At 39.8% G+C, this 72,089-nt stretch overlaps 1 protein-coding gene across 2 annotated transcripts; it reads left to right on the top strand.

Moving 5' to 3' along the window:
• The first annotated feature begins 31,304 nt into the window (after positions 1-31,304).
• Positions 31,305-60,679, top strand: znf507 (zinc finger protein 507). Of its 2 annotated transcripts, none has more exons than XM_073464145.1 (7): positions 31,305-31,388; positions 33,823-36,258; positions 43,296-43,413; positions 43,610-43,718; positions 50,557-50,661; positions 53,315-53,449; positions 54,956-60,679. In XM_073464145.1, exons 2-7 carry the CDS (start codon positions 33,826-33,828, stop codon positions 55,392-55,394), a joined length of 3,339 nt encoding a protein of 1,112 aa, XP_073320246.1. In that variant the 5' UTR covers positions 31,305-31,388; positions 33,823-33,825; the 3' UTR covers positions 55,395-60,679. The 2 variants fall into 2 exon arrangements, with proteins under 2 accessions (XP_073320246.1, XP_073320247.1); XM_073464146.1 differs by having other exon boundaries at positions 31,321-31,384.
• The last annotated feature ends 11,410 nt before the right edge of the window (positions 60,680-72,089 follow it).

The following is a 72,089-nucleotide window of genomic DNA, read 5'->3' as shown; positions in this document are numbered from 1 at the left end:
TGTCTAAAAGACATCAAACACTCGTCTCGCCCCCTCCTCTGTACTTGTTTTTTGTTTCTTTTTTTTCCAGTCTTTTCTCTAGACTTGATATTTTTGCAAGAAAGTGATGGAAGAAAAGGGAGAAGGAGGAGATGAAAAGAGAGACAGAGGAAGAGCGGCTGAGGATGTGAGAAAAATGCAAGGAGAGGAGAGGAAGCAGAGATGGGAGGATAGAGAAGAGGGAGAGATGGAGGTGGAGGAGGAGGTGGAGAAGTGAGGGACGGAGCCCAGAGCTGCCACTTCACAACAGGGGAGATGAATGACTTTTTACCTCTGGACACTGGGCCTTAATGAAACCTCCAGAGGCCAAACAATGGCATCTCTGACACACACACACACACACACACACACACACACACACACACACACCCACAATAGCAGACTCTATATGTAGGTATTCTCACATGCGCACTAGTAGACAAACAGTATTAGAGATGGACAAAGTCATACACACACACCCTGGTGGATGTACACACATGTGCTTGCTCACACACAAATACACACAAATACACAAACATCCAAGCATATTCACATTATCACAAACTCAAACACATACAGAAAATGTAGTGAGCAAACAATACATGGACGGAAACACAGTACCAGACAAAGCTCACACATGAACTCCCTTGCAGACACATGCTCATACACAAACAACACACACACTAGCACTGAATACACAAACAGACACAAACACACGCTGGGTGAAGCAGGACAGAGTAGCAGTGGCGCTGATGGTGGTGACAGAGTTGGAGACATGGAGGCCACCTCTGGTAAAGCAGGTCAAAGAGACCGAGTTCCTTTCCCAACATCCCATAATAGCATCATAGCTGCAGCCCTCCGACCTTCTGCCAGAGACACAACAGGATCGACTGTGTGTGTGCAACCTGAAGAGATTCTTCAGAGCGTAAATGCTGAAAAGTGACATTATTTTTTCTTTGATTGTTTTCATGACCTCTTTGTCTCAGTAATATTATTTTTATATGTGCTGTGGTGCAAGGATGTAATTAAAGATGCTGTTGCTTTGCATTATGGGAAATGCAGGGTTCCAATGATTTCAGGTCTTGGCCCATACTTGAGACGTAGGCCCAATCCCAACACGGCCCTTGCCCTGACCAATTAGCTCTAACCCTCTGATTTGCGCATTCACACCTTGGGGTAGGGAAGGCAATTCTTGTAGGGATAGAGGGGAAGAGTGAAGTGTTAGGCCTACATGACCCTCTAAACGGAGATTCAGAGCAATGGTTATGAGACCTCTGTTGTTTATTATGGTCCTTTTCTTTATAACAAACCTAAAACAATCGCTACTAGTTTGGTGATGTCTTTGTTGCTAACTAGATAGCTAGCTAATGTTACATTGTTATTGATTTGTGTAGGACAGTCCCACATATTGGCATATTTCAATGTTACCATATCACCACATCTGAAGATGGCATAGTGGAAATGTCCATTCATGTTTGTTTACATAAACACCAGCAATAAATGACTTATTGTCTTGAAGGGTTGTCACATTTCATAGGGGGAAGTTGTCAACCACACCCCCTGGTAACTGTTCTGAGGGGCAGGGAGGAGTAAAATGGCCAAACTAATTGACATGATGGTTAAAACCTGAAAAAATAAGAGGTTGAATTTTTCAATAATAAGTGTCCATGTTCAAATTATTCTGCGTCATGTGTGACACTCACCTTTGGTTATTTGCTGTATCCTATAACTATCAGCTGCTTAAATGACTCACTGTTCCCATGACGATGATAAAAGTTTAATCCAAATACTGCTGACCAAAAGTGTTTGCACTCTCGAAAACAATATTTCCTGATACATCAAAAATTCCTTACAATGGACTCCCATGGGTCCCTACAATGTTTCAACTGTGGAGATAAATCGTCCATGAAAAGCTCTATAAAGTCTGTGTGTCTCCAGGTCGCGACCTGTCCCACTCACTTAGGATGATAACCTTTAATCCGCCAGACTGCTTCAGCACTGAGAGGGTTGAAAAGTTTTGGGAGTGCCTTGATTGATTCCTTCCAACTTCCCTAGCCTTTTCCAGACTACATTTGCAGAGTCAATCACCAGCGGGAAGTGATTTATTGGCACTGCTGGCATTTCCGTGGTATGCCGCCACCGCCACCACCCACCCACCACCACCACCTCCCGGTCCATCCATCCCTCCCTCTAATACCCTCAATTAATGCATCAAGGCAAGCACCGGGTTATCGTTCCCCATCCTCCTCCACCCTCCTCTCCTGCACTCCAACGTCTTTCCATCCCTCCATCCCTCTCCATCATTCTCAATTAAAGGGAGCTGCATGGGTAGCTCTTATCTGCTCTTATGAATATGCAAGCGCCTCTTATTCGTTCGCCAAGCGTTAGGTAAAACGGTTACCGGAACTCCGCGCACAGCATAGAAATGACTTTGTGTTCAGGGTTTTGATGGTGACGTGGTGTAGACAAGAAAAACCTTTGTTCAGTTGATCCCTTCATCTGTGTTATGCAGTGATACTTCCTATGGTCATAGTTTATTTCCATTGATTCTTATGGCATTAAAATGGATAGTGGCCCTGCATCTGTTAATATCATCCTCTGTTTTCTTTCTTTTTGCTCTGAGTCTCTAATATTCTGGATCCACCTGTAACTCACAGGTAAGACTTGTTGGGTTGTACATTTATATAGTGATTATTTTGTAAATATATATATTATTTTGTATATATATATATATTGTAATCATCATTATTTTGTCTTGATTTACAGATATCTGTATTTGATTAGACTTACTTTCACTTTTTGCCAATGGATATTTTCTATAGTAAAAGTGCATCGCTGTCCTGTGAAAACCATGAATGTATCAGTTTATCATATACTAATAAAACCAGCCATGTCACCAGCTTTGTGACAATGTATTTTTCAGAGGTACCAATGGGGTTTTAATTGTTTGTTTAGAAGTATGACAGTTTTCTCAACCCTTGAGGGAACACTTCGGGTAATCTGAAAATGTTTAATAATTTCTTGCGATCTGCGTTTACCAAACATAAAGATACTTTTCAGTGCAGCTAAAAGCGTAAGAACAACTTATGTTTGAGGACTTGCCATCTGTTCCATTTCACTCATTATTGCCCTTTTTTTTACAGGTGCTATATGTGCAGGTTTTTTGCTGGTTTCTCATGTGAGCATTTGTTTTAGTCACATGATGCGTGCTTAAAGGCTGAGAGTGAGACAAAATAATGGAAGCGCTTGGTGTACAGTAACACTATACAAAATGTTGTTGTTAATTCAATAATAATTCATTTAGACCCCTTGATTTAAGAAACTTGAAGTTGTGACTGCAGTTATAACTTCATATAATTGCTTTAAAATGAAACTCTTCCAAATAAAAAACAGATAAAGGGAGAAGACAAAAAATAGTTTCAAGCATAATGGTGTAATGTGTTTCTGTTATCTTAAAAAGGTATTTCTTTGGATCGTCAGTTCACTTAAACAGCAGCTGCAGAGCCAATCATGAATAAACCTTTTCATACTGAGTGGTGTTTTTATAGTTTTGTGGAGAAGGGCTTTTGAGAGAGAAAAGCATGATCAATGTTAAATCATTAGTTCAGTCCTTGTTTGAGGCACATCGAACAATCAGACCTACTGTAAAAGAAGAGAATGGGAGATAGAGATTTTGCCTTCAATAAAAGAGAAACAGGGCAAGAGAGATTACTGAGGACTTTCAGTCATGGGCAACAGCACCATCTATTGGATGTTAGAGAAAGCAACAAAGAATAAAATGAATCAAAATCACACATTCCATGATCATTAAAGATATCTCATTGTGTAAAAGAGGACGAATTTGGCGAGGAACAGAGGAAGCATGGGATAATGAGAGAAAAAAATGGTTAACAAAAGAAAGTAGAGAGGGATAGATAATACAAGGGAAAAAATGAAGAAAGACAATGAAAGAAAAAAGGGAGAGAAGAAGAAAGACAGGAAGAGGAATGAGGGAAGAAATCGAGTCGTGAGGTGAGGAAGACATGAGTAAAGACAAACAAAGGAATTTCAACCAAATGCTCAGAAAATGCAAAAAAAAAATGAAGAAAGGAAAGTAAAGGAAGAGGAAGGAAGATGTTATGGAGGGAAATGAGGAAGCAATACCAGCAGGAAGAAGGAAGCAAGGGACATAATTTAAATGGGGAAGTTTGAGAGGAAAGGAAGGACGTAAGGGAGTATGAAAAGGAGAGGGAGTTTGGGGGAAAGAGAGAAAGGAAAGTTATATGAAAAGAAAGGAAAGAAGAAAGAAAGATAGGATACGATAAGATAGATTTTTTTTAAAAAAATTTAAATAAAATGTATAATATAATATAATATAATATAGTATGTTGTGAAGAACATATAGGAGAAATGGAGTGATAAAGGAAGACAAGAAGGAATGAATCAGAAAAAAGCAATTCATTTTAAGTTAGAGAAAATCAGTTTCCACTTCCATTATCATCTTGAAATCCTTGTTTGTATAAAAACACATACACGATGAACTGTATTTGTTGTGTTATCACCTCATGTCCTGTAGTTAAGGACTGCAGTAAGTTTGACACCTGACTGAACCTCGTAAACCCCCCTCTGTCTCATCGGTTTGCCTCATTACCTCACAGACCAAATGGAGGACTGTTCCATGTCAGGGGGAATACAGAGAGGAGGGAACGGATGGAGACGGCCTGCAGGCTCAGTGTCACTCACATCAGCAGATGTGTCAGTGAATTTGACATATGTCTGATATGTATGTGACACACACATACACACACACACACACACACACACACACACACACACACACACACACACCCTTCAATGCTACTTCATAGCCAAGGGCCCACCGTTGGCTACTCCCTCATTTCACACACTTTAGAGCTGTAGCCTCAGGCAGCCAACAAGCCAACCCCGTGATTCAAAACACACACGTACACACACACACACTCACAGTGGGCACACACACATCCCAATCCCACTAACATGCTGAGTTTAATGAGCAGCACACAGATATGTATGGACATGTTTGTGTGTTTGTTTGGAATATAGGCCAACGTATTTCCTGTGAATCACACAAATGCGTTGTGATTCCATCAGTATAGATAAACATATAGAGCAGTATGGATGAGCATATTTGTTGTTTACCATCTGATCCACATGGTTCTATAGATCAGTGGTGAAACAAATCTCACTCAATTTAGCTGCATTTTGTATTGCTTTCTGTCAAATGTTAATTGAACTGCTGAAATTTGATGATTTTATTGAAAAACAGTAGCACTAGTGTTTCTAGCTCTTTGGATATTGGGTAGATTCATTGTTTTCAGTGATGCCCTACTTCAACCCCAAACTCTACAGCCTCTTGGGCAGTTGGATCTTAAAGGAAAGGTTTGACATTTTGGGAGATACACATATTCACAGAACCAGTTTGTTCACATAACTAATTCATAAAAAGTAATTTGTACACTTCAGTTTTTGTACTGATCATACAAACAAGATTCAACATGGTAATTAGTGAGCTGGTAGGGGGCTGGAAAGTGGATTTTGCAACCTTGACATTATGACATTAGCTGACATTAGCTATGATAGATGATATTAGCTAATGTGGTTCTATGGGAAAAAACAACAGTAGAGAGAAACAGATTCAACATACTTGGGAGTTTCATGTGAAATTGTGAAAGCTGGATGCTCAGTGTGTGGCTGTTGCATGGCTGTGTTTTCTCACTACTATGCAGATATGCAAATCACACTCTCTTTGCCCCTCCCCTTTATGCCAAAAGGGGATATTTATGATTATTGTTGTTTTGTTCTGCCTCTTAACCGATTTAAATTGTATACATGTAGACATTTAAAATACATGTATTGGCCTTTTCGTGGCTCTATTTGACAGGATACAGTAGAAGAAGAGCAACAGGAAACGGGAACGGATGTGTCAAGTGTTTTCCAGTGAGCATCGGCCTCCTCACCAAAGAACTGAACAATACTTTGTTCACACTTTATTCTGGCTGACCTTTCTGTTCATCAACCATTTTATATTTTCCATTAGCAAAGCAAACTCTTAGAGTGCTGCAAACGGTGAAATGCAACTGAAATGTGTGTCTACCGGCTGGATTCAAGCAAAGACAGGCATGTTGAACAAAGTTTCTTCTTTTCCTTTTCCTTTTCCTTTTTCTTTGGCTAGGAGGTTTATCAAGAGTGACTGTGCTATGACAGCAAACATGTGCCATGTTTTTTTGTTTTGTTTACCTTGTTTATTAATTTCTATGGCAGACTTTTTTTTACTTCAAAAATAGTTATGATGATGCCAAGGCAATCACTGTAATCAATTTTACCACTCGCATTCAACTTTTCTCAGTGTTTAACTCAATAGAAGACAAACCAGTGTTTCATCTGCTCTCCTTATACCTATTATGCCTTAAATTCATACCTGATGACTTCCTACTTCATTGTAAATAATAATACAATTTTGCAACTCCATTTCTGTTCCTCCCACTTATTACCAGCTTCCAAGTGCACCCCAATTAAACATGAGCTCTGGCTACCCTTTGAAACATCAACCTCCTCATGACAAATTAAACAATACTATTAAAGCTAAAGATTGAATTAAAAGAACCCCCCCCTCTCTCTCCCTCTCTCTCTCTCTCTCTCTCTCTCTCTCTCTCTCTCTCTCTCTCCCCTCTCCCCCCTCTCTCTCTAACTGTTCTTCCAGTCAGCAATAACCCCTCTAATTAGCAGCAGGGTTGAATCTCCAGACTGATTTGGTTGAGGCCAATTTGTCTGTATTATCACCTAGGTGACATTCAGCTCTGCTGCCTTTACATATTTGCAGGGTGTATTCTCTGAAAACAGATTTTAGGCTCAATAACAACGAAGTGATGTCGTATCTTATCATGAAAACCAGCTGTAGTGAACCTCTTCTGACACCCTGACTGACATTATGAAGATGTGTTACAGTAGGATGAGCTTACACTGTATCTACATATGAATGCACTTGCTAAAGTTCAGTGACAAAGACAATCTTTACGCTTACTGTATTCATTTCTATTATTTTATTGACATCTATCTCTATTTCTTTGTCTGTCTTCCCTTCCCCTCTTCCAACTCAGTCAGTTAACTGAGGATGTTCAGTCTTTTGGTTAAATCAACCAGAATTTGCCACGATATCAGCAAGCCAATCATTTTTGTTGATATCAAACCTGATGACTGTTCTGGCTGTCAGCTGTCGTTTGTGTCAGATCACTGTCATTGGCTAACATTCACATTGCCCTTCTTACTGTCAGAAGCTCAGATGGTGTCCTGTTCTTCTCCTGGAGGCTCTCAACTCAGCACTGATATTCTGCCGCCTGGAAGCTTCATCCACCTCAGGCATTCAGTGCAGAAGCAGAATGGTGGCTCCCCTCCAGAAGAGTCAGATTTTTTGCTGTCTTAGCAAAAAGCTATCAGCATCACAGTCTTAATATAATAATAAAAGCTGCTTTCTACATTTCCCAAACAAATATTCATCTAAACCGGACACTAAATCCTTGGCCCCACCAGGGATTGGATTTGGCGTTAATCCACCAAGGCAAGGACACAGGACCTCTGAGGGTGTCCCATGGTGCCTGGCGTCTCCATGGATTGTACTTGGTCCGGCACATCCCATGGATGCTCAATCAGATTGGGATCTGGGAGATTTGGAGGCCAGCTCGACGCCTTGAGCTTTTTGTCATGTTCCTTGGGCCATTCCCAGTTTTTGTGGTGTGTCAGGGTGCATTGTCCTGCTGGGAGGGCCACTGCCTTTGGGTGCCATTGCCAATGAGGGGGTGTTCTCTGTCTGCAAGAGTGTTTGGATGGGTGGTGCAGGTCAAGTGGCATGGGCATGAATGCCAGGACTCTTTTTTCCAACAGAACAGTTCATCATGACAAGATGATCAGTGTTATTCAATTCATCTGTCAGTGGTGAAGTAAATAACATCCCCTCTCTCCTTTACCCCATGGTGCCGTTTTTGCTTCCACCATCCAGGCCTCATCTCCGCCTCACACACAACCTCTCCCTCTCCAGCCTGTGACTGACCTCTGTGGCCAGCAGGTGCATGTATTAAATAACATGCCAATCTGCAATAATTTCAATGAAAATGTTTGTACATATCGCAACTGCATTTCCTTTACTTCTTCACTAGAACCAATAACACCAAATGTGGAAAATGTCTCCAGTCCACATTAAAATAAATGTTAATGGCCAGTTTAAGTCCCCTTCACTCACAATCCTCAATACTGGCCCAATGGGTATAGTCTCAAGAAATTATTCAGGGAAGAAAAGACGTGCCTACAAGCTGTCAGCACCCTGTTTCAGCCCTTTCTTAAAGCCCATTAGTTCAGGCTGTTTACAAAAATCTTTTCATCTAATTGTGTTCTTCTCTGCCCTGAAACCAAACCTACATCTTTTGGCTTGTGCACTAGAGATGTGTTGCTCTTTTGACCAGATCTCTGGAAACCAGACTACAGCAGTCTGTGCCATGGTAGCAGCTGTGTGAGGCTATACTTAGGCACAGTGGGGCTTGGAGCTAAATGCTAACACGTCTTTGTTTGGCATGTTAGCGGGCTAACAGTTGCTAATTAGCACAAAACACAAACTATAGTAGAAGATGATGGGAATGTAATTAGATATTTGGTTAGAAACTTAAACATACTTTCAACTGGTTATCAACCAGTTAAATGTAATACTGATCCATCTATATGACCTATATGACCTTTTATGGTGGAGTGCTGAGGATGAATTATGTAGTTTTACAGCCTAGAGTCTGGTGGGACAGCACTAAAAAAAGTTTGATTTGCTTCACACGCATTATCTTTTGTCCACAGAGGATGCTAGAATAAAAAAAATTAAAGTTCCTTGTAGTGGCAAATTGAAATTTTGACCTGATGATGGCACTAAGTGTAGGGGTTACCATATTCATTACAATTCATCCTGAAAGGGACACAAATGTCTGTAAATTTGGTGACAATCCACTGGGTACAGTAGATGTTGAGATATTACCATGGATAAGTGAAAACTCTGACCTGCTTGTGGCAACGGATGAAATATCATGGATCACCAAAGCCATGAGGCTTCATCTTCAGACCACCATGGATATATGTACCAAATGTCATGGCAATCAGTTCAATAGTTGTCAAGATATTTCAGGGTGGACCAAAATTTGGCCATTCAGCCAAGCAATACTTCCCCCCTACTGTCTAAATATAATATTTTTTACTTTTTTAAAGATTTAGCATTAAATACACAGGATTTAAACATCGGCTCCTGAAATCACAATTCATTTCTGTCCTTAAAATTATCCGGTATGTATTTGTTCTCCAACAGACAACAGTTGCTGGGAAATGGTCACTGAGGTCTGATAAACAGTCCCAACCTGGTCTGAATATGGGCCCCATATTTCCTCAGCTTTTGAACTTGCGACACATAATCATACAGTCTTATTGGACCATTCATTCAAAAATTGTCATCTGGCCAGCGACATAAAAGCCCAGGCCCCTGACCTGCCCACCTATGGCTCCATCCCCAGCTTTCACTGCACCTTGAAATATCAAATGCATATTTCACATTTCTGCACAATGACCATCTAAAAAACAGCAGCACAATCCATCTGAAGCTGTTATTGCTTATACTAAATCACAGACGGCTGTACAGACAAATTGGTCCAACCAAGATGAGCCGATATGGGTGGAGGAAATCTTTCAATGCTCGACAAACAGGCTACACACAGCTACACACAAGAATACATCGTTTCAGAACACACACACACACAACTCTGGTTAAAAAGCTAGTCCGTGGTGGCTGCAGAGGTACTGAGGTTTTTTTCTGAACCCTAATGGAGTGTTTGCTGCTATGTTTACTCGTCTTAAACATGTCATAAACAACGCTAATAGGGTCAGCTCTGCATGTCTGGGGTCAGTGCCAACATCAGTGCGAGCGAGCGAGGAGGAGAATCACTGCTTGGTGTGATAAAATCTTCACCACCTCAGAGCTTATGCACTTAGTGTCCTCAGTTTAAGCTATGTACATATCGTATATCAGGCATAATATAAACTGTGAAGTGGAGAATATTGACTGTATGTCACCTGGTAAATGTCAAATATTGACATTTACAAGGACAATTATGAGAATAGAGGCACGGATATTTCTTACAAGTGTCGCACTGCAATAACGTTCAAGGTCAAGGTTCAGGTTGCCATTGGATACACAGGCGTGAAGACTGTACGCTGGTAAAAAAGGAGAAAAGTAAATGCATTCACTATTCACTTTCAAAGGTCATAATTATCCAAACTATGTGAGAAATATCTCCATTTCATATTCGAGGAATGATGTTTAGCGAGACATCACAGATATCGCCTCTCTTGCTCTGTCATCAAGCTTGTTGCAATTAACTGTGTGTGTGCATGTGCTGTATGTGTACGTTTGCCATGCAGAGTGTGCACGTACATTTTCCTCCTGCTCGTGTAGTGTGTCTAGACATGAATCCAAGTGGCCAGCATGTGCGTCAGTGTGCCTGACTCATTAGGACACATTAACAGTGATTTCATTGGGGCTGACGCCAACGTCTCCGTCTCATCCCAAATGAGAAGGGACGCAATGACAGCGCGCACACACACGAGAGAGGGATAGCTCCTTTGAAAGACGGGAAAAATAGTCCAAGCTGAAGAAACAAGATTGTGTGTGTGTGCATTTTTTTTTCTTTTTTCATCTCTAGATAACAGAATTGCAGTGTGACAAACTCAAAACCCTTCGCTTTCCGCCCAAGGCCACGTTAATTGCATTAATTTGCTCTGACAATTGCACAACAGGAAAAGAAAAGACAAGGGAGTGGGAGTGTGCCTCGGTTTGAGTGTGTATGTGTGTGTTTGTTGCAAAACTGCTCTTGTCATTTCTCAGCAATGATTAAATTAGCAACAAGAGTTCTGTCTGGCTATAATCAATCATTACCCTCTCTCCCGTGCCACCCAATATCACCAAAACCATATTTCCCCCACTTGAGGACAAAATGTTTCTTGATTGTGTGGCAGACTTGTCTATAAATATATCAGACAGAGCAGTCGCCCCCTGCAGTATTGAGTTTGAGGGCGTGTGTGTGTGTGTGTGTGTGTGTGTGTGTGTGTGTGTGTGTCGGAGGTTGGGGTGGGGGGTTACCTTTCTGTAAATGTGTTTGTTTGGAGTGTGTGTCCAGGGTTCTTTAAAGAGTAAACATCTGTTTCAGCCTTTCCAGAGACAGATCAGTGACCTGAATACAGCGAGGCTTTTACTGGCCAGCAGAGCAAAAAACGTTCAGCACATTAACTATTATAAACACACATTGATCAATACCTGTTAATATTAAGATGCACTACAGAATATTAATGAAATACATCTCAAGACTTGACTTGAATAGTATTTCATGAATATTATGTATTTTGTTTAATTTCTAAAGCCAAAAAATAGAGGTTTGTGTCTCAGTCTGTTAACCCTTAATTTGGATAAGGAAAATCTCCATGAAATAATGATTTAATGGGGCAAAGACTGGTGAACCGCAACAATAGGTGTATATTATATAAGAGGAAGAAAACAGAACAGCATTATTAAATGAATAAATAGTTAAAGTAGAAGAAAACAACTTTTGCCCCCCACACATTTGGTAAAGTGGTATTATTGCTGCAAAAAAAAGACTGAAAAACTGAATGGTTTCCACTTTCCTCAGTCACCACTATCAACAACAACACATTCAATCCTTCAAGTGGATTGAAACACAACTCCAAATCAATGCTCATGTTGCTCTACATATCTGACGCATGTATAAATAGACAATTGTTAGCTAATACACTCATCATATCAACTTTTTAAGATGTTTGCACATCAAACTTGTGTTTCCAGCTTGTCATGCTGCCCCCAAGTGGCCAAAACAGTTGGAGGTCTAAGGCAAGGGAAAGACAGTGGTTTGGTCAAGCTTTTAGAAAATGACTGTGGTTTTGGTGAGCATCCTGTCATCCTTTTTGAATTGTGGAAGGTGCACTGTGTAGTTCTGGGGAAGATATTTTAAACACAAGAGAATGATCTTCATTGACAGATTTTTTATTTTACAAACTCTTCATTTTCATGACTGAATAAACTAAACAAACAAACTGACCTTAAAGGAGAACACAATCTCATACTGTTTTACTTTGTTTATATTTGGTGGCCACATTTCTAGCTTCAAGCAATGTCCTGGGACTTTATTCAGTTATAAAAAAGAAAAAATATTTCTGAATTTGTATTATTACCTCATTAATATTGTAAATATTACAATTCTGAGTTTGGGTGTCTTCTCCAAAACTACATAGTGCCCCTTTAAGACCTAAAAGATAACCATGACAATGTCATGAGTATGTCACAAGTGGATATTGTTGGAAAATGAAATAAAAATTCATTGTAGTATGTTTTACAGACTTGTTTCAGATCAATATTTTAGGAATGTGCTTACGCAATACAAAAATAAATAATTAAATTAAATTAAATAAACATGATTGAAATTACATTACATCTCTTTGACAACATACTTGCTTTTGCAAATATTAAAATCATTGTGTAATTCCATCACATAAGTAATGAAGTTAGGACATAGGACAATTGTTTATAATAATGCATTTTAAAAAATGATAGAAAATGCTCAAATGAATAATGCTTAAATTAAAGGTCGTTCCAAGCTGCGCTCTTCTCTGCATTTATGATAACAAATCTTAACATGGTCATTTTTGATATAGTTTTATGATCCAAACTAATCTATAACTTATCTTATGTTTTGGTACTACATGATGGTACTACGTGATCTCCTTTCTTCACGTGAACACTAATCATTTGGTGCAACTAGGGGTCGCAGTCAGTAGCGTGGAGCTCGCTCTTCCTGAACCTGTACATAATGTCACGTCAGAGCCCGTATCAACTTGAGCGTTGTGTTCAGGGTCATTGCTGCTGCTGCTGCTGCTGCTGCTGGTGGTGGTGGTGGTGGTGATAGTCAGACAGGGGCCATTGCTTGTTGGGGTGCCGTGGTGCTGTGGTGATTTGTAAGCCGATTTGTTCCTTTATTTCCCCTGGCCATACACATGCAGTCACAGGGCCTTTATACTCACAAATACACACTCACACACACACACACACACACACACATAGCAAGCAAAACACACAAAGGCCCTCCCAGAGGACAATCTGTTCTGAATCGCATTACAGCCATTTCCCATTCTGTAGGTGGGGACTGGCCCCAGCAGAAATCAAATATTTATCATGTTGTATTAACCCCCACTGCTGCCCTGCACACACACACACAAACACACACCGTCGGCCCTTACACTGCCTCTACACACTGAATTCATTATCCTATTAGACCATAGCTCAGGCACTGCGGCTAGTGTGTGTAAACAGATGCACGTACATGAGAATGTGTCTGTGTGTGAGTATGGACGGACACACACACACACACACACACTCAGAAATTCTCATATTGCCAGTTGCCTGCTGTTGTTGGGTCAGTTAGCTTTAACGCAGTATATGTTATGAATAATATAAATCACATCTCGTTCTTCTACTGATTCCACATTACTGTCAATCTACTGAGCCTATCATCATTTTTCTTTATGTCTCTCAGTGAGAATAAGGAATATAGCAAGACCCAAGGACATCTGCCTGTTCTTCTCACCTATCAAATGATGACAATAAAGGTACCATCAGTTGGTCACCAACACAGGTGACACATTCTTTAGTTCTGTTGTTTTTACAGTGCCATTTTATTTGTTTTTTCAAGAATGTAATCTTTAACATTATGAGTAATATTATTATATTATTTGTGTTCTTGTGTTGTATGTTGTTAGCCTGTAATTCACTGTAACTGCTGCCTATATTTACCAATTAAAAAATAGTTAAATCATGATTTCATATAAAAAAAATCTATTGTTTATTTTATATTGTGAGAAGAGAGAACTAGAGTAGACACAAATCTACATGAAAAATAACAACAACAAAAAGAGCCAAGGCTATGTTCAATTATGGTCTTTAAAGATTGAAGGTTCCTATGGCAAGGCAATATCATAGTTCCAACACACAATAAAGTATCATCAATGAAATCACAGCTAACTGAAAAGAGGGGGAAAAAATTAGTACAATTAATATTTAGATCAGAAGAACAGTAATAAGCCTACACACCAAAAGTTTCATATTATGACCCTCCTTTTTAAAAAGATTTGTATTGTCTGATAATTAATCTACCGGCTTCTTAAAAATGTTATTTATCTACTTAATGACCTGTCTGTGTTTAACTCGACCAAAGATGCACCAACAACACCAATTTATATCCCTTAGCTCAAATATGGATTACACATTTTTCAGACCCAGAAATATAAAATACCAGCATTCAAAGAAGAAACTGAAGATGTACAACAACAAAAGGGAGTGGTTCTTAATAACTGAGTTTGGTTAACTCGCATTCTTAAATTGTAGACACAGTCTCATGAATGTTGGAATAAACATATTTAAAATTCAACAGCAACTGTAACCTGAAAATTCCAAGTGATACAGTGTACAGACTCGAGTTACTATGACTTAGAACAAGTTAACAGAAGTCCTTGAAATTTTAAGTTTTCTCAACTTTTTCTTTTTCAGTTTATCCATCTGCTGTCTTGGCCCAGTATCCTTGTAATTATGTCCATAGTGGCAGATTCCACATGTCATTATTGAACATCATCCAGCACCAACACTGAGCGTCAATGTAGGAAAGAGTTTGTCCTTATGTACTCGAGGAGAAAAGTAAGGGGGTGTGGGGGTTGGAGTGGTGGATGGGCATCTCTGATTTTCGGCAGAAGTTTGAGCTCCATCACAGTTGTTCTCATTTTGGTTAATCTGAACTACAGTCTCTAACCATATCATAATAGCCATATACAGATACAATAGAAAACAAGAATTTTAAAAATGCTGCATGTCCAATATTAATGCTCTTGTCTGGCGAAAAAAGTTGTCCAGTCTCACCCACCACCACAGCCCTGAACCCAGTTATATTTGAGCAATAGTGATGAATCAAACCTCGTCTCATTCATATATTTTCTGATGCCAGTGGCAGCACTGAGCACACTGCTGCTGAGACAGCAACAAAACAATAGTCTTATTTTAGCTGCTGTGATTTGCCTTTAATTGAAGAAATCGGAATCTGTGGGAATCAATCTTATTTTCTGTTACTTTCTCACGTGCACATGATCTGTAACAGGATTGCCTTCCACTCGTTGAGTTCATTTGCAACATTTCTGCTGGAACATTTGTTACGAACAGCAAAGTGACTAAGTGCTGGGTTCTGTTAGACATGATTGTACTATATCAGGGCTACCACCACTTAAGTTACTTAAGGTATGAGGATGTGGTGCTTCTGCAATCACAGGAGAAGCAGTCCCTGCTGGTTCAAGCTGTACCAGTGGCTGGCACAGTGATAGTTTTGTACAATTTGTACGATTTTCCTGGAAAATATGATAAAAATCTGTGACTTATATTAAAAGATAAATACTGCAATTCTTATCAAAGAATGTTTTCTTGATTAACATGCAGCCAAAAGTGGTAGGACTGACATTACATTTTGCATCACACTTAACGGTTCGGTTACTCACATGCTGGAGGTCTGCTTTATCATCCAAGTTATTCACTGGAGACACGTGGATGATTTCAGTGTCAGTGATCTCATTAATAAAATCCTCCAATCACTTTCTCTGCATTCATTTGACTTATGTCTAAAATGAAAAACTCATAATCTACATTAACATTAAGCTAATACTATTGGAAGCCTGACCATTTTTACAGGAAACATGTAAATATGTGGACTTTAACATTTTTGTCTCACTTGAGTCAAGGGTCTAAGGACAGAGGTCTTTCACTGTACAGATTGTAAAGCCCACTGAGGCAGTGTGATTGTGATTTTGGGCTGTATAAATAAAATTGATTTGATTTGATTCTGAAGCTGAAATATAAAGGTTGTCTGGTTTGTCTGTTGAATACATCTGAATGTGTGTATTTCTGTAAAGCAGACATTTATCTTCCCCTGAGAGCATCCTGACAGCGACAACTGTAAGAGAAAAAGACAAACCTCCACATGCAAACACACACATACACAAAAAACTGTCCTGTTTTTGGGGCCCCTCTTTCTCTTCACCTCTCCTCCTCTCTCCAGGAGCAGTATCAGTGGTGGATACATGACCCAGCCACACATTGTTATAATCAATAAGCTGGTTGTTATGGTGATCAAACTGCATCCGTTTTTCTCCCCCTGTGGCAGGTCAAGACTAATGTACCTTGTCACCACATGTGATGATAAAGTGTCTTATTACCCAACAAGCAGGAATTTTAAGATTACTATGAATATCTTAAGGAATCAATCTGACTCTGTTCAGTCTTTGCAGCTTTGACCTAGTTGGGTGCATGTTTGTTTGAGTGTGCACATACATGTGTGTGCATGTACATATTCGTGTGTGGAATTGTATACATGCATGCTTGTGTGCTTGTGTACTTCATACAAACTGAATCAGGGGACTTTTGTGCATCTCTGGATGTACGTGTATGTGCTTCTATGTGTGTTTGTGTAGTTAGAGAACTTTTCCTCCTCTTTGTCCTAAACTCTCCATACTGGAGGGTAAAAAGGCAATTAGAAGCAGTGAAAAACAACAGCAGCGTCTCCCGCCAACATTCATCTCAGTCCTGCTGCTGCAAAAGCCAACTGGTCGGGCCGTCCACCCCTGTTAGTTGCGAGGTGTTAAGGACAGATTTATCGATGTAAATATTTTGACTCCTTGACTTTGGAGATAACTCTGACTTTACGAGGTAATATTTCCACCCGTTCTGTTTTTACATTAGGTGAATATTGCACTTAAAAGTCCACCATTTAATTATTTGCACCGGCCCAATAAACATGACTTTATGGTGTCCATAAATCAAGAAACAAAAACACACTTCACACTGTTAATCTCACATATCCCACCATAAAGCACCATCTATAAAAAAAGATGTGTTTTACACCAAATGTGCATCGCTGAATACCTTAAGTAAATGTAATAAATGTGGCAAGCATGGTGTATAAATCTCACATGCTGCATGTTGTTAATTTGATACATTAGGCTATAATTTGTTGTAAATAATTGTTTATTAGCTGGACCATCCTGTACTAAGGCCTAATGATATGTACTTAGCAAGTTTTAGGGGAGGTTCCAATCAGCACACAACTTTCCAGCAGCAGGGACATTTATTAAAAGGGGAGATAAAATTATCACCATCTAACTATCCGTATAATTCAAAACAACTAATCATTAAATGGAGGAAGTTTTAATTGCACCTTTAAACGTGGACTTTAATGTAGTGCTGTAGAGTTTTCAGATGTCTAAATTTTGAATATTCTCAAAACTTCACATATTAATATGGAGTGTTTCATATTAGGAGCTGTCCTCAAATTACCAGCTTTTCCCCCCACATTTTAACAAATGAACTCTTAAGGTCCACTGTGTATACGGCCCTGTTTTGGTAGTAATGAAATGGAGAACAAATGGAATCTGCCAACCATGATGTTTGCAAATGTGAACAAGTAGCCCACCTATTGCCCACTCCCTGCTATCTATTCACTTATTTATTAATTCACTTCATTTTATTCACCCGTGCTCTTGATCAATAAGTAATTAATTTCCCTGGCTGAGGGATAACAGGCCCTATAATGTCGCTAATGTCGCTCCAGCCTCTGACTTTTCTTTCTTTTTTTTGTTTGAAAACTTCAAATTTAAATTAGAAGCAAGAGAGGAAAGGCGATAAATATGTCTCTCGCCTCGATTACTCAGAGAAGGTAATGAGTGTTTCTTTGGCTCTGTTCTTCCTTACTGATAGCAGACAACATCTCATGATAACATTGCATTTGTTTTGTTGGCAGGGAGCCAAGGACGGAGGAGTGGGAGAGCAACTTTGAATTGAGTTACTGTATAGTTCAGTTACTGTTAAGGTAGAGTCTTTTTTTTCTTCTTCTGCTCAATTTCTACTCTTCCAACTTCTTTTTCTTTTCTTTCATGGACATGCAGGCTCAAGTCAACTTCACACATTTCACTCAAAGTATTTAAAAGTGTCTCACAAATATAAAGTTTGAATATTTCTAAAATGCTCAATAATTTGAATCTCTGGTTAGGGCTTTGTGACAATAGAAAAATGTCCATCGTTTCATATTATGCTCTATTGTTTATTTCATGTCAAAAATCACACTATATAAGGCCACAGGTTTTGTCATTTGGACGATGCTTTTGTTCTTCCGCACGTCACAGATGGCCGGCAGGAAATTTGCATGAAGGCAACACAGACAAACATGAAGAGTGAACTTGATGCAGAACGGGGTAATTCCAATTAGGAGAGGGACTCAACCAGCATAGACAAAACGTGGAGCTTGTACCAAAAGAGGGGCTACTTCTATCACATGGATGTGGTTATGGTAGGAAAAGTCTAACATGGACCAGAAACCTGAAATCTGCAAATCATGCCAAAGCCTGGTCCCCACAACTAGATTAGACATCACTAACCTCTTTTACCACCTTAATGTGCCATATGTATATGTATTGCTATCTGGGTACGAAACAAGCTATAGAGGAATATGAGATTTTGGTCATAAGGCACAGCCCTACAGCTGGTCACTGTAGATTTTAGAGTAGAGTAGGTCAATTATTGGTTAGTGATTTTTTTCATCTGCGGATTAAAACACATTTGGTGCTCTGATGAGTATTTCCAGCAGCAGGATAGTGTATGTGGTATTAACTCAAAATCAAGTGCTGGTAACACTTCATTTCACAGGTCTGCAAATTTCATGGTAAGTTACTTGAAATTTCTCTGAAATTACCTCTAAATTACACCAACATTTACATCAAAATGTATTGAAAAAAACCTCAACATGATTTAATAATAATATCCTGGATTTTCTGATACATAATAATAAATAGCTGCTAATTTCTTTAATACATCTGCAGGAGACTTCAAACTTGTTTCTGCTTATCCTCCCAGTAGTAGTCAGTCTAACTTCTGTTCAGCAGCCCAATAAATTAAAGTCAGTTGTTGCAGTTTACTTTTCAACTAGTTTCTGCTAAACTTCTGCAGGTCAGTAAACTGAAGCACATTTTTTTGCCCATTTACATTCTCTCAATTTCTGTATAATTTCAGCAGATCAGCCTAACTTTAGAGCAAATTTCCTAAATGTCAACTTTTTGTAAATGTAAGCCAACAAAAATAGCTAATTACCAACAAGTACAACTTCATAGCTAAGAATCCAGTTACTCATTCCTCATTATAAGAGTCTCATTTTATGCCTATAATGTCAACATGTCAAGTTTAATGTCACTGTTTTTATATTTTGTGACAATACTACAGAAAGTAGTTGGAAGGTAAGCTGTTATAATCAGCAGAAGTTAGGCACAATCTAATCCAAATCTATTTACTATTTGAAAATAGCAGAATATAATCAATCATCTTCAGTAAATTTAGAGGTAGATGTTGTAATTTGAGGGTAATTTCAAAAAACATTACTTGGTAGTTACCTGCTTACCATGAAATTTACAGACCTGTGAAATTAAATGCTACTACAGTGTCCATCTTCTTTGCAGAGGAATAAGATATTACCATCTTTGGATACACAAAAAAAGTGTATGGTTTGGTTTTGATCTTGCTCTCATAAGATTTGTTAAAAAAAAATACAGAATTCGGTTAATATTATTTAGTTTATTTCTGTGTATCTTCAACAAAGTGAACGGGATAGAGAGTAGCACAAAGAAAACATTCACATACTGTAGTAACACCACCATTCACGGGCAAAACACCTTGGCTAACACACTGGCACTTCTCCCGGCAGAGCCCGATTCCCTCCAATTCCTCCATAATAACATGATTCATATATTTGATATGGCCCAGATAGATCATGAAGACACATTATATCCCATTCCTCAAGTGAAAGCATTATTATGCCATGTTGTTGTTGCTGTTGTTGTTAGTGCTGGTGTGTTGGTGTAGAGGTCACACTATTTTTCTTTTCCAGGTGAACCGTGGCTGTAAGATTGGCCGGGGCAACAGAAAGAGAAATCACACTAGAGAGGAAGGGAAATCGGATCAGCGAACACAATAAAGCAGGAACTCCAAAGAAAATGACCTGGGAAGCAAGCCACATGCCCAACTCTCAGAGAGTGTGTGTGTGTTAGTGGAATATATTTTTAGGGGAAGAAGGACTACGATACATATAACTACAGGCTGTCGTTTTGTTTGCTCACTCCCGTGGCAAAATGGAGGACATACATCGTCTCTTATTGCCTAAAAAAAAAGAAAAGAGTAGAAAAAAAGGGGGGCTCACAATGCAATTCCAGTTGCCCTTGGGTGTGGCGCAGCGCTGGTCACTCAGGGAGTGTGCTGCAGGAGTCACATGGTTCAGATGGATCGCATCAATTTGCCACAAAAACAATATGCCCCCCCACCCCCACCCCTCATATATTCTTCCTTCTTTCTCCCTCTTTCTCTACCTTCTCTAAGCTCTCAGTCCATCATCACATAATATAAGAGAGAAACCAAATCCACAGCCTGACCTCCCTCTTCACCCCCCGTTCTCACCTTTTCTCCCTCGGCTACTCTTTTTACTGACTCTGCACACTTTCCTTATAACTCCGTCATTATTTCTTGTAAAATGTCCTCATTTTTTCTCCCCCTTTTTTCCTTTCATATTCTGCTCCTCATATCTCTGCACAACACAATTTACAAATTAAGTATCAATAAAAATCTGCTTCAGTAACTTCCCCATTCTTTTTTTACTTTTCTCTGTTTTTGACCATATGTTTTTTTTTCTCTAAATTTAATGCCACAATTTGCTTCAATTTGGTATATTCTAATGTGTTTCACTGTTACATTTAGGAAAGAAACTAATGTTAACAAAGGACATCTTTCAAAGTTTTTAAACATATGTTTGATATTAATTTTAAAAAAGCAATTATATAAAAACATTCAATAACAATTTGGTTCAATTTAATTTCTCCTCTTGTGCCTGATTCTCTTTTCCTGTTATGCATCTCCCATTGGCCAGAAGGCCACTAGTGCCACCATGTGGTACTCTTTGGAACAGCATAAGTAAATCCTGTAAAACTGATGCAGATAAAGACAGGCCAAATTACAATTTTGTCTTTTTAACTTTTTTTTAAAGTCTGACAGCTGTATTTCCTTAGTTGACCAAATGGTCTGACCATTTACAATGGGCTTTCATATTGATTATGGAGTCAAACTTTTTACACCTCATCACAACAGCACAACAAAAACTAAGTTTTTCCATATCTATAAACTGTACCATATTCCACCTAAAATTACGTGGGTGCAGTTAAATGTGTGATTACTGCATTAACAGTTTTAAAACACAGCTCATTTGCAAAGTCTGCTCAGCTTCTCACAAATTTAAATGAAAAGGCCCAATCAGCTTCCTATTATTCATTACAGAGTTCTATGGACATTTTTTCATCACTCAGATATATCTATTTTTTTTTTCATCTGAAATGTGCAGGATTATGTTAAAAAAAAAAAGAAAGAAAAAGAAAAGACTTCAGAGACACTCACCAATGACAATTTAACAATATTTTAATATGATGACAGTAGTGGGGTTGCTTTGGCAGGTTGCCAAATCTGATGAAACATATTTTTTTGTCTTCATATTTTGTTTTTTTATTAATGAACGTTTAATGTTGTAGAGAGATCTTCAAGATTTTGCATTGAGAAGCTTAGTTTACTTCATTTTTCTCCTATCTTTTTCTTAATATACACTTTCATGCATTAAGAATTAACATGTTTGTTGCGTGAGAGTACAACACAGCCTTTGAATACAGTTAAATAATGTTTTGTCTGGCAATGGAAGAGCATCGTGAAGTGAGGAGACAGCCATGATGATGTGATTTAGAGTGCTCACAGTGTGGGGTTGGAAACTACAAATTTATTACACAAAGTTTCTGGTTACAGCAACAATGTTTAAGAGATGTGGCAGGTACAGCAAGTAGGTTTTAGGAAGGAAGCTATGTTTTTTGAGCTTACTCCATACATAGGACTAATATATATATATATATATATATATATATATATATATATATATATATATATATATTAATTTATGGAACTACATAAACCTTTAAAGTCTAATTTCTAATTAACTAGGTCTAATTAACTAGGAACAACTTTAAAAAAAAATCTAATTTAAGGTCAATTTACCAGCTTTTTCATAGCTTTCATCCACATCTCAGGGTCCTCCTCAGCAGATGGAGTTTACTCAGATGTAATGAGGATTGCACAGTTGTCATCATGTGACCTTAGTACGCACCTCACAGTTTTGTTGTATGCAGTATATAACAAAGCAAACTTAGTTGTTGTTGTTACCCCTGCACACATCTTATTCTAGCGAGTCAAGAGCAAAACACACATCTATATTAAACATTCAAATAGGACATAAATTGGCCACCACTTTTATTTTCTTTCAACACATTTAAATCTCTACAGTGTGTCCTCTCTCTCCCTCATTCACATTCAATCAATCTCCACTCAGCCCTGCAGTTAGTAAAAAATAACAAATCCTGAAATAATAGCTTAAACTGAAGTATTACTTTAATACTTCAATTGAAATAACCTGGTTCCAACATTTTGAAAGGAGCAGGCTTGGTTGCCCAAGGCTACACTGTAATGTGTGAGTGAAAGTAGATGGGCTGTCGCTTCAGATTAGAGAACAGCCTCAGTGTGCCTTTGACGGAGAGGCAACAGGGGTAATGGGAGGTGGAGGGGATTAGAGTTCATAAAAATCACATATGAATGGAGATAGCCAACAATGAAAGATGTCATTTCCAGAACAGGCTTGGTCTACACAAACTGGGCCCGAATTACACTGTGTGTGTGTGTGTGTGTGTGTGTGTGTGTGTGTGTGTGTGTGTGTGTGTGTGTGTGTGTGTGTGTGTGTAAATACTGGCACACAGGGAAACAAAATAACTGCAATGGTATTCAGAGGTTTTATATTTAATGTTGCCCTCTTACATCTGCATAACTGCATTGTTTTCTGTACAACTGAAATGAATAAACAATCAAAGATTCTGAGCTTTAAGAGAAGGCTCTAGGCCCTGTGCAGGTGGCAGTTTTGACATCTTAAACATCCAAGATTTGACATACCAGCTAAAAATAGTCATTTAACCTTCCAGTTTGCTACCCCAATTTGACTGCAATGGTCTCATGAAAAATGGTAGTGTTATTTTATGTAAATGAAAAGAGATATGTTTCGTGTACCCACTTTCAGTTTTCATTTCTGGAATATACACATTCAGAAACAAACAGCCTCTGAAACTTACATACTGGTCATACCTGTCCCAGCAATGTGGTTACAGATCATCATAAGCCAATATCAATATCCTAAACTCATGAATCTATGAGACCAATAACCATCCATCCAGGTCAACATACCTCCTCCTCTTTCCTGGAATGCCTGAACCATCTGAGAGACAAGAGATGGTGACAAGTGTTTCATTCAGTATCATACATCTATAGTTTTAGTCATAACTTTTCCTTTTTTTGACCTCACCCAGACTGTCACCACCGTCTTAACATTTGATGACAAGGACAATCGGTGTTGCAAGGAATAGAGGACTCCACTCCCTCACATCCTCGCCTCAAGGCTGAGAGCAGATTGGTGGAACCCAATGGTGCAAGGGATGTCACAATGATTCTGCAAAATCTGGAAAATACAGTTATAACACCATCTTGCTGCTGCACAGATTTCTGAAAGGGTAACTTCTTTTAAAACAGCCTAGAAAGTGGCTACCAGATTACCCCAGACTTGGATGTTCTGCATAAAATTGGCCTCAGAGATGTGTTAACAGAGGAAAGACATAGCGGCAGTGTACACCTTAATGGCACAAGTCGCCCTTTGTGAGTCCAAGAGTTACTGAAAAAAAGTGGAGCACCTGCTTGATGGGGCAAGTGGCTGGATTTTCCTGCCTATTGTGACAACAAGAGCACTGGCATTGCCAATGGTCTTCAGGACAACCTCACCTAACCCTTGAATGAGGGAGTAAGAAGGGGCCAAACCAAGAGTTGCAGGATGGCTGGTTTGGTGTGCCATATCTGAACCGCTACCTGGGAGAGATGGTCCACCCTGACTGGCACGGCCCAAGGTTGGCCATGAACCAAGCAAAGGAGCTTTAGGAACTAATGCCTCTTTGGACACCAGGGGGTTATTAACAGCACCCAGTAATGGCCCATGGCAATCCCATACCTGGGGAATACAGGGAAACAAAAGGAAAAACCTACAACAATGCTTCCAGCCACTCTAAAGACAGCTTATCCAGTCCCAGGGGACCTTCCTGACCCTTAAAGGAGAGCCCCATCATGCAATTGTTTGTCTCTGCTGACGCAAAGAGGTCCATCAGAGCCTTGCCGAACCAAGTCCATAAGAGGATTAGCACATCAAGTTGAAGTATCCACTCTCCCGGGAAAGGATCAGTTCTAGACAGGAGGTCATCTGCCCGATCTTCAACCCCTGGAATATAAATTGCCCTGAGTAAACCCAGATGCTCAAGGGCCCAAAACGGGTTTTTGTGCCACCTAATCCACAGCCACATTGAGGTCATTTCAGGTGCCACTGTGAAAGAATTGACTATCCTTGCTTGCTTGCCCTATTGATGCCTTGCTTGTTGTACAATCTGCAGAGATAGTGACATCCCACACTGATGAACCTGCATCTCGCTTGCCACCCATTTCTGGTGCATTGCTCCACCAGCTCTGCATACATTGCCTTCTTCCTCTCATCAGCCTCCTAAGGGTGAATTCTAGTAAGGATGACTTTCTTGGAAGCTACAGAGTAGCACCATGCCTGTCTTTAGTGTTTTTCTTGGAACTTTAGTTGCTTCCCTAAGTCAGCCTTAAGTTCTCAGTCTTGTGCCACTTCAAGTAGGCCAGTAGGGTGGCTTGGCAGCTCATGTTGCTTGTCACAAGCCCTGATGAAAGCGATGGTCCTTGTTGGGCAGATGTACTTGCAGTAGCAGATCCTATTGTAGACGGACTTCAGGACTTGATCATTGCACCATGGGTACTGCCCCTTGCCCAGGGTATTCGAACAGCAGCTGAGGATGTGCCTTAGTGTTTCTCTCTTCAGGTGCAGGGGCGTTTTTCCATATACAACTGCCAGCCTGGCTCTACTTGGTTTGACTCAGTGGGCAGCCCTGCATGATTGAGAATTGCGTTTCCACCACAACTGGGCTACCTGCTTGAAGGTGTGTCTTGTGACTGACACGCTTCTCTCTATTCCTGCAGTACTATCTAAGAATCACCGCTAACAAACCGTAACCAATAAAAGCTTGTATTTTGAAGCATAACTACAGTAAATATTGTGTTTTAACCAGCAGTAACTAACCATGACTCCTGAAACAGCTGAAAGCAAACATGATGAAACAGTAAAACACTGTAGATGTTTGAAAGTACGAACAGGATGAGAGAAACTAAAGAGTTTCATTTAGAAGCTACAAAAGTACTGAGAGCTGAACACACAGAAAAACATCTTTCCCTTAGGTTTCCTGCACAGACAAGAGTTGAGTATCAATATGCAACACACACTTGTTTGACGGAGAGATGGGTGCTTGCCATAGGTTAGCTGTGGTTGCTAGACGTCACGACAGCCCACTTGGTTGGGAGGTGGGGCGGGCGCAGCTTGGCCGTACTCCAGAGCAAGTCCATCACGGGTGGGTCTCGGCTCAACTCGGCACCATAAAACTGGTGATAGAAAGGCAAATCAGTGCAGCTTGGTTTGACTTACACCACCATAAGTGCTAGTGGAAAAACATCATTGGTGACTCCATTTTCCAGCAAAGCAAGTTGGGTTGGCTTGGGCTCAGCTTTCCACAGTTCGACTCATGAGACCTATCATTCTGCTGCTTGGTCCCATCTTGTCCAGGCTATTGCTGCATTTCAGCCATCATGCGGGCTAGCTCCTCCTCAATTAATGCATGTACCTGCTCTAGGATTAGCACCCTCCTGTCTTTTGCCTGTGCCATGTCATAACGGTGTTGTGTTGCAAGCCTGTCCAACCAAGTGTGTCTGTGCTTACCAGCATGCTTTGCCTTAGCTGAGACTTAACAGCTGCCATTGTGTTTGCTTCCCTCCTCTTTGGTCCTGCCCTGACCTTGATGTCAGCCCAGGACACTTTAAGGTCACAGAACTCAGAATATTGCAGCACCTCCCTTGTGTGGGTCACAACAATTTTTCATTCACATGCTGTTTCACATTTCAGCTTGTTGTTACATCAATAGAGTAAGATGCTGTTCAGGCTCTGAGGTATGCAGCTACCTTGAGAGATGATCCTCCTCTTAAAGCTCTCCACTGTTGAGATTGGGACCTAGTCATCCAAGAGGGACCAGAGAATCTTTGGGCAGATGCCAGCCTTAAACCAGGCTTTAAACTTTATCTTTAATTTAACCTCATGTAATCCCAAGCAACTCCTCCAGCCCCTTCATGGTCAACCTACCACCTGGGACAGATGTAGGCTTTCTGGTCAGGTCATCTAGGAAAGCCCTGATGGGTGGCAGTCAGGTTCTAAAGTTAGTAAGAGATCATCTACGCTCAGCCTCCGGAGACTTCACCAGTTTATTCAAGGTTGCATCGAAAACAATCATTGAAATGGTAAAGCCAGAGATGATACTGTCTCCGTCTCCACAGCTGTCACCATTCTGTTCCTCGCGGTCAACCAGACTGTTCCAGGTAGTCTGTGGTTTATCCAGTCATAAATGTTGTAGAAATATACAGATCTATCTATCTATCTATCTATCTATCTATCTATCTATCTATCATATCAAATCATAGCTATACAAGAATATATAATTGTATATAATATACAAGACACTACAATTACAGACTGTTGGAGGCATCTACTCCCTGCAGCAGCAGCAGAGCCAGCAGCAGATTAACCGGAATCACATTTAACTTTAAGCATGGGAGGAGTGAGGAGAGCTGACTGACAAGATGATAGTGGAGGACTTTTGGTCAAAGCAGTTTGAGACCACTAATCTAGACCATAAAACTCTCCTAAAAATCCAAATCTGCAAAACAATTTCAGACATTTGTAGCCAGTGTAACTTACCAGTCCTTCCAGAAAAATGCGGAGTTTTTTTGTGATTGTTGCAGGCAAAAATCCTTGATTATGCGGCACGTTTTCTTAAAAAATGCGATGGAATATGCAGGATATTAATCCAATTTTATGCAATGAAATTGCGGGAATTTGCAAAAATTGCGGGAACTTGCAAAAATTGCGGTTTGATGAATAAGAAAAAAAAAAGTGATTCCCCCAACACTCTGTTACTAGGTTCACTAGGCTACTACCTTAATGTAAAGAGTCATTTCTAGTGACTTCCTATGATAAGCAAGCATACTACATCACAGAAAGTGCTGGGAATAATTAAGTTCTCAGCTTTCCGATGACTACACTTCATAACGTTCCCAAGGCAACAGGAGGAAAATGGCTGCTCTTGTGTGAAGTAAACGCAACATTTTTCCACTTTCTGCGAAGATATATGTGACTTTTATGCAACGAAAATGCGGGGATTGTGAAATCATGCAAGCCCCGCATATTTCGCGCATATTTCGCGCATTTTGCGCGGAAATCGGCGATTTATGCAGCCAAAGTGCGGCGTCTGAAAAAATGCAGCCCCCGCATAAATGTGCGGACTTTGGCTGATTATGCGTTGAATTATGCATCGCATAATCGCGTTTTTCTGGAGGGACTGACTTACCTTGACCACTGATAATAGGATCTTCAGTTCATTACACACAGTAGTTGTACAAAACAAAAGTGAACATGTTCATTCTTTCCAAAGAAAAAACATTAATGTCACAATTTGGTAAAAAGGTTGTGAGGACCCAAATGCAGAAACACACAGGAGGTGGGTAGGATAAAGAACAAAGGGCGAGCTTTAATTAACAAAAGCTCAAATCCAAAAAAACATATAATTCAAAATCCACAAAGTGTAAAAAAGTGTAAAAAAAAAAAAAAAAAAAAGAAAAAGAAAAAAAGAAAGTAGCAACACAAAACTAAAAGCAAAGTAGAAATGAGCAAAAACAGGAGGAACAAAAAACCACACATGCAGACATACCACAGGAGAAACAGGGAGACACTGGAGGAAATGGGCTCAGGTGAATCACAGGGGAATCACACAGGAGAAAATGGACAAATTGACAAAGACCTGAGGAAGCACAAAGACTATATACACACGCAAGGGCTAATTACAAACAACACACAGATGAACACAGAAAAATGGAAGAAAATCACAGCGGAGCATCATCATTCCGCATCATGCATAATGCATCATTCCGAAAACACAGAACTTTTTTCCAGTTCATGTCATGAAAAAAAGTAATTTTGAAACTTAATTTTAGCCCTCTGAGCTAAATTTCAGCCTTTTAGTGATTTTTTTGTATGTGTATTCTGAACATCACCAATAACCTATTTTTTAACTCAATTGGGTTGAAATTTGTCAAATTAATAACAGTTTTACCAGAATGAAGTGGTAAAGTGATGTGGTATGGCGAAGATCCAACCTGTGCCCTCTGCCCAACATCAGCAACTCTCAAACACATCCTGACTGGTTGTAAGACCAGCCTCACACAAGGCCGCTACACCTGGAGGCACAACCAGGTCCTCAAGAGTTTGGCAGCAGTGCTTGAAGGCAAGAGAAATACCATCAACTCCTTGCCCATGAGAGCCACCACTTCCATCACAGCACCACCGACATTCATCCGAGAGGGACAGGAAAAGCCCAACCATCCTCCTCTCAAGCCAGAGGTTGGACAGCTAACCATGGCCCGGGATTGGAAGATGCTGGTCGACATAGGTCAGCGATTAATCTTCCCAGCAGAGATTGCAGCCACCACCCTAAGGCCAGACTTGGTGCTCTGGTCCCCTTCACTGAAGTCTGTTTTCATAGCAGAGCTCACAGTCCCGTGGGAAAATGCAGTTGAAGAGGCCTATGAGCGCAAGAAGCTGCGCTACACAGAACTGGCGGCGGACGCACAACAGCGAGGCTGGAAAGCCAAGGTCTATCCCGTCGAAGTTGGATGCAGAGGGTTTGTGGCTTCGTCCACCATCAAGCTGCTGAAAGACCTGGGTATCCATGGACAGGTTCTGTGGCAGACAGTCAGATCACTCTCTGAAGCGGCCGAAAGAAGCAGCCAGTGGATCTGGATGAAGAGGAAGGACCCTTGCTGGGCTCATAGATCAGCAACATGACTCCCCCATCCCCCCCCCCCATTCCACCACTAATCTCCGCCACCCCACTGTTGAGAACCCAGGGTAGAGCCCTCCACGACGAGGGCTTACGAGGTATGCGGTCAGGTCTAGGCCTGACTCAGGGAAAAGGACGCCCCTGCCTTGCATAGTCCCATGGGCTGCACCACCTACACCACCTTTAATTGGGCATGGGACACAAGCGCGGGCGTGATCAACCTGTCGTTTCATGATTCTGTCATTTTCAAAAATTCATATATCCACTTGTTTTCACTTTCTTGCAACAAATGTTTGGTTCTGTGTACTATTAATGTAGTTCACATCTAGAAATTATTTGGTCTTTAAAGTGCCACAGATCTTGTTAAATATAGCTTCAGAGCTGAAAAACACACTTTGTGGGTTATTTTGATGGTAGATTTTCACAAAAGGATTATTTTAATTTCCTTAAAACTTTTGTATATGAAAGTGTTGATATTCATTGCATAAAAATAAAAAAATCAAATATGTTATATTACTCTTCGTTTGTAATTTTTTTAATGAGCTAATATTTTAGTACTTTTCACTGCCTGTAACTTTACATTCAGTGGATTTATTTCATCCGTTTCATTGTTTGTGTGAGCTGAGCTGCACAAACATGAAGTCACCACTAGATGATAGTGCTCAGCTGTAGAAAATGTGTGCGTAATGTCTGTAAAAGGGAAAGCAGTCTGTAGGTTGGACACGAAATCATCTTTAGTGTCCTGGAGCACTACATCTTTGTGAATAAGCTGTCACTTTCTGTTCTTGCCTGTTTTCAGATAGCGTTTGTGTCAGAAAGAGGTGCAGTGGATTGAAGTGTAAGGTCTCCTTGTGGGGAAGCTTTTCTTTTTTCTCTCTTTCATTTAATTTTATCTCTCCCAAAACAAATCAAAGATATTTAGGCATTACGTTTTTAGGATTATTATTATTACCATTAAGATGATCCTCACTTCTACACTTAGAGAAACATTATTTCATTGTTGCATGCTATACCAGACAGTTGCATGCTATCCCCAGAAAGACACAGAAATTTCCAGTATAGGGCAGGAGCAAAAGATTCAAAGATGCACTTTTACCACACACATAGTAATACTGTTAAGGTTTATGTTTGTGTTGAGGCTTCATTTTTGTCTTTAGGTCACATCAGCAATGAGCTGACCAGAGAAGCACTTTGGGGTCAACATGAACTTGCTAAAAAGTTGCAACTAGGGTTAAATAAAGTTGTACAAACTACAATAGGGACACTGTGGTACACAGAATAAAACAGATAAAACAAATAAATAAGCTGATGCGAATAGACATAATTTCCTTTCACAGTTTTACATGCTGACATCCTGTCATGTTTAATCGCAGTAAGGCCTAGGCTGGGTGTTGTCTAGAAAAAACAGTCATATCTGCTATGTTTCATAGCACTCGTTATAGTCAGAATGATAATTCTGTTAATAATTTAAAGGATAAAAGCCTAGTACATTTCTCCTTTTTATTTTCAAGGTTCAAGGTTTTTATTTCTCATTTTATAAAAGATTATATAAATATTATATAAAGATTGTACAATGACATGCAGTTGTGCCCCCCACCATGTTACACACAGAGACAATCTAAAGGAGAGCTAGAAGAAGAAATTATTTTCACTCAACTAAAAGGACTATATAAAGTTATTTGTGGTGGAGTGGAAAGAAGGATGAGGTGCGGGTTGAGGAGTCTCAGGCTGATGAGGCTATTATCTTATGTATCCCTAATTTTGCCTTTGCATTATGATATTGGTCACTTTATTTTCAACATTTCCCCATGGACCTATTACTGCACTCGTCTCGAAACACTGAACGCACCGACACTGAATGTACGACGCAGTGTTTTACGAGCAGTACTTGAAGGCAGCATTAGACAATCCGTCAATCATCGGCCCGCGTTGGTCACCTGACCTAAACTCAAAGTCACGTGACCGATATTCCATCCTCGCCATTTTGCAATGTGGGAGAGAGGGAGGCCACTTTTTATGGCTAACGAATAACACAAAGCAGTTTTATGTGTTGAGGACAAAGAGCGTCGAGCCATTCCGTGTCAGTGAGTATATTTTCATTCAGATACAGCCATGTGCTTCTCCGTCACTTATTAACCGAAAACATAATTAAAATACCCTTGTACACTCATGTGTGTAACTGCTAGCACTGTGAGAGACTCGTGTGGTGTCTGTCACTGTGTGTGTGTGTGTGTATGTGTGTGTTTGAATAGCAAGCAGCAAGCTGTGAAGCTAGCAGTGTGTGTCCTGCTGCCTTTCACTCAATGTTCGTGTTTTTTTAATTCCTTAAGTGTTTTTAGTGTCGCAGCAGCTCCATTATGTCAGCTAACATTAGCCTGAAATTTTTGTCAAGTGGTTATTCGATGCTTCGGTGTGAGTTGAGAGACTGTGTTCAACTTCATCCTACAGGGGAATGAAAGTGGATGAAATATTTTTAGATTGTGACCTAGCAGGTGCTCATCTGAGACTGGTTAAAGCCACATGATGGTGTCTACGGAGAGGCTACACTGACCACAGTCACATTTAACCTCATAGAAATGTGCCAAATGTACTACAGAAAGCCTAGCTTGAATCTGTGCGAGTGACAAACTTTACGTTATTTGACAGTGAGTTGTTTATGTATCAGATTGACATTGTTTGGATGAGAGATTATAGATTGAAGAAGTCCATTATTGTTGACTGAATTATTGTGTTAATAACTCAAGGACAGATTTTGTGTAGCTCCACTCCTTTTTCATCCTGGGTTACATCCAATAGTTTTTGGATGTGGTAGTTCTCCAAATGTGTATCCTACTGTTATGACATATTCATACAGATGCAGAAGTAGGAGAAAGAGGAAGATGATTTGTGGTCAGAAAGTAGGAAAGAGGAAAGTGTTGGATTTCCAGACATGAAAGGAATTTAACCACATGAGTTGTATAATGTCCCTCAAGCTCAGATTGTAAACAGATGCACATGGTGCTGTTTGAAGGCCAGTCTGCTGACCAGCAGTGGCTGAGCTTATCAAGACTGAATTGACCTATCACACTTATCATAGTGGACATTTGGGCTACTTCCCTTTTCCTCTAAAAAGCCAATCCCCTCACCCGTTTGCTGCAATGTCAGTATGGTCAATTATGTATCTTCTTGGCTGAAAAAACATCCCCTATTTTTCCTCAACAGATTTAAATAATGGAAAATGCAATTGATACAATCAGTAAAACACTCTTTTTCAGTTGCTTTGCTCTATTTTACTGTGTAAAACTCTAAATGCAAAGAGCCAGATTGACTTGCTAAATTCTTATTTTTTCACAAAGAATGCTGTGCCTAGAGGGGCACTTAGTGCAGTTTTTGACAGGGAAATTCCAACTCAGAATTGTAATGTTTACAACATTAATGAGGTAATAATACAAACTCAGAAATGTTTAATTTTTCCATAACTGCATAAACAAGCTGTTCTCAGAGGAAAATAAGGTCCCCAGAACAAAAAACAAAGTAAAACAGTATGAAATTGTGTTGTCCTTTAAGGTCAGTTTGTGGAGTCAGTTCATTCAGTCAAGAAAATGAAGAGTTTATTTAGTTTGTTTAGGCAGGAAAAAATCAATAAAAATCTTCTCTTCAGATAAAAATTTCTTCCCCAAAACTACGTATTGCACCTTTTTAAATACAAGTTAAAAAGTACAACTAACATGCTCAGAATATAGACAGATATATTAGCACAAGCGTCGATACTTATTACCAAGCATACAGTTCACTAAATTAGAGATTGGTCGATCATTTGTTTTTCTTAAATTAATTGCCATTTATTTTGAAAATTGATTGATCCTTTAAGTCAAAATTCTCTGATTCTACTTTCAGAACTGTGAATGTGGTTGTTTTACTCCTCTATGACAGTAAACCGAAAATCTTTGGGTTGTGGACGAAAAAAGACATTAGATCATGGCATCTTGGGCAACACTGATCAATGATTTTCACACATTTCTAACATTAAAAGATCAAACAACCAATTGATTAATTATTGAATTATTATTCAACAGTGAAAATGGTCATTTATTTTGCAAGCTTTTGTCCCTATTTTAAGTTTATTTAACTGTTCATTTATTATTTACCTTGATATAATAATGAATTGAATGAATATGTGACCAAATCTACTGGGCCAAAAATATACATACAGTAACTCTTATATTTGGTTAAATGTCTCTTGTGATGTATTACAATCCCTCCAGTAGTTTGCAATTGCCAGTCCCCATGAATTCTGCATGACCTTTCAATACACCGCATCATTACTATGATTGGATAAAATTGCAGATTTCACAGGGATTGTCAATCGCAACTTTGTTGAGGGACTGGTATTACCTTGGAATGCAACATTTTGGCATAAAAGTTCATAAATAGTATTTCTAAATATTGGTATCCATATCAGTAGTCAAAAAAATGTAATGTACCATATAGCAGAAACCAGTTTACACACTCATTTCTTTGTTCCCTTCTGTCTGCCAGGTCATGGAGGAGATCAGCAATGTAGCTGTGCTCATCACACACTCTACAAACTCCAATGCCGCCTCCTCCTCCTCCATGCCATCAGCACTAGGATCAGTTTCTCAAACCCAAACACAGCAAGTGGTGGAGGACGACACCTCACAGAATTTTCAGCAGAAACAAGCTGCAGATTCTCTCATTCAGGTCATTGAGAAACTCAGCAAAATTGTGGAGAAGCGGCCCCAGCGCCGCTGTAACTTTGCAGGACAGAAAAGAACAATCCAACACGCTGCTGCTGTGGGGGGTGGAGGAGGTGTGGAGGTGATGAGGGGGAGCAGGGGAGGTTCTCCCTTGAAGAAACTTAAGAGGAACTTTAAGGAGCAGGAAAGTGTAGAGGATGTGATATTAGATGGCAGCACGGCTGAGGGCGCTCTTTCTTCACCTGTGTCAGGTGACAGTAACAACAACATCACCTCCACGGTAACGAAGGTAGCCAGCAACCCCAACAGCAGCGACCACAAGAGGACAGTGACATGCTATCAGTGTAGCCTGTGCCCCTATCTCTCCCAAACGCTGCCTCTGCTGAAAGAGCACCTGAAACAACACAATGAGCAGCACAGTGACCTCATTCTCATGTGCTCCGAGTGTCGCTTTACATCAAGAGACCAGGGGCAGCTGGAGGCACATGTCAGACTGCACTTCAACAATGATGACAACCTGAAGAGGAATCCTACTCTGTCGGATACCTACATTGAGGGCACGGACGAGGATTTAAAAAAGCAAGATGGGGACTGGACTGGGAGCAGTGACAGTATAGGAACTGAGGTAATCAAAGGCCCAGTAGACGGTTCCAAGGAGCTATCACAGAAGAAGAAATGGTATAGCTATGAGGAGTATGGATTGTACCGCTGCCTGATCTGCAGCTATGTGTGCAGCCAGCAGCGAATGCTCAAGACCCATGCCTGGAAACATGCTGGCCTGGTCGACTGCTCTTACCCCATCTTCGAGGATGAAGACGGGATTCTCACAAGGAGAGAGGCCCAGGCTGCAGCTAACACTGTGGGAAGCAGAGAGGACATAGTTGTTCTTTCTCCAGTTCTTCAAGATAAAAACCTGCAAAAGCTCCCCACTGCCTTCAAGCTCCAGCTGTTTGCTAGTCCATTGGCTATTGAGAACAAAGGGGATGTGTTGACTCATCCGATTTCTGATCTCAATGAAAATCCAAAAATAGTAGCGAAAGAAGAGGAAAGTGAGTACCCCATCAAAGACCTGACCTCTGAGGAGCCCATGGTGGAGGTACAGGTCACGACAGAGGCAGAGTCTGAGGTGGAGATTGATAGTCACCATGACAGCACCTCTGTTACAGACAGCTTACTGTCATCAGCTCAGAAGATTATCAATAGCAGTCCCAACAGTGCTGGCCATATCAACGTGATTGTAGAACGCCTTCCTTCCGCTGAAGATTCAGGAATGGCAACCAACCCACTCCTTCTCAGCCCAGATGTGGACAGGGACAAGAGTATACTGGATCCGGAGGAGGTAGAGCAGGATCATGTGGTAGCAGTGAAGGATGAAGTGGTCCCTGGCTCCAGCACAGGTAGCACTGCTGACAGCCAGCTAGAAGGAGGAGCTAATATTAAGTCCACTGTTGCTGTAAGTAGTGATTCTCCAAGGGATGAAAACATCCCCCCCGCTGGTCGCAAGAGGACACATTCTGAGTCCCTCCGCCTGCACTCTCTGGCTGCTGAGGCCCTGGTAGCTATGCCTATGAGGACACCTGAGCTTCCCACCTCCAGCCCCAAGGTAAGCCTGAAGACCATTACAGCCCAGGCACAGAGCCAAAACACAGGCCAGAAACTGGTAGAGGTGACTACAGCTGGACAGAAGGTTTCCGACATAGGGGCAACAGGCCTGTTGGACTTGGAGCTTCATAGCAAGGGCAGAGAGGAAGATTTGCAGTCCCTGGGTCTTGGCGAGGGAGATGAGGAGGGCCCTGCCACCAAAGCTGGCATCAGCCTGTCACTGCTCACCGTCATTGAAAGACTCAGAGAGCGCTCAGACCAGAATGCCTCAGATGAGGACATCCTAAAAGAGCTTCAGGACAATGCACAGTTCCAAAACGGAGCCATGGCAGGTGTGGTCACAGGGAACGGAGCTGGGAGTTACATGTGTAGCATCCCAGGAATGGACGGGTTGGTTGCCTCTCCTGATGGTGGTCTAGTGGACTACATCCCCAGCAGTGAAAGGCCATACCGGTGCCGCCTGTGTCGTTACAGCAGTGGCAATAAAGGCTACATCAAACAGCATCTACGGGTGCACAGGCAGAGACAGCCATATCAGTGTCCCATCTGTGAGCACATTGCCTCGGACAGTAAGGACCTGGAGAGCCATATGATCCACCACTGCAAGACCAGGATGTACCAGTGCAAGCTGTGCCCAGATGCCTTCCACTACAAGGTGAGGACACTTCAGAGCTCACATAATGCATTTTAATTTTTTTTATGTCATATGTAATCGAGTAACCAGAATATTTAAATTGTATATCACTTTTTTTATTATGTTAAGGGGTCAACCATTACGAATTACACGTATCTAATAGTTTTTGTCAAATCCATCAAATATCTCCTCATGATCCACTTGCTATCAGTTCTCTTGAGTGCACTGACAAAAAAATCCAGTGTTCGTATGCAGCCCTGATTATGTAAATGGTAAACAAACAAACTATTCCAGCCAGTTTTTCTAACATAATGTTTGTAACTTGTGTGGCTGGTAGCATCAAATTACTTGGCCATGGACATTCACCCAGCTTTCCTGTTTGCCAAGACTTTCTGTCATTATGATACCTATAGTTTCCACCACTCCTACAACTGGACTCCTACAGTTCTGAATGTCATTTTTCTCCATATCCTCATTATTTTTCTAAAAATACACATTACAGAAATGTTCAGTTTGGAATGTTCACATAAAGATATAGATTTAATCAGAGTAAGGAATATAGTGATACACACCATAAGATGATAAAAACTTTTGAAATGTTCAGTGTGTATTATTTTGTCATAATACACACTGATACCAAAATGTAAAGTTATGTTGTAAAGCTGAAGTAATTAATCAATAAGACATGTAGTCGATGGACAGAAAAAAAAACAAACATTTTGATCAACTATTTTTTGTTTAGGTGATTTTGAAGTATATTGTCTGGTCCCTGCCTCTCAAATGTGAGGATTTGAGGCTCTTAATTTTCATATATGACAGTAACCAAATTAATGACTTTTTGGCATTTGTTGGAATAAAATAAGTAGTTTGAGAGTGTTAGAGCGTGTTTTGCAGATAGCAATCCCCTCCATCCCCTTTAGAGTGACCACAATATTTGCCTCTTTCAAGCATTTGTTTTAGTTGGCCTGCTTGGTAGTGTCAGCCGTCACTGGGAGTGCTGGAATTGGTAGCTTTACCCCTCAAGCCATTGCCGGTAAATGGGAGAATCCTGCGTCGATAAAATGGGCAGGGATGCCTTAAAATGTATTTTCTTTTTACTGCATGAGCAAGAGGAGGAGAGACATGGATTACTGACAAAAAACTCTATGACAGTGATTACTGTTGGAACATAGAGCAACATAACACTTGTTTAAATAAGAAAGTTGGGTTCTGGGAAATAATCATGGGCATTATTCACTTTGTCCTGACATTTTATAGATAAGACAATTCAGTGCGAAAATAATTGGCAGAGTAATCAGTATTGAAAGTAATAATTAGCTTAAGCCCCATGATATGATGGATGATCTTAACCATATCACCCCCTTCTAATTCAGAGTAAAGGCACATACTCTTTGCCCCCAGTGACAAATTGATGCACCTCCAAAAATGTGGAGGCAGATGTCAACAGGTGTGTTTGTGTTTCATTGCCTCTCCAACACTAATGTTACATTTCCCTATGAGTTTTCCAAATTCTGTTTTTGTTTCTCAGTGAGGCTTAGAGCATTATACTTTATACTTTAGAGCATACTAGTCTATGGCAGCCCTCAGAAATCTTATGCTGTGTCTGAACATGACATGAAATGTAGGGCTGCCCGATAAATCGAATTTTCATCGTCATCGCGATATGAACATGTGCGATAAACACATCGCAAAAGACTGCCTGACACGCCATGAATAAGAAAAATCATTTTGTTTACATGCGCCATGCATGCACCGTGAGCATGCCAACATTTAGCCTATCAGACAGAGCCCTGGATACAAGGGCCAATCAGATGAAACCCCAGGTAGCCGTTAGCTACCCTGACAAAATTAATCGGCATCAGTTTGGTGGTGATTGCCAGGTTATGATGGCTGAGGGGGGAGAAAAAAGCGATGAAAATGGTCGACGAAGGCCTTGTGGTGAAAAGAAACAGCACTTCTGCTATATGAACTTATTTTGGATTCAGGAGAGACGACGTTGTAACGTGGGCTGGTGAAGGGGAAGGTGATGGTCCACTTTAGTGCGGTTGCTCTGGTTACTCAAGAGACGGCAGGCAACATATGGGGGTTTCCGCACGGCACTTTTATTCATAACACTGACCGCACCATGCCAGGTCTCTACGGCACTAATGTTACAGGCATACATGCAAATGAACACAGGCCGAGGTTCTTCTACCAACACTTCACAAAATAAAAAGGCAAGTCTTCGCTCTGTTAGCGGTATCCTTTCTCATGAGGAGCGGAAGTACACCTGCTCTTCTTCATCGTACAGGTTACATTACCCACTAAACAAAAGGAGGCGCCACCTAGTGCCACTACATTAAATAACTGACTGTTACAACGTGTTACAATGACAGGTACTGTGTGAGCACATCAGCACATCTGGGAATGTGGTAACAACCTAACAAAGTTAACATGCTGGTTTTCTTGGCTAAGAACTTGTGTTAAGGGAATAACTAAGGTTGTAACTTGCCCTAACGGGTAGATATTTTTATAGTAGTATAGTAGTTTTATTTATTTCAACTCTTCATGGTAAGAGATGTTTTGGTTGAGTTTGCAAGAAAATAGTTTAAAGGGAGCAGGGGAAATTAAACTTTAATTTCATATAGTTATAATGTCTTATTTAAATTAATGTTCTGCTTAATTGGTTGGGTATTCATGTCCAGTTTGTTCAATAAAAGCATGTTCGAAATAATTAATTTCATTCTTTATTCAGTGGACATTGGCTATTCAATGTTTGGGGTCTATGTTAGCAGTGTACCTATTAATGCGGAAACACTATTATTAACTGTATAGTTAATAATATGCAAACTTCAATATTTGTTTACTTATCGCAAGTTATATCGTCATCGCAATATTGAACAGTGTTATCGCACATCGCAGATTTTCCTCATATCGTGCAGGCCTAATGAAATGCATACATTATGATTTAGTCTTTCCAAAACATGGTTATCACACGCCATGCCAAACATGACAAAAATAGGTGATGGAGGCAGGATATTATACAGTTAAAAAATAAGCTTTATTGTCTAAAATGACATCAGTGCACTAAAACTGGAAACTTAACTGGAATTCCATTGTTATAAATTACCATAAATAGTTTTTCTGCATTTTGTTCTGTTTCAAAAGAAAAGTTTTAATATTAATAACATCTGTATATTTGTGATATACACCGATCAGCCACAACATTAAAACCGCTAATAGCTGATGTGAATAATATTGATTTATCTTCTTACAATGCAATGCTCTGCTTGGCGGTCTTTGATCCTGGCATTCATGTGGATGCTACTTGACACACACCAGCCACCGTTGTAGACCAAGTACCTCCCCTTATAGTAACGTCACTCCCTGATGGCAGTGCTCATCCCCCAAGAACCCAAGGCGTTTACTGGGCCTAAATATTCCCCAGATCCCAATCTGATCGAGCATCTGTGGGATGTGCTAGAACAAGTGTGATCCATGGAGGCCCCAACCCCCCAACATACTGGACCCAAAGATCCATAACAAACATCTTGGTGCTAGGCACCACAGGAAACCCTCAGAGGTCTTATGACCATGCCTTCACGGGTCAGAGTAGGGCTGCTCGATTATGGAAAAAATCATAATCACGATTATTTTGGTCAATATTGAAATCACAATTATTTAAACGATTATTTTTGAGTATGGAAACATGATGCATTTATTCAGCATTTCTCAAAAAAATACACAAAATGTTCAAATCGAAAATAATGTACAAATATGTATCCAACTGTTCTGCAATTTCTATAAAACATTTAATGAATAAAATAAATATACTTAGAAAATCAAATAAGACAAACGATAGGGTGCATATCTTTAGCTAAAAAGTATCCAATGGCAGCTGTTATTTTCTTTTGCCTATCCGAATTTGAAGGATAAGGAGTCACATTATACAGTGTGTCTGAGATCGATGTCTGACTCTGCGTTGATGTTGTGGGGGTTGTGGCCTTGTCTTTGCGAGGGGTGAAATTTCGCTGCGCCTCTGATGCGCCTCCGGAGGTAGTATCAGAGGCGCATTATTGGCGAACCGAACCAGTGTGAACGGATAAGCCGGCGGCACGGAGCGAGGGTGTGTCGGTCTGATGGTGTTCACTGTCTGATAACTCAACATATCCTTCACTCAACAAAATATAGAGAAGTGTCCCACAAAGCAACGTTACAGGACCAAACAACAGTAACGTAGTAACTGGTAGTGTCTTTGGCAACTTATATGAGGAAAAAAATACCGCAGTTATAAGTGGAGAAGTGTCTGTCCGACCGACTCTTCGTCACATTTCTGCCCAAAAAACAGCGTCTGTCCCCGGCAAAAAACTTTTACTCACCAAGTGTTTGAAGGTCAGCCCTCCCGACCGAGACTTCAGTGAACTTTCTCCCCTAAAACAGCATCCCTCCACGCGAGTGACAGTCAGACAGCATCCTGTTGACTGATGGCGATTATGTAATTATGTAATTTAGAGAAAAACGTAACTTGAGTGAGTGCCAGTCAGCAGGGCCGTGTTGAATGCTTTGGGGGAGGGACTGAATTGCGCATGCGCATCTCTTTCAGAAAATCTCTAGGCCTACTGTACAACGAAAAATGCCAAATAAATCGTTTCAATTCGATTATATCAGTCTGGAGATCGTTTGACCCAAAAATCGAAATCACGATCAAAATTCGATTAATTGCACACTCCTAGGTCAGAGCTGTTTTGGCTGCAAAGTGGAACCTGCACAGTATAAAAGTAGCTGGTTTTAATGTTGTGGCTGAATGATGTATATCAGCTATTGGCTAAAACCAGCCAATAAAATTGCCTGGTTGCAAGGTAAGGCAACCACAGAAAAAATGCTATATAATTGAGGAGAAATTTTAAATGTTAAAGGCCATTATGAGACCAATCAGAAATCCTACAAGTTCATGGGTTTTTCCTGTGCTGCCCACAATCATATCCTGGCTCCCTAAATTGTCTCAGTCATCAAAACTTTGCCCTAAAGAGATAAGTTAAATTACCTGTGTGAAGTGATAGACCTTGTTAGTAAAAGATGAAAGTTGGAAGAGCCCGCAGTCACAGTGTGCCTCGGTTTGATGATACAGGCAAAGGAGAAAACTATTGATTCCACTGCTATCATGGGACTCCAGCAGAGATCTGCAGCAGAGATTATTCATCATTCATCAAGTTTATCATATTATCCAACAGACTCAGGAGTTAGGCGAAGAAAGTTTCTAATTGTGAAGAGTGAAGGCTGGCTCACTAGTGAATTAGAGGGCATGATATTAAACAGTGCATCACTGAAGATTGCTGTGTGTCAATCAACACTCCACTAAATGTCTATGGTTCAGATATTCTGCTGGGACGGAGTCATGCAAAACCTCTTTGTCATAGAGTATTTCAATAGAAAACAATAAGGTTTTCATCTCAGCCACAAATGGCCCCTTTCAATGAGTAGGTAACACATTTTTTATTTATTTATTTCATATTGTCTAAAATGAGCAGGCTCAATCACAAATACATATACATTGCCTTGATATACACAGACAATGTATATCATGGCAGTCTTAGCTTCCAATGATTTCTACAGCTCTCATTTTCCTGTGATGGAATGAGTGGAACACATACTACTTTGTCACTTTGTTTTCCTGAGTGATTACGATTGATAACGGCTGGTGACTTTTCTGGGCCCATTTTAATAGGGCTTATTTGATACACCCATTAGACTAACACTACAGTGGGAAAGTCTAAAGAGCTCAGCATTGATCTGAAAGAGTGCATTATTGATTTGAACAAGTCAGGAAAGTCACTTGGAGCCATTTCAAAGCAGTTACAGGTCCCAAGATCAACTGTACAAACAACTGTTTGTAAGTTTAAAGTGCACAACACAGTAGTGTCACTGCCACGTTCAGGAAGAAAACACAAACTATCACCTGCTGCTGAGAGAAAATTGGTCAAGAGTCAATCAAAAACCACAAAAAGCAAGTCTGCAATGAATTAGAAGCTGCTGGAAAACAGGTGTCGGTGTCCACAGTCAAGTGTGTTTTGCATCAACATACGAGCTGAGAGGCTTCCATGCAAGAAAGAAGCCCTTGCTCTAGACATGGCACCTTAAGGCTCGACCGAAGTTTGCTGCTGATCACATGGACAAAGAAAAATCCTTCTGGAGGAAAACTCTGTGGTCAGATGAACAAAAACTGAGTTGTTTGGCCACAATTACCAGAAGTATGTTTGGAGGAGAGAAGGTGAGGGCTTTAACCCCAAGAACACCAAACCTACTGTCAAGCATGGTGCTGGTAGTATTATGGATCTGCTGCTCTAAAGAAAGTAAAAGGAATAATGAAGAAGGAGGATTATCTCCACATTCTCCATGAAAACCTAAAATCATCAGCCTGAAGATTGGGTCTTGGGTGCAGTTGGGTGTTCCAACAGGACAGTGATCCCAAACACACATCAAAAGTGGTAAAGCAATGGCTGAATTAGGCTAGAACTGAGGTTTTGGAATGGTCTTTCCAAGTCCTGACTTGAACCCCATTGAGAACATGTGGACTGTGCTGACGAAACAAAGGAGTGGTTAAACATTCAGCCAGAAGCTTGTTGATGGCTATCAAAAGCACCTAATTGAGGTGAAAATGGCCAAAGGACATTTAACTGAATATTAGAATTACTGTATGTATATTTTTGAGCCAGCAGATTTGGTCACATTTTCAGAAGACCTATAATAAATTCAGATTTGAAGCAAACTTCATGAATGTTTTTTATGACAAAGTAGTATGTGTTCACTCATTCCATCACAGAAAAATGAGAGTCGTAGAAATTGTTAGAAGTGAAGATTGGCATGATATAGACATTTTCTTTACTTAGTGTATGTAAACTTTTGACCACAACTGTAGGTAGTTGAGATATACATTAAATGTCAGATAGGACTCTTTCTGTTTGGCTAACAGGTGCCAAGTTGGTGAAAAAGTATGTTTGAAATGCTGTTTTTAATGTTAACTGCATATTGTAATTTTTTGTGTAGATATCTTATGGTATGTGTGTGTTTTCATTACTTAGAGTCAGTTGAGAAATCATGAAAGGGAGCACCATAGCTTCACTAGTGACATGGCCGCGCTTACACCAGTCACTGAAACCATGGCCACGGTTGAAGAAGTTGAGCGGGTAACAGATGAAGGTAAGATGTGTTTTTATGGCCTCAATATCTATTCAAATGCGGAAATAGATATTTCAATTCATAGCTAACACCCATCATCCTCCCTCATCAAAGTTTTCCCTCCATGCCTTTTCTTCTGTTTCCACATGGGTGCCATATGATTTATGTCGGTGTTCTTAGAAGGTTTTATGTCTGTTTATTTTGTGCTCTTTTACAGAATGTGGTTTGCCGAAGATGTATAAATGTGATGTGTGTGACTACACCAGCTCTACATATGTTGGGGTGAGGAATCACCGGCGGATTCATAACTCTGACAAGCCTTATCGGTGAGTTGTTAAAAAAACTTGTAGACATCTACAACTATCATCTTAGTGCAAATACTAATACCATTCACTGACCATTACAGATTAATTGATGTCCTCAGGTCCTGAGTGAAGTCTTGAAATAATTGAACTGATTCAACTAAAGGCCTGTGAAGCACTTGTAGTCCACTGGTGTAGGGGTTGGGTTCATTAACATTTAGTTTCTTTTTTCTTTTATAACAAAAGCTAGTTTCAGGAAACTTGATTTAGATGTGTTTTCTTACATATCCACAGTACAGGAGTACAGGAAGGAATAAATGGGTATGGTGCAAAGTAAGGGTGTAAAGCTTCACCAATATGAATCAAAAATCAGTGTTTAACATTATAGATGTGAGTACATCGATGTGCTGGCCCTGCAACAATATAAATGGACTATGAATTGGATGATGGCCCGATTTTTAAAGTTGATAATCGGTTGACCGAGGCTTAGCTTAGCTGCTAATTCTGCACAGCGTCTCCAAATCTTGTTTATGGTTGAAGTTCAGAGCGAGACTCTCGCATTACTTGAGCTAAGTTCATTCATTCGCCTCCATTGCTATTGGATCCATGCTTGCGAGGGATAAACAAAAACAATATGTCCGACAACACTGACACGATTTACAGTGCACCCTTAATTGTAAAGTTTGGAAGACATTTGGATTTTAAGGGGAAGAAGGAAAACTGGGCAAAATTCTGGTCATTTGTGAGATCTGTAGAACAGCGATTAAGTTCACCGGTAGCATGTTGGTAACACACACCTGGAGAGACGGCTTGATGAAACTCATGTGGGCAGCGAGGAGTAATTAGGGACTTTGAGTAGTGATGGTAGAGGGACAGCTACAGCGTCCGCCAAACATTCCAACAGGTTGCCGTAGAAGTGGAAAACGAATATCACTAAGCAACATTTAACTCCTACAACTTCTACTTCTGTAACTACCTTCTAACACTTTTCGGCGTACTCCTGGCTACGGCAAACCAGACGTTCTCCTGTAGTAGGCTGTTGGGCTTCAATGTCAGGAAGTGTCGAAAATCGCTCATACAGATATTGAACGTCATAATCGCAATCACGATTGGCAACAGCCAGTGAGTAGAAGACATTACTGATGTGGACATTAGTGACGGTGCAACCAGTCATTATTCTCATTGCTGCCCTCAGTGTGGTTTCAAAATGATGTTTGTCTTCCATTTTTTCCCCATACCATAAAAATACTTGGGGTTCCCTGGTCTTTCGTGAAGTAAAACCGCCACTTTTACAGAAATAGCTTATTTTAATTTATAATGGAAAATGAATGACATGAAACAAATGTTAAGAACTTTAGTAGACTGCATTGTATCGCACCAAATCGTAAGAATCATTGTGTGTTAAAAATGTATTGTCCCCTGTATCTAGATGCATATCGAATCGTCTTATAATGGAGAGATGCACACTAGTGCATTATTTTTATTTTAGTATTTTTAATTAACAAGCACATACTGGAGTTCAATTCTGGACATGGTTTGTGTTCTATTCTTTCTACTTTAATATTTTCGGTTTTGTTACCAAGTGATAACAAGTGAAACATCGCACTACACAGAGAAATGTCTGTTGCGTTCCCTCTGGAACATTTATCCATGCTAACATGCCTCACAACTGACCCGCTCTGCTCTGCCTCTGAGTCGGTGGTGCATTTTATTTGTCATGATTTGTGCCCCTATAGTGTTGTTGAAAACACCGGCTTCAGACATATGGTTAAAACTATAGTGACAATAAGTACTTGTGCATATGCACTTTATTTTTATAGGTCTACTGTTCAGACAGGAACACAAGAAATTAATACTAGTCATTTATTTTCTGATGATGTTTACGGTGTGTTCAGGGACATGGTAAGAATACTTTTGAAATTTATGATGGCATCTACATAAGTTCAGTGAGCACTTAATGCACTTTATTTTCAGGTTTTATTCCACTGTTTCAGTGTGTCCAGTTAAAGTGCAAGAGTGCACTTAAATTATTATGGCATCTACATCAGTGTGTTTAGTAACACAGTGTGCGACTGTGCAAATTTGCCAATACCGTTCAGATAAATTTGAAAGGAAATTTTGAATTAAATTGTTTTGACTCAATTTGTCCGCTGAATTATCAGTATAATGTCATGTGATGTATTAAGACTACCCAGTTCATAAAGAGCAACTTGTATTTCAGCTCTGTTTTTACATTTTTGGTCAACTATGTGGAATATCACAATGTATCGCAATATATATGATATAATCGTATAGTGACCCATGTGTCATGATGAGTATCGTATTGTGCCAATACCCAGCCCAATTCCGTATTATGTTTTAGTACGTTAATCATAGTTCAATCAGGAGAGACAAGTGAAGGAAGAAAAGATTATGTTTATTACAGCAGATGATAATTGAGTCACATCAAAAGTCTTTGGTGCTTAGACTCTATGGTAAGATTTTGTGATGGAGGGGCATCTGCCCTGAGCAGAAACATGGAAAATCCCCCCCATGGAGTCCAGACACTGGTGGTGGTGGCTGATAACTCAGCTCAGACTGATAGGCTGATGGAATGATGAAACTGGTCAATCTGTGTAGACTAGCCTGTGGTGAATCTGCAAAGGCTTGGGCGGTGACAGGCAAGACAACAGCATGAATGAAGTAAAGGCAGAGAGAGAATCATATTTAAAAAAACAGAAGGGAGATGATAGGGTAACGTTGAAGGTGTGTCTCTCTGCTATTGGATAGATGTGACCAGCTGATGTGTATTGATTCACAGCCTCAGATAATCACAGCATGAATTATAAGTGAGCAAGAGTGAGAGGAGTGAATGACAGAATGGTATGAGTCATAAACTAAAAGGCCTAAGCATGCAAAAGGGTAGTCTTCCTGACTGAACTTTTTCTATAGCTTTATTTGCAGAAATTAAGTCAATTCAGTTTTATTTATATAGCGCCAATTTACAACAAAAGCTACCTCATGACACTTTTTAGTTAGAGCAGGTCTAGACCGTATCATTTAACTTACAGAGTCCCAACATTTCCCCATGAGCAAGCACTTGGCGTCAGTGGCAAGAAAAAAACTGCCTTTTAATAGGCAGATACCTCAGAGCAGACCTGGATTCTAGGTGACATCTGACATTAAACTAGAATGACAGCACATTCATTAGGTTGACACCAATCCCTGAACTTGTGGAGACCGAGTGCATATATATACTGTATAGTGTGTGTATGTATATGTATATATATATATATATATATATATCACCTTAACAAACTTCTGTGCAAATTTGTATGATTTTACACACATAAACCTGCCTTAACAAGGGTTTAGGATAAAGTTTCACATCATCAGTTTCAGGGCCTGCAATCCCTCATGTTTTAAAAAGCACAAGTCAAATGAGGTGTGTGGTTAACATGTTGACAGTAGCTTTAAGTGAACAGGATACCTTTTTGACGTTTTCTGTTGTGTCCTGTGTTGCAGTAGTGATAGTGGTCAGTGAAGATTTTCAGTTCCTGTTTCAGACAGTGAGCTCACTAAATATTTTCCAGACAATGAGACTTATTAAGTGCTTGTTCTCATGCAAGAGACATCATTTTAAGATGTGCATGAGCTGTACTTGTCATTTTAGAAAGGTACATTAGATGGCAGTACATGCCTAGTAATGCTCTGACCAGAACTGTGATCTCAGTATAGGCACAGTCACACCTTCTCACTCGACACCCCCGCTGTGTCTCTCTCCATACACTCAGTATTAGCACACAGCCTTTGTGTTAAAGCTGCCCTGAGGTGTGAACACATACGAGTGTTTGCGTCAGCTTTCTTAACACTATGCTGTCGCCTATGCTCTAAGGTCAAATGTACAAAAATACACAGAACAGGATTTCTCTCTGCTCTGGAAAAGGTCAGATGGCATTTAATTGCTGTTTTCTAACCACAATGGTCAACTGTCATGTTAGCAGATGGTATGAAGGCATAAGTAGAGGTAGAAACTATTGGATGGTTACAGTTATACATGGTGGTACAGTTATAAATAATTTAACAAGTACAGTATGTTCAAATAGGGTTAAAAAGGATATCTTTCAAACTTGGGCGACATGTCATTATACTCTTTTTGTTTTTGCACATTATGTATTAATGAATTAATATCTGTGTGTGTGTGTATGTGTATGTATATTTATTTATACTGCAAATGTTGACCTGCACATTACAACGTTGTAACGTCAGAAGAAACATTCACATCTGAATTGAATGTCAAATCTATCAGAAATATGTTGTGGTCTGTAGGTCTATCTAGGACCACAGCATGTTTTCTCTTGTTTTGGGTCTGTACTCTGGCACATTAGATTTTAAATTAAACTTTGAGGATTTTCAGCTGTAAGAGCGGTGCAGTTGGATAATGACAGGGTTGCTGTTCTTACCCAGTCTAGATTGTAAACCCTCAAATTAAAGCGTTAAAATTAATTGTGCCAGTGCTCACTAGAAGCTGTGAAAGTTGTATTATATAATTAGTGAAATTGAAGTACAGTATATGCCCCAATAGGCAACATTTTCTCTCTATGCACCTCAGAGTAGGTGCATAATGGTAGTAGGTGAAGGCAAAGCACTAACTGAACTAATTCTGATATTCAACCATTCCTTCATCTGTTATTAACAGCATTGTAATTGGCATCGAGTGCAGAAATGCCTAATTTGATTATGTTACATGGACTGAAGTGCCGTTGATATTCATTCCTCTCCCTCACTGAAATCAAGTAATTAAAAATGTACTCTTCTGTGTGACTGTAGTAATGGCAGAAACCCTGCTTTTCGTAATGTGTGAGATGAACTTTGGAAAATCTCTCTGGTGGTAAGGATCATGAACCTGTTCTCACAAGACCCAGTTGGACAGATAATTATGGTGCTTATTTTAGCCACTTGCAGTAAATGTAGTTGAAGAAGAAGAGAGAGTATCACATTTGCATAGAGAAGATGTCAGGTACACTATTACAGGCTGTTGGTATGCACCCAATAGAATAAAACTTCTCTCAGGTAATTATTTCTATTGATATATACTGTGTAATAGTGTTGGTCAGTGAATGTTTCAGAAAGTGTGAGCTTTACATATGGCTTTACAAGCCAGCTTGTAAATTGTGATTTTAATGAATCATTTAAATCCAGGCATCATTATTGGTAAGCTTTGATTGTTTAGTGTGCTTACAGACAATATGTCATTTTTAAAGAGGACATTGATTATGTTGTTTATCATTATCATGGTATGTTTATATTAAAGGTGGAATTTTTCTTGTTTTGGGTAGTACTATTATTATTATTATTATTATTATTATTATTTTCAATGTCTTATTCTCAGGAAACACAGCAAATTGGAGATGTACAATATATATTGATAAATTATCTTACCAAATCCATTGTTGGGAAATTTATATTATTGGCCATTAATCAGTATTGGTTGAATTAAAGTCACTAAATAGAGCTGATAATACGCAGCAAAATTGCTTTCATTGACTTAAGTGCAGCATGTACACACTCTGATACAGCAGGTGGCAGTATGCACCTTTTTTAAGTTGTTGTGATACACCAATAAACACTGTAGGAGGAGAAGAAGTACAAGCGCAGCATGTTGTTGTTACGCTCATGACACAAACAACCTAAGTAGAGCCACACAGTGAAGACTAGAGACCAAAACATGTCATCACTGGTGTGGGTGGACACTTAGCCATGTGTGAAGAAACTACAGGTTGTGAATTTCTTTTAAAAATACAAAAATGTGAAACTATCAGTGATCTTATTGCTGTCAGCCATGAGAAGTAGGTTACTGAAGTTAGTTACTGGAATCGGCTGAAAAAAATCTACATCATGCATCCCTACAGCAAATGTCAAACTATCGCTTTTAAGTACACTAAGTTGGTTGAGAAGATCGATCACTCTTGTGTCTGTATAATAAATATGGATCTACAATCAGCAGTTAGCCAGCTGGCCCAATCCTAAAATCACATCTGTCTACCAGCACCTCCAACACTCTCCTACTAACAGGTTACATCTTGTTTGATGGTAAGAAGTTCCACAGAAAACAAAACAAATCATACACAGAAAAACTACTACTGTTCTATTATGCTCTCCACTTTACATCAGTGTGCACACCTTGGAATAGTCATTTTTAACCAAAACACAGCCAAATACATTGCTTCAATGTCAAGCAATTGCCCTCTCCTAATGCCCAAAGCTGGAAGCAGCAGAGTCTTAAAATTTCCTTCAGGCAAGGTCACTTTATTTTCAAACTATCACACCATAAGCCACGCACCAGGAAGCATAAAAGAGTAATAATGTTGAAATACATTTGTAAAATTAATGGATAATTTGTTTTAGTTTAAATCAAATTAATCCTAACAAATTTTCTCTGTTGAAACAGTGTACTGTAAGTCTGTTTGAAATGTTGTTGTTGTTGTTCATAAAATCTTCAGTCAAATCTGTAAGCCTCACATTATAAAGTGAAACTTGTCTGTTTTTGTCTGGTGCTTTATTTTAATATAGTGGTATTGGCTGTGAGATGGGTTTAGCCTCTGTTTGCAGACCTTGTATAGTATTTAATTTATTTATATTTTATACACTTAATATATTTTACTCTTACTCAGCAGGCTACCAAAGTATTATATTTTATTTAATGCTTTATTACTTCTGCCAAGGAGGTTATATTTTCACGTGTCTGTTTTGCTGTAAATCCCTGATCTCCCTTCAGGCTACACGTCTAAAGAGGCAACATGACGACCTTAAAAGGCAGCTTGTTAAACCAGCCACTCTATCTTCATGTTCGTCCCTCTTCTCTCCTCTCTCCATCTGCCAGGTGCTGTAGCTGTGATTTTGCCACCACCAACATGAACAGCTTAAAGAGCCACATGAGGAGGCACCCTCAGGAGCACCAAGCCATGCAGCTCCTGGAGCAGTACAGGTGAGAAACATGACGCCTGCATTCACTACTGAGAGGTATGATAACATGAACGCTGCAACTCTGAGGTGAGAATGAAGAGCCAAACGAAGTTTCTCATTGTAAACCTGTGTGTGTCCACATTTATGCACTTCAATGGTGCCAACAGCCTGCACACTTGAGAAGTTGACTTCTGATCACAGCGTTAGTGTTTGGTGGGTGGAGAAAGTGAATGGGACTGAAAATTCTCTCCTTAAAATGTCAGATATGTTCAACCCTGAGCGTGGCACTGATTGCTGATTTCCACTTCACTGAATGCTTGTGCTGAATTATACTGTCATCAGTGCCTGCAGGGCTGGAATGCCCATGTTTCCATACAGTAGAAATATCTGACAATATCATTATTTTTCTCTTTAAGGGTCACTCAAGTCGTATATTACTGCACTTAAATGTAGTACACATTTAAAAAATAAAAGCCGGCCGGAGATATCCTGACTTTTAGGTTACTTTCTTCACACCTGGAACTCTGTTCTTTTGGTGGACCAGGGAAAAAAGTGATGCATTGTTAACTTTTAGTTCTGAGTTTAGATAACTCATTCTCTTGACAGTTGTGGTGACTCATGCTAAGCCATCATGCCTACATGGATACCCTACATGCTGCACTTTACTAAATCTAATGTGTTTGTGTATCTTCTCTAGTGTCAAAAAGAGCTCCCAGGGAAACAAGTGATTACAAGCAATAGTGGATAAATATTTGTACTTCTGTGTCATATATAATAGTAAAAAGGCAGAATCGGACCAAAAAATACTTTTACTTTTTTACTGCAATAGGAGTTTCACTCACTTTCTAATGACATTTAATTATATTGATGCTCCTTATACAGGCTGCTTCCTTGACAGTTCACAATCAGAAGATGGATTGTTAGTAGTTAGACTTTTTAAAAATTCATGCAAAAATCATATTTCTACTATTACACTGTCCTTTCGGTGTGTCTTTTTTGATACCATAGCAAGTACCTTGCCAGAGTCAGTTTGGACCACCAGAAGCAGGTTGCTCTGAGTTTGGTTCTTTGGTCTGCAGCAGAGTTCATTTAACAGCCCAAAGGAACCAAACTACACAGTCAAACACACCAGTGTTTATTAAAACCAAAGCAGGCAAGTTAGATGTTATAGCATCATTAGTATCTAACATGGGTCAAGCTTCAAAAACCCTGGACCTGTTACTTCCCATAATGCAACTAAAAGCATAATTTCATTAGACCCTCTGACTTTCCAACTCTACTTGTAATGCAGTCATTGTTTTCTAAATCTGTAGTCTCCTTGGCCAAGCAGTGATAACCCTGACGATGTCTTCAGGCTTATCACAGCTTATTTTCTCTGACTTGAAAAGACAACAACTGTTTTAACAAGCTCAGTAGTACACCCCTGACAAGTTAATTATGTTTAGTAGGTGGCATTGCCCTTTAAAGGTTTCACGTTCACTCAGTCTGCAATAAGAATCTCTTGATTTATACTTTTTCTCTTCATACGATTTAGAGAAAAAGTCATATATTTGCTGAAATATCAGTGAGATTTTGTAAAAACTGTGGATTGCTAAAAAAAAAAAAAAAAATCTATCCATGTGCCCATGGAGAGTTTAATGGTTCAAAACCCGAGCCACTGACAGTTGGACTATCTTTGGTCACCAAAGGGGGCTTGCCTCTTTGTAGAGGTTAATAGTCCCTTTATTTTGGCATCTTAAATTTCTGACTCGCACTCGAGCATTGATCATGAAGCAAAAATATCTCTAAAATACTTTTTGTAAGAAATGTCATGAAGTACAGAGACAGATGGAAACACAGAATGAATTAGTCCATTTCTGAATTCCCCAATTGTTTTGAATTTCCAGGCATTCTCTCACACTGATTTGAGTCACACTGAACCACCTGTCTATTCCATTCTATTCTGTTTTGTTTCTCTGCTGGTGTCAAACAACAGGAGTGTCTGAACAGCTGCTCCATCCAGACTGAACATCTGATCACATCTTAAAGACAATGATGACAACTAAGCATTTCTATTTTTAGGAGATAAAAATACCATCTAGTGGGAAGAAGTCACTTTCCAGGATTTTAGATTTTGCTCATTGTGATCAAGTGAAGTATCACCTCAGCATCTCAGTCTGAAGAGTGCTATACTCATACTGAGAGCGCACTTTTAGAAAACTTTGTAGCCTAGTGCAGTGTCTTACATATGCTCAACAACACTGGCTGGTTGAGAACTTGATTTTCCTTTTACCTTTTTACAATGATATGGGGGGTTTTATGATTAACCTGTTCTCACAAGAGCTTGTCTAGTCAGCTGTTATAGGTGAAGTGTGCTTGAGTACTCCATCCTAAACGATATTTGCAACTTTGAGCATTTGAATAGTTAATAAAGACACGACCCATAACTCTTTTCAATTTGACAAATTACTTCTCGGTGCTCTGTAAATCCTATTTCCTCTCTGCACTCTTTGTCTCTGCCTCTCAGCTCAGTGTCCCCTGTGGAGTCTAGAGTCAGGATGATTCCTCTTGATAGAAAGTAGGAGAAGGATTAGTAGAACCTCACTATGCATATTAGATCAACCTCGACTTGATCCGCTCTCACTCTGCTGCTCATCGTCTCTGCTTCGTCTCTTATATTTTCCTCTCTCTTCTAGGTGCTCTCTGTGTGGCTATGTGTGCAGTCATCCACCATCACTCAAATCCCACATGTGGAAGCACGCTGGAGACCAGAACTACAACTACGAGCAAGTGAACAAAGCCATTAACGAGGCCATCTCCCAGAGCAGCCGGTAAATGCATGAACTCAAGAAGAGTGGTTTCTGCACTTTGAGTTTATTTCAGGTTTTTTGTCTGTATTTGCAAATATCTCCAGTATATTCACTGGCAGTACACCATAGAACTGTAACTTCAAGGCTTTAGAGCTCTTGAGTACAGCTAAAGCTGCATTATGTAATCTTTTCACTTAATGTTGATAACAGTAACTTAGGCCCACCATTCATAGCCCACATCTTTAAATACAGTATTTTATGTCGATCTTAGGGCCCAGACATAAACATCGAAGAAGTAGTTGCAATGGAAACTGACTATTGCGTGGCCTCACGTCGCCTGTCTGGGCCAAAAAGTTGCACTTGAACACACCACAAAGACAGCCACAATCAGCTAACTCGTATGGTCTGCAACTGCCTGGGAGAACATTCCTCTCCATGCCACAAGTAGCAGTAGTCTGTGTGTCAAGACTCAGGACTGTGGATATATGAGGAAACAATATACCACTCTTGTTAATATAGCCACTTCTAATAAAACGTATGTTGATAGAAAGTGGCCGATGGTACTGACGAAGAGGTGTAGGTTTAAAATAAAAAGGGTAACTGCATTAACTGGGTGAAATTATGGATACATCGACAGGTTCAAACTTCAGTTTCACTGATTCGCTTGGCTGAACCGCCTACAAGCTTACTAGCGCCAAGGGTGCAGAACATGTTGCTACAGCTAGAGCCACAGACGCTAACCGACAGTACCGACCATCTGCCTGGTGTATCAGCGCCCCTACAGGCGTTAAATATTCCTCTTTATTCATGTACCCTTTCAGTGAAGGTACATTTTTGCATCCCTTTGACATTGGCACTAATAAACTTTAAGAGGTCCTACATCCAGATAAAAGTGGTTGAAATTGGGAGAGAATTGATCTAGTTTATTTAATTTTTTTGTTAATTGTTAATTTTGTTAATAATTTAGTTACTGCACCAAAGAGCTAAAAACTCATTTTTGAAAATGTCTGTAGTCCCTGGGTCAAGGCAACATTCAGCAAGTGCATTTCTAATTTTAATAACCATATACAATAAAAAAAAAAGGAGGGTATTTGAAGACAGACATCTAAACCAAGCAGAGCTTCCAAAAAGAAGTAAACAATCAATACATGTACTCTGTATTGTTGTCTTGTTGTCTGCTATCGTACAGATGTGTCTAGCCTGTGAGACCTCCTAGAACAACAAAAAGATGAGCAGTTAAACAATTAAAGTGGATTCCTTTTTGACTCACCGACTAAATATTGTACAATATTTTTGAACAGCTCATTCAGCTAAATTCAAAACTTGAACTTCAACAGGTTTTCATCCCTCACTGTACTCCAACAACAGCAGCAACTAACTTCATACATCTATCATCCAACAAATGCCACAAACAAAAATAATACACAGGCAATAATAAATATTCCTCTATGAGCCAACACTCTCATTTAGTCTTGCTCCCTCTCTTGCTGTATTGTTCTTGGTGAGTCCATCCTTTGTTTCCCTCAGAGCTCCTCAGAAGTTGTCTGCAGTGCTGGAGTCAGTGGCAGAGCGCCCTGCAGTGACCCAGACCTCAAAGCACAAAGCAAAGGGCCCAATTGAACCACTGCCAATACCCACATCTGCAACGACGACAGCCGTGGACAGCTCAGGGAGCCTGCCCACACCCACCACAGACCCTTCACAGTGGCCTGGTGACACCCCAAGCCCCCAGGGGAAGGACCCCGCACAGCTCCAGTCTCAGTCCCAGAGCCAACCACGCGCAGGCCAGCCACCGATGGAGTACTGTGTGCTCTTGTTCTGCTGCTGTATCTGTGGCTTTGAGTCCACCAGTAAGGAGCGGTTGATGGAGCACATGAAGGAGCACGAGGGAGACATCATCAGCATCATCCTTAACAAGGAGCAGCAACAACCAGAAGCCCAACCAGGCCTCCAGACAGCAGAGTGAGCTGTGCCCTCAACCCTTCTCTTTTATTTACGCTGACCCTGCACTCTTGCTAAGATCCGCTGCCCACAGAAGTATTTCATTATGTTTCTTTACCTCTGGTTATAGTGGATATCAGGTGTAACCATTACACGTACAATGTATGAGTTAATAGTCATCAGAATGTTCTGTTAGGTGTCAAAGGTTACAACTGTGAGGCTGCAATAACTACACGGAACACACCTTTAACAGCTGTAGAGAAATATTATGAAATGACTCTGAGTGGCATATCCTTTTTCTTTTTTCTTTTTTTTACACTTTACTTTCAATGTTATAAGCCGTTGATATTTCTGTCAAATAATTTGACATTAAAGAGACACAAAGTGGGTCTGCAGGAAAGTGATTTAGATTTCAAGGGACAAGCCCGAGCTCTAACCCAAGTCTGACTTTTCACTATACAGGGACAAGTTCATACCTCACAAAACCAAACAATCCCTCACCAGAAATGGACAAAAAAAGATTCACATATTTTCCAGTCTAATTCATATACTGACCATGAGGCAGCTCTTTTATTGCTATTGTTGTATTTAATGTATTTAATCCAACACAGTCGAGGCTTGAGCAGGTACATGTGCAAACTCACAGCATGTATCACAGCTTGAATATGATTTCATATTTATCAGTTTATTTTTATGCATGTTAGTTTCCGTTATACCAATTTAATGAGGCAAATGATCATTTTTATTTTTTTGTTTGTATGAGTGACTGTAATTTTATTCGTTGGATCATTTATAAAGTCGTGTCTTGAGAGGAGAAAGTAATAGTTCTCAGAGGAGTGGAAGTTGACCAGGGCAAAGTAGAAATTGGTCTTTGATCGACTTGATTGTAATCTACTGCCGACAGAGGTATTGGTATAGGGCATGTCGACAAAAGGAATGATAAAAGGGAAGATGGCATAGGTTGGGCTTTAATTTTAATTGAATGGTGCCTAGATATTTTAAAGCAGGGATATGTTGTACTGAATCAGACACGCCTGTTCTCACTTGTGATTGTGGTGCTCGGCTCACTTTAAAGGATAAGTTCAACCAAAAATGAAAATTCACTCGCTATATGCTCACCCACCTAATGGAAGGTAGGGTGAAGATTCGTAGTCTGCAAAACATTTCTGGAACTTCAAGACAAAACCTTACACACAACAAACATGACATGGCTCCATCCAGTGATATCAAAGCATCCAAAAGCCCTGAATTGATATGAAAAGACATTATTTACACCCTTTTTAAAGTCCCATTCCCAACTCCTCAAATACTGATGCTTTGGCATGGTAGGTCGGGACGGTCGCCATCCCAAAGCCCAAGTCACATGCCCAAGTTGAGAATGAGACTCAAAAATCTATTTTTCTTACAAACAGGACCTTCAGATCAAATCTTCACTGCAGCTGCTGAGCTAAAGTTTTGGCCACACCCCACTGGAAGTGGGTGCAAGAGTTCGACCCCGTGGTGTGGGACTAAATAACATCTTTTCAAATCACTTTGGGATCTCAGGACTTCCAGAGACTTGGACAAGACTGGACTAATGCAACACTCTTTTGCTGTGAAGCTCCAGGAGTGTTATGTGCACTATGAAACTTTCCATCACCATGGGGGTGAGTCAATAATGAATTTTCATTTGTGGCTGAACTTATCCCTTTAGAGTTGTCATGGAAGGTATAGTCCAATTTTTTTATAGCCCATGCAATTGATGTTGTATATAATACCATTTTTATAATAACTTTTACTCTTTTTCTCAGTGTTTTTAAATTAGAAAAACTGTCTAGTGTCAAACACAACTTGAAATGACTGCTGTCTCCGCTAACAAACATGCCTGAAATAAGAAGACATGGATGTAAAAAAATAAAGTTTGGAAGGCGACGTGTTTTTGAGGTTTATTGGCGTAGTCCTCCCGTGTCCGTTCATGTGATTGACTGGAGGCTGGAGTGTAATGTATTGGCTGCAGCTCTGCTATGGAAAAACTAATCACAGTGTAGTGAACTTGGATTCGAAGAATTATGAAGGCTGCATGTTTACTGTGATGGGTTGCCTCGCTGTGTGGAAATTATTTTTCATATGTAAAGGAGAAACATTTAACCCTAACCTCTGATATGATGCTGACTGTGCAGAAAAACAAATGTGAGGGAGTACTGGCCCAGATTGAACTCAACTAGTCACCCAGATGCATGTTAGTAACCGAAATATTCCTCGCACTTTATTATTAATTCAAACTGTGCCATTCAGTTGGGATGCAAAGTGAACAAAATGGTGCTTTCGTGTCGACAACCAGAGAGCTTTACAAGGAAAACATTTCCTGTTTCTGCTACAATCTTCAACCGCCTGAAAAACCCATCAAAATCGCATCAAAATATTTAAATTAACAGAAATGTAAACATGGATAGAAGATGAGGTCGAATAACAGATTATTCTTTTAAAACAAACACTCTTAACCCATCTAATGTATCATGCAGTCCAGTCATGCAGAACATGCTGTGTCAAGTTAATTCATCAGTATGCCATCCCTTCCGTACATCCACACAGACAGAGGCTGAGGAAATTAAGATAAAATGGAATATCCATAATTCATGCCCCCCTTCTCTGCCCGACGTAACAGCTTGAAATTGTCTGCGTGTGTGTAGCGTAGTGGATAAAACAAAATTAAATCTCTATCTCAGAGACCTGTTACCTGGCCTGGTATTCTCATTATCAAAGCAGGTAATTATTTTCTGGCTTTTAATTTACAACTCTACGAGGCAGAATTAAGGAGGACGGTCATATGTCTGGATTAAAAAAAATGAATTAAGAGTGTGAGTTCAGTGTCCCTCCCGTCTGATTAACATGGCTTGCATGTAAATGAGGAGTGAGACTAAAAGACTGGGCTGACCACTACCACACACAGACACACCCAGCCCTGCCTTGTCTATCATATGGAGATCTTCTATTAATCTGACAGTATCTTAATTATTCCACACCATAAATTGATTTTGGTTAAAGGCTCCCTGTGCAATATTAAACCTCTATGGAGCTGGGTTTTTTGAGTGGGTCTGTGGGTTGATTGTTACGTGCATTCGGGGCAATGTGGGTGACATGATACACAATCCTGTCAATGTCTTCACACTACTCCAATGAGCCACAAGTGGCGCTAATGTGTAGGATTTGCAGCAATGTACCTGCAAAGGTGGCTCAAGCTAGTAAACATGGATGTAAACAAATTGGCTTTGCTAATGTTTTATGAGAAAGTAAATGCAGTCCAAACATTTGTTAGAGCTCAGAATTTATGTTCCTTCCTTCGCAGGCCTCACTTGCACCATGCTAACGTTACGGTAAGGCTGTTGCATTTTAAGCCATGCCTTTATAAACCTTTTTTCCATCTATGGTGTCAAATATTAGTTAGCATTAGCCGTGTTAGCCTAGAAGGCAACAACGCCTAGCCTACAAGCAGTCAGATGATCCCAAAGGGTAGATAAACTTAGTTGGGAGTGAAAACAAAGGTGGCAGTAAAATTGCTACCCAAACTGCAAACATCCATCACAGTTTACAAGCAGACCTCCTGGGTCAGCTGACTCGCTGCACTTACTGTTTTGGGTACGCTCCTTTTTAGTTTTATTTTTGGTATATTTAAAACCTGTTTTGCCCTGTCATGCTTTGTTGTTTTTATTCTCCCCACATTTTTAGATCTTCCTATAAATCCTATAAAAAAAGACCAAATCCAGCAATGCAATAGTCCATCCATGAATAATTTCCAGCCTTTCCAGCTTGAGTTATGGGTAATGTGGAGGCAAGGCATTCAGGGTAACAGCATGGCTCATTGATGTGTTTTTAAAAGTTTTTGGGCATCAATGGAGCACAGAGGAATAAATTAGATCTGGCTTTGGAAGCAAACACAGTACTTATTAGCAGGATCAGTTCTTGATTTTAGTCGCTCTATGATAGTTGTTGAAAATCAGAAAAATAAGTATCACCAGATGTATCCTTAAACTGTGGTTTATACAGTATTATCATAACCAACTGAAATGATGACAGAAGCTACAAAAATGGCATCCAAGTAGTAAACTCTCTGAACTCAATGACCGTACAGTATATTTGTTCATTTAGAATGACTATATAACTTGAAATCCAAGCAGAACATGTATCAAGGCCTTTTATACTGACTTGTCATTACAAAAAAGCAAATGATAATATTTCAAGTACAACAGAATAATTTCAGATATTTTTAGGATCTTAGCTTAGTCGCCAGCAATGAAGACAAAAACAACATTCAATCAAATCGTGTTGGAATTACTGAAAAGTTCACCTAACAGCTGGGAAATGCATCTTGGGTCATTTTCCTGGTGGTGGATGGAAATGGGTCAAGTGGGATTTTGCAGGCAGCGATACATCCCATTTGGTGTCACAAATTGAAAAGTGTGTCAACACAGACAGCAGATACTGCAAGGAGGAAAGCACGTGTCTGTTTACCCGTTTCTGAGCAACTGTACATTTGTGCCATATTATCAGCAAAGATTTGTCTTTTGTTTGAGTTTATTGTGCCTTTTGGTTCGTGGTGTTATTTGTGTTGAAACTACAATTTTAAACTCTCTGCCAAAACTTCACTCAGTTATCACATGTACCAAGAGAGCCATACTTTGATTTGGGCACAAAATAGTGGAGGCAAAACTCTAGATATTTGTGACAATGCTGGGTATTATTTGAACACCTCAGTATATTTTCCATAGATGCAAATCCACAACGGGGTTTCATGCAGCAGTTTGGGGGACATGGATAACGAACAAAGAATGTGAATCAGTCTTTTCTCATATTACTAGCTATTTTAACTAGAAATGAGCTCAAACACTTGGTACTGTATTTTAAGTGTGTACATTTTGTAGATGAAGACTGCAGAACCTTAAAACTGACTTAAAAAAAAAAGAATAAACTCTATTTTTTGATGATCTTGTAAAAAAAAAAAAAAAGAACATTAAGATAAAAAAAATCAAGTTTCTGATCTAATTATGGCTCTGATCTTATTTACTCCTAGTCTATTTGAGGTAACTGACGGTGTTAAGCTAAATACAGCTAAATGAGCTGCATGTATTTAAACCAAAGGTGGTGGAGAAGATTTAACATGTCTGTCCTCATCAGTGTATTTTTGCTCATGTTTTGTATGTTAAACGTGGAGTTGTTTCAGACGGCAGTGTGATGCTTGCTTTATGTTTATTTATTTTTAGAACATTATAGGCTTTATTATATCACTACTTTACCATTGTATTTTTGGTAATAAAGACTGAGAAATAAATGACACCTTTTTGTCTCTGGTCATGTTTGTTTATGTGTATTTACCCCAGTTCTCATAAGACTTGGTATACATAAGCACATTACAGAGATCACATTTAAAGGAGACATATGCTCATTTTTAGGTTAATAATTTTGTTTGGTGTTACTACTAGAATAGTTTTACATGCCTCAATGCTCAACAAACACATCAGTTTTCTCATACTGTCCAGTGCTGCAGCAGTCCTCCTTCCTCCATGTCTGAAACCCTGTTTTAGCTCCCGTCTCTTTTAGCCCCCCTCCCTAATACTTAGTTTCCTCTGATTTCTCAGCTCATACATGCCTGACCCAGCACTGCTAACAACAACAGAGCAGCTGTGCTAACTCAATTCTTACATGCCAAACTAGCCACCAGGCATACATTATTTGAATGTGTGACCCTGTGACATAGTGTTATCTCACAAAGTCACAAAATTATGGCGAGACTGCTGACGAGCCATCAGGAGCAGTGTTTTCTGTGGGAAAGAGAAGCTCCCATTGGTGCAGACTTTGACCTTTTTGACTTTCAAGATCTTTTACAATGCACAGGTCCCTATATATAACTCTAAAGGAAAGGAGACAAAACTAAAAAAGTACAATAGGTTTACATTTAAGATGCAGATATAGACACAAATGACACAGATCAAATATGGAAACACAAATGTATAGTTTTATATAGGTAAGAGCTGGACAACAAACTATATTCAAGTCAGATTGTTACTTTTTTCACAGCTGGTGAAAGACTGCATGGCAGTGCGATGCTGGATTAAGTATTGTATGGATAGTAAGTCACTCTGCATGTAGTAGTGATAATTTAGTGCTCATGTATTGGTGGCTCAGATACTGTGCATGTACTATGTATTATAAAGACCTAAAAGATGATTAAATATTGCAGGGTTAGCAGTAGACAGGAGTTTTTTATTATTTGTATTCTTACAGAATACACACTTGTTAAGATTAAATGAAGTCATCCTGATATTTCTTGTCTCTAGTCTGTATTTGCATATGTTTGGTAGTGAGGTAATCCAAAAGGAAAGTAATACATTTACATTACTTTGATATTGTGATACTTGGATTACATTTCGGATTGCATTTTTTAACAGGTAATTAGTAACTGTATCAGAATACTTTATTAAAGTAACCCAAACCTGTGAATGGACCAACTGTCAGAAAAAAGGTGAAAAAATCTCTCATCAATATAATACAAAATGTAGCGCTTCTTTAGCCATGGCTTGTCGACAGTGAGGATGTTGGCTAATCTGTTTTTATGCTAACTTTCTTTGTCACACAGTGCAAAAGTTGCACATTTTCAACATAACTGAAGCACATTCCTGACCAGAAAAACATAGGAGTTTCACAAACAAAAATTCACAGGGGCTTAAATCAAGAACCGTAATGCCTATTCAGTCTCAAAGCGCTGACAGCAATTCAGGAGGGATACCATCAAGGTTGGTTGAGGGATTTGCTTTCTGGCATCAGACCAGGAGCATCCTTCAGCTCCGTCAGAGAAAATAACAGTCTAATTGTGCTACCTACTCAGAGAAATGAGACGAATGGTAGTGGTAAGTGGTAATGGTAAGATACCATTTATTAAAACAATTACCATGAGGCTCAGATGTCTATAGTTGCTTATAGCGGTTAAAGAAAAAACAATTCATATAGGAGGGGAGAATGCATATATCACCAATTCATTCTTAATGGCACTGATGGATGCTGAATATTATGACTAAAACCAAGGCAAGAAGTCTTCTCAGTGTTATCGTTGTGCCTAGTGCTCTGATATTATGGAAATGTGGAAATTCTACCCCAACATATTATAGATCTCTATATTCTGATATTTTTTCATTTAGCTCCCTCTGTCTGTCATAAATGAACTGGGTCTTTAAACAAGTTTCAAATTTGTTCTGAAGTCTTTGCTTGTGTTATACTCAGATATAAAGAGTATTAAGTACAAATACCACAAATGTCCACTATGTATCATCCACAAAATCTGTAAAATGACATCTGGCTTTGATTAAAATGTATTAAATCTTCACTTGGGGGGTGAAATCTGTATCATGTAAAAGAGGTCTGTTGGTGGGTTCCTTGAAAGAAAGCAATGTCTATGTTTTAATGCCTCAAGTAATCTAAATATTTGATCTTTTTAGTTAGAGAGTTATGGCCTTGTGTGTTTAGACTAATGAGGTTAAGAAAGACCATAGGGTATATATATGAATAAAAGATCTGAACTAAAGTAAAGTTAGCAAAAGTAATAGCTACAGTATGTATACACTGTAAGAAGGACTCAGTAAAAACAGGTTTGAACTCAAAAGCTGACACAAGCTGGTAAAATAAAAAAAGTTTACTGAAGGTTAAGGCAGACTGGGGAGATGAGACAAACTGATCCAACAGAGGATTCTACTACTGGAAAGCAGGAGCCTAAAAGGTATGCAGGGGGTCAGCCAGAAAAAACAGCTGGACCACTGAGGCAAATGCACAATGGGTGGAGATGTTGGAACAGGTGGGCGGGGAAGGTCAGGTGATGGGGAAGGGCTGGAGCACTGGGGTTACTGCGGGGCAGGTCGGAGAAACAACCAAGAGAATAATATCAAGTAAACACAGATAAACACTGCCAGCAGAGCTTTAATAATCTTTCTGGAAAACTACTCTTAATTCTTTGACTACAAGTTGAAGTAGTCAAAGAATTAAGAATTAAGACTTTTACATGCATACAAGTAATTATTTCACTCAGATTTTGAGTACAAAGTCAACACATCCTCATACCTAAACTACTGAATAGGCTGATTGTCAACATTGTCACGAGATTGTCACCAGTGATTGACACAGTGACACATTCTAGACCAGTCGCACCTTGGTTAGGTTTAGTAAAACATTGTGGTTTGGGTTCAAATCTCTATGTTACTTCTGTAACTATCATTGCAAATGTACCTACTTTATCTAAGTAATTATAGTTATTAGGGGTGTCACAATCTCGGTTGTAAGTCGGATATTGATTTATATGACGTCACGATCTTGACCTTTCAAATCAAAGGTGGAATCAAGGATTTCGCCACACCCCCAGTATCACATCCAGCAGGCGTGCCAAGAGGGAAAAACACACAGCATGTTGTAGTGCAGCAGGTTACATTACCTCCTCTAACCTGAAGCTGCAGCCAATTAAAAGACACCATGGCAACTGCTGATATCAGAGACACATCAACTGAACTCGAACCCCCTCCTGCTTCTCTGAAATCACCGGTGAGGAAATATTTTGTGTTGTGATTAAACAGCATGATCAGTGCACAGGTGTGCTTTGGATCAGTCACCATAAAAGGCCACTCTGAAATGTATCGTTGTACCTTGGAAAGAAGACACTAACTAGGCACTGACCTACAGATATGCATGTGGTGAGCATTTGATCACTCAAGTCGGTTCCAGTGATGAACTGCAGTCAGATCAAGACCCTGGTGCGGATGACAGAAGTTTGTGCAGAAATCCTTTGAACCAACCAAACCAACTGTTTATCAGCTGTCCAGATGTCTGGTCTCAGGCGATCATGCAGGTGAAGAAGCTGGATGTGGAGGTACTGGCTTGACATTGTTACATGTGGTCTGTGGTGCGGAGGCCAGTTGGATGTACTGACCAACTGTCAGAAATGACACTGGGGATGGCTTATGGTTGTGAAATGAACAATTTTCAGTTAACAGGCAACACCTCTAGTGGACATTTCTGCCATCCACATGCCAACTGCACACTCCCTCAAAAGTTGCAACATCTGTGGCATTGTGTTGTGTGATAAAACTGCACATATACTGTAACTCTATATATGTTCGTTTATTGTGACCAGTCCAAAGCACCTGTGCACTAATCATGCTGTTCAAATCAGCATCTTGATATGACACACCTGTCAGGTGGATGGATTATCTTGGCAGAGGGGAAGTGCTCATTAAAACTGATGTTAACACATTTGCACTCAAAATCTGAGAACTTCTTTTGAGTGCACAGAAGTCTGAAAAATGGGAGCAAAAGCAAAAATGTTATTAAAAGTGTAGTTGGAAATCATTTGATGGATACAGTACATCCTCAACTGTATTCAAAGCAAAGACAAATCTTTATACTCATGCAGATTTTTAATAATTTACTATGAAATATAGACTCAAGGTCCTTCAGTTCAGTGATGAGCCAAGCTAGTACCTTCCAATGCTTGACACACAAACATTCACACCCACATGCACATTCTCTCAGTCTGAAAGGAAAATAAAAATCTGTTTCTGTAATCCCTTTGCCTTTACATGAGACCCAAGCATGAAAAAAATCAACCCAGTCTATTCATTTCTTTACGTGATCCAGTTTTCTACCTAAACCTTTTAAGGGCCCACCGTGAAAGTGGAGATCAAGGGGGGAAAATATGAGGCAAAGAAATAAACAAGGGTGGAGACAGGGTAAGTGGTTGGAGAGCCCTAGCATCAGTTGAAGGGACTCTCTCAGCCGGTTGGGTTAATTCCTAGTTTTTCTTGCTCTGTGAACCTTGTTTGTGTTCCGCTGAGCGAAAAAGGAAGAGGATTTCTGAGTCCAATTGGGCACACTGGGAGAGGCAAGGGTCAGCTTCAACGGACCATTCTCCTGCATTCTTGCTCTGCTTGGAGTAACCAGACTTAGAGAAATTAAAAGAAGGAGGGAGCAAGAAGGGACAAATTTGGACAGGGTGCAAGTGTGCCCACAAGGAAATGATGCAAGAACTACGTAAAGGGCCAGAGTCGGAGAGCATGTCCATTAAACAATCTGTTTTCTTCTTCACTAATCCTTCTTTCCTTCAAGAGTCGGGCCAATTTATTTTCTTAAATCTCTTTGATAATCTTTAGGCCTTTCATGTCGCACAGTCTCGTTTCCATCTGAATGCCCTGAGCATTCTCCCACTCGACCTGTTTACTGTCTCAGGGGGACTCGTCAAGACAGTACAGTTTGTGAATGTCTTTGATTAAATGACTTGATTTATTTGGGTTGTGCTGTGGGTTGTTGTTGTTATATGGTTGTGTACACGTAGCAGAGAATAGGCACATTTATAAGATCATTTTCAGACCACAATGTCAACAGTTTCTATAGGAACTACTGTATTTCTTTGCAATGAAAACTGTCCACAGCAAGGTTTGTGAATTAGTAACCAGGACACTGTTTCTGGAGAGATACATTGCTGTTGAATTTTTCAAATGTAATTTTTTCATTGCTATGAATAATTGCACTCACCTCCATTGTACTGGGTGAATGCATGAATCTCACTGACGGATATCTCAACCTGGGCACATAAAAGCAAAGTTATCTGCAAAGTAGATACCACTAGAAGTAAGAAAAGTAAGAAAGTTAAAAAAAAAAAAAAGTGTGTGTGTGTGTGTGTGTGTGTGTGTGTGTGTGTGTGTGTGTGTGTCACCTCCATGAGGAAAACGATTCCTGGAACGGAGAGTAAGGTGGAAGGAAAAGTGACATCAACCTGGGATGGGCAATAAACCACTCTGTGACTGAAAGAGAACAGTTACACATCCCATATAATTATAAAATGGATTCCATCTGACTTGCCCCCTTTTCTCACCTGGCACAAATCTTTCATAGCAGTCATCAAGGAATGATATGAGTCACTCGCTGTTGTACAGCCCGATCAGCAGTTTATGTCACAGTAAACCATCAGAAGATATTGCTCCGACTTTGTGATGTTGGCACCCCTCCGGCAAAGGATTCCCGTTGCTTTGTTCCAATCACATTTCTTCCTCGCCAGTGTGTTTTGGCCAAGTTGAAAGGAGCACCATCCACAAAGACGAACAGTATGCATAGGGTGTCGGCCTGGCTTCGAGATCTGAGTCTTGGAAATTAATCCACAAGGAATATGGCATATGAGTCTCATCATTATAGTAGTTTACATTATACCAAACCATACCCAGTACTGTTCTTTGTCATCTATCCTGGACGTAATTGTATCGGGGCTCCCTCACACGATCAGAGTTCCTAACTTCATAGGTTTCCTGTGCTTATTTAAAGATGATATTAAACACAAAAGCAATTACACACAAATGCTCAATTTACAGTCCTACTGAAATATCTCTCATTGATGACCTGTGGTTAGTGAATGACATGATCATTAGATCTTGTCTAGGACTACAGCTCTGGGTCTTCCTCTTGTAAGCAGTCCTCCACGCATAATTACTCATCTGACTCTCCGGGCCACTCTTCCGCCACCAGCCACACATGTTTATTGGCAAAAAAATAAGAATTCCAAAGACTTGCCCTTTTAAATAGAGGGCATGACACTGAGAAGCATAGTCACCTCAGTAGATGCCCAGGTACAACTGGAATAAACCCTCCGCCATCATGGAAAAAACATGATATGTAATTTCAATAGTAAGTGAATGGCATGTTTGTGGTGCGGAGTTAAAGTTCTGAGTTCGCTTTCAAGTAAGTTGCTTGTCAGACCCAAATGAAGAGGCCCCCTCTTGCTCCCCTTCCTATTATTTATTCTTTCTATCCTCCCTCTCCATTCCCCATTTATCATTACACACACAATTCCCATATACACATGTACACCTACTCACGTGTGTACAATAAGAAAATAAAACAGTGAAATCTAAAATGTACCCAGGTACCTCTTGTTAATTACTTGAGAAGGACATCATTAATCTCACTGGAAGAGATAAGAGACCATAAATTAATGTTGGTAAGAATGACTAACACCCAGAAAATAGACCTCTTTCACTGCAGTCATATTGTCTTGTCATTGCCAAAGAAGCAAAGATTTTTTTAACTCTAATTATGGCTCAACTCCAGTAAGGCCAGCATGTACAATACCAAATCCCCTGAAGTGTCTCAACTTAATAGAATGCAAACATCATTAAAGCATCATTATGTGACATTTTTACCTTAAAATAACAGCTTCAAAACCATTTTGATGGTACAGTGTATTGTAATATGGGGAATGGTGTATGCCATACCACTCTGTAACTTCAGTGAGAGGGTGGGATCACAGTGTTACAAACATGTTTACTTCAGGAGTCTTGAAGACATAACATTGTCTGCCAATTTCTACATAATGTTGCTTTAATAAACATGATTAATTATATTGTTTTTCCAGTTCTCACTATGACATGTGGTAATGTCTGCTTTGTAAATGGTGCATTATCAGCCAAATGTGCAGCTCTTTTTAGTCTATTTTTACCACCTGCAAATTTACATTCTGTAAAGTTTTATGCACTGCTCAAAAATCCCATTTATGGCAACTATTTTCATTAAAAAGAACTGTGTTCTACCTGCACAGCACACGTCAGAGAAAACTTTTGTTGTCTAAACCAGCTTGTGAAGAAAATATCAAGCTCAGATATTTTTCTTAGGAGTTGGTAGAAACCAAAACAGAACTGAAAGGAGAGTGAATATTGGACTCAGATGTGTATCAGGTGGCTGGAAACAGGACCTCAAAGAAAAAAAAAATGATAATATTGCTCCATGTCTGTTGGATGTGTAAATAGGCATCTGCTTGCTAACCTGTTAATCCTTACAACTTTAGACAGTGAAGACACAGAGCCATGTGTCTGTTATTATTGAAGACTTCTGCCCCAGAGTGGCCAACAATCAATGAATGCAACTTTAAATTATTGAAAAGGAGAGGGCTGTGGTCAGCATCTTACCAGATGGAAAATAGACCCGTATGGCTGCAGTATGTAAACTGATAAATTAAATGTTATTTTGCACGTCTTAATATACTTATTCCAATAAAGTTCCTAATTTTGGGCAATGATAAATAAACATGAACAACATAAGTTTTAGTTAAAGAAAACAGGAATGCACTTTTGTTTAACAAAATATTCTTTACAAATCAACACCCTTTCTACCTGCCTATCTGCCATATACAGAAGAGAGAAGAGTAACATAGGGGAAGGGATGTAGTCACCAATGCAGTTGCCTTGGCTCTATGGCACAGACCACTTATGACAACTCCAACACCGTCCCTGGTAGTTAAGTTGAATGCGTACAGTGGCATAGTATGGACTTTTGGAACTGGACTACAGTGGGTCAGAGCAGGTACTTTTTTTTCTTGGTGTAAGATGGACAGGACATTGTTTACATCCATTCTAGTTGTAAGCTGTAGGCAGTCTATGGGTTACTATATGTTGTTGAAACAGATTAGCTGCACTGCAGGGAATCTGGCTGGCTGGGACAGGTCACACACTACCACTATGGTACCGCTGTGGTTACAGAAGGCAGAACCTGACTGGGCTGACAACATTTTGTCAGGTCTGCATAACTCTTAAGACGACATGACATGGTCATATTTCATCAAACCAGGGATGTGGCTCTGTGGAACTGCTATTTTACAACAATTACTGTTCATCTGTCCTGTAAAGACGAACTCTCTACTGAATTAAACGTCTACTAAACCCTGATACAGCTCCTAACAAGTGGAAACTGGTGTTTTTATCCATTATGAACAACCCATATAACTAATAAAGGTTCTTGCTCCTACACATGAGTGTCTTACTTTTTGCACACATTTGAAGTCCTTCTTTTCTTCAGGTACTTGAGTGCAACTTCATACTTTCTGTCTGCTATGAAACTAAAAAATACATTCTTAACACTCACGGGTTAATGTATCATATTTTAAAATGAACCTTAATAGCTCTCGTGTCAAGGAACTCACTGAAGGATGCAGAGGACAGCTTTGTATAATAAAGCTTAAGTTCTCATTTCAAAGAAAGCTGTTTGTAAAAGTGTTCAAGGACGGTCAGTAGGTGTTGTGGATTCATGTTAAGTCTCCCTGTGCCTTTGTCAAAGATCCTGTCTCTGCAGCTCACACCTACTGTAAGAGCTTTTTACTTTCACTATGATGGCAAAAAGGAAAATGTTTTGACAAGCCCTCTTCCATAAGCTCTTGTTGTTTTTTGACAGATTGAATAATACAATCTGCATCAGGCTATCTGCAGGAGGGTGCACTGTGGCTGTATTGCCACAGGAGATGTGGGGAAGGAGAGAGATAGTTGTTTTAGACACTAAATACATGTTCAATTATAGAATAATAATTAATGAAATGATTAATTTTCAGACCAAAAGGACAGTGAATATTCAAATTACATTCATCAGGTGGCCAGAAAAACAACTTCAATTGAATGCTAATGTTACTTCATATCTGCAGGATTATTTGTCTGCTGTTGATACTACTGCCATACTTGTACAATACATATTGGTACAGTACATTTACGGTATACTCTACCACAATGGATCCACTTGCTTACTTACCTGGTTACTGTTTACAACGTGTGAGTCTGTGTGGTCCTTGAGACCCTTTGTAGTGGGGACTAACACATAAGAGATTTCGAGTATTTTGGCAGGTTTTAATGTCTGTCTGTGGACAGATTTTTGTCAGCACATCAGATATGTAGTTGAGATCAAAATGAAGGCTGTGTCCAAAGATGGGTGTGCCCTAGAAAGGACGCCAGAACTAAGGAGGTAGGAAAGGGGCCATTGCCTTACGCTCCAGAAGAATCCAGGAGAAGAGAACTCGAGGGCTGGCAGCCCCGTAGTGAACAAGATGGAGAAGAGTGAGAACAGAGGAAGCAGCTGGAGTTTTGACTATCTGGTCAGTGGGGGGTCTGTCACACTGACCAATAGTAGCTCAAAGCTGAATGTGTACCTAGGTGTGCAGACTGGGGAATTCTGGTCCATTTTGAAATCCACAATCAACGACTTCATCTGTGGGTCCCAACGAGTCACAAAACTTTACAGGTGTGTAGTTGAGTTTAAAAATAAAGGATGACTTCGAAGATGGGCTTGGTCCGAGCAAGTGGTGCCCTACTACATTTTTACATGAGTAGTCAGTACTCGTGTAAAAATGTAGTAATGTAGTAGTGTAGTAATGGAGTAATCATGGATCGGAATGTCAACATGTTTACAGGTGTTGAGGCTGGTGTGATCCCATCGCAAGATGGTCTCTATATACATATCTGTATGCATTGTTGGAGATACATACATAGGACCAGTAGATGATTTGAAGGGGGACAAAGGTGGATGCTGTCCGGCCTGTTTTATACCTAACGAGCCCAGAGACACTGCAGCTATAGTCAAAGTATTGGTGTGTTTACCGGAGCAACTACGGCTCACAATCCTCTAACACCAGACAGGCACTGAACATACAGTTAGGAAGTAATAACATGACAGTTATGCTGACAGAAATTTTCGTGGCCCTGCATAGTCCACTGGAAAAGAGGGAAGGAGATCGGTTGGACCCGCGGCCGAGTGACTTTGTCCTCATCCCGCTAAGTGACCTGTTAGTTCACTGGACAACCAGTGGAAGGAGCGATGTCAGTGGGCCACTCCCTTGTTAGATTTTGACAAAGCGCCTAATGCATAGGACATATTAAATCAGAATAAAAGGAAATGGCTCTATCTGTAAAAAGTTACATACATCTAGAGACCATCTTGCGATAGGATCACACCAGCCGCAATGTGCATCAACATGTTGACCAATGATGGTCGATCTGACCCTTTATCTCTATGGTGCAGGGAGTATGGCACGGCCACGCAGGACTTGCTCTCACACTGGCTCACTCTTTAATCTGGCATGAAAATCAAGAGCACACGGTCCTCAATAACAGCGTGAAAGGCAACTGCAAGCTTTCAGGTCTCCAGCTCAGGAGTATTTTCCTTTTTTTTTCTTGACAAAAGACTAGTATAATAAACATATTCACATCACAATGTCATTATAGTCCTTTAAACAACCCTCTAACATTAACCAAACATGTTGTAATCATATAATGGTAATATTATGTATGCCTTTTTATAGAGCACCCAGGAATAAGAGCCATTTTCTGTTACATTTACAATATGCTTCCAAAAATAAGCTGCAAGCTGGAATTACAAGTTAGTAACAATATGTGAAAGACATACTGACAACTAGACAACTTGTTTAACAATGGAGAGCCCCTGTGTAGAGCGATTAATTTCTTCTCTGGCACAGAGTGTAAAACCTGGCTGCCCTGAAGTCATTAGCAGGTTAAATCTCGGTGAGTGCAATGAAGAGATAGAGTCCCTACTTAAGGACAGGTGTGATGCCATACTGCATCCCCAGGCCAGTTGCGAAGATGTTTGCTTCTGATCTTCCCCAGGCAAACCAGCCTTGCTGTTCGGAGCAAAACAACCCTAGAACAGGAGGTAGAACTCTTTAGAATGCATAAATCTCCTCCATGAAGTTCAGATGGCTAATAAGAAAGCCATGCGCTATTTAGATGACCTGCACTCAGCAGAGTTAGATCTTTGCACACACCAGGAGGAGTTGTTAAGGCTTGGGTCAGAACGTCTTTGCCCACCACAGTCATTTAGCCAATGTGATTCTGGTTGATCTGATTGACACTCCTCCCTTGATGGAAGGTTAACATAGGATCTTTCAGAATGT

Source organism: Pagrus major, chromosome 4 (genome assembly GCF_040436345.1).
Source record: "Pagrus major chromosome 4, Pma_NU_1.0".
NCBI lineage: Eukaryota > Metazoa > Chordata > Actinopteri > Spariformes > Sparidae > Pagrus > Pagrus major.
Note: the sequence above shows the minus strand (reverse complement) of the source record. Positions and strands in the feature narration are given on the sequence as shown.

Bases quoted from the DNA above. Each gene is read 5' to 3' on its own strand.
- znf507 (XM_073464145.1), top strand. From the start codon at position 33,826: ATGGAGGAGATCAGCAATGTAGCTGTGCTCATCACACACTCTACAAAC. The intron at 43,414-43,609 runs GTAAGATGTGTT...GCTCTTTTACAG, and splicing joins TGAGCGGGTAACAGATGAAG to AATGTGGTTTGCCGAAGATG. The intron at 53,450-54,955 runs GTAAATGCATGA...TGTTTCCCTCAG, and splicing joins GCCATCTCCCAGAGCAGCCG to AGCTCCTCAGAAGTTGTCTG.